The 72,089-nt window shown below is 34.9% G+C and overlaps 3 protein-coding genes and 2 long non-coding RNA genes across 5 annotated transcripts; 1 reads left to right on the forward strand and 4 right to left on the reverse strand.

The window, feature by feature from the left end:
• Nucleotides 1-15,863: 15,863 nt before the first annotated feature.
• On the forward strand, nucleotides 15,864-16,592 carry LOC139861536 (uncharacterized). Its single transcript, XR_011763797.1, has 3 exons — nucleotides 15,864-16,114; nucleotides 16,334-16,418; nucleotides 16,519-16,592. It is a non-coding gene; the product is annotated as an uncharacterized lncRNA (long non-coding RNA).
• Nucleotides 16,593-19,124: 2,532 nt separating this feature from the next.
• LOC139862572 (miraculin-like) lies at nucleotides 19,125-20,203 on the reverse strand (the record flags this gene model as incomplete). The annotated part of the gene is made up of 1 exon (XM_071851189.1): nucleotides 19,125-20,203. A coding segment is annotated over one exon (591 nt), but the record flags the coding sequence as incomplete, so codon positions are not given.
• Nucleotides 20,204-20,876: 673 nt separating this feature from the next.
• LOC139864982 (uncharacterized) lies at nucleotides 20,877-22,021 on the reverse strand. Its single transcript, XR_011764568.1, has 3 exons — nucleotides 21,936-22,021; nucleotides 21,336-21,517; nucleotides 20,877-21,166 (listed from the first exon to the last, which is right to left on the reverse strand). It is a non-coding gene; the product is annotated as an uncharacterized lncRNA (long non-coding RNA).
• A 10,061-nt stretch (nucleotides 22,022-32,082) lies between these two features.
• LOC139863355 (miraculin-like) lies at nucleotides 32,083-32,676 on the reverse strand. The gene has a single exon (XM_071851993.1). It carries the CDS (start codon nucleotides 32,674-32,676, stop codon nucleotides 32,083-32,085), a length of 594 nt encoding a protein of 197 aa, XP_071708094.1.
• Nucleotides 32,677-33,345: 669 nt separating this feature from the next.
• On the reverse strand, nucleotides 33,346-33,936 carry LOC139862067 (kunitz trypsin inhibitor 5-like). The gene has a single exon (XM_071850618.1). The coding sequence runs from the start codon at nucleotides 33,934-33,936 to the stop codon at nucleotides 33,346-33,348; it is 591 nt and encodes a 196-aa protein (XP_071706719.1).
• Nucleotides 33,937-72,089: the final 38,153 nt, after the last annotated feature.

Below are 72,089 nucleotides of genomic sequence, written 5' to 3' on the forward strand. Positions count from 1 at the left end.
CGCAGATTCTAATCGTTAAAATACAAATGAGGTTTAAGTTGAAATCAAGTGGCAAACTTGAAGAGATGTTTAGTTTCATATGTTATAATCAATATTTTAATTCATTTTAATTGTCCAATATCATTAGTCCACAGTTCGTAGTCCACAATTAATAGTACAACAATTCATATATAGTTTAATATATAATATTCGAATTAATTAATACGTGTCGTGACCCATTATATACATGTCTCAGACTCGATCACAACTCAAAGTATATATATTGTTGTAGAATCAACCTCAACCCTGTATAGCTAACTCAAGCATTACTGCATATAGAGTGTCTATGGTTATTCCAAATAATATATATAGATGCATCGATATGATATGTCAAAACCTTGTATACGTGTCTCGATATTTAAAATGCGTAAATAACAGTATTTAAATGACGAGAAATAAAGTGCGTAAAATAAATAACAGAAATTAAATGACGATAAATAAAATTGCGAGAATTAAAATTGCGATAATTAAATTGCGATAAATAAATTGTAATAAGGAATTAACAGTTGGCTAGGAACAGTTAGCTAGGATTTTGTTAGCGTGGATTCTTAACAAAATTTTTCATAGTTAATTTGTTTGTTTCTAACAAATTTTATTTTGGTCAAATGTTTTCTTCATTATGCCACTTGTTGGATTCTGATAGGTCAAAATCCGAATGTGAAATTGAATGAAAATGGTTATTCTGCGGTGAACGGATTCGTATATCTATGGATGTAAGTAGAATAGTAAATGATTGTTGATTCAGATTCGAAGAATGTACAGTGTAACTTATTAATGTGAAATTTAAATATTCCTCAGGTATTACTTACCCGTTAAAATATTTTCACCATTAACAGTTTGTACAAAAGAATTTTTAATTGCAATCTTTATAAAAATATACTTTCATAGATATATTTTTTTCAGATGTAATATAGATTTAATGAGTTAATATGATATTAATCTCATTTGATTTACCGTTAGAACAAGAATATATAATCTCTAAAACATTAGAGATTACATAATCGCCATGTCGAACGAAGATAAATGATGTAGAACGATACGTAGAACGATGATTATACTCGAGGTACAGAATGAGATGTTGAGGCGTGGATTGTTGATGATACTGGTGCTGTTTATTGATGGTACTGTTGGTGCTGATGATGTTGCTGAAGCTGGTAAATTTTGCACCATATTCTCCAAATTGATTATTCGAGCGCGAAGTTCGTTGACTTCTTATATTATTCCGAGATGATTGTCGGTCAGAACGAGCGAATGAATAAGGTCTAGAATTTGAGATAATATATAGTCATGATGAGATACCCTGAAATGAGAGAGAAAATAGTATTACAAACAGGTTCGCCCTTAAGTGATCCAGGTTCTTCGCCAAGAGGGGAATGTGGTGGATGGAAGGGATCGCCTTCTTCTTGTCTCCAATGATTTAATAGACTACGAACCCATCAGATGAATTGGGGATGGATGATTGGTTGCTCCATTCCGGTCACACTGCTTTCGGAGCTCGAGTGAAAATCCATACCGGAATCCGAGGGACTTGAACTAGTGACGAGTTCCATTTCGTACAATTGAATAAAAAAAATTTTGATATGAAATGATTTCCGGCTATCGGATGGTATTCTAATTACATAGAATATATATATATATATATATATATATATATATATATATATATATATATATATATATATATATATATATATATATATATATATATATATATAGAACAAAGGATTTTGTAGATTACGGAGGGATTTACAGAATATGTCAGGCAAAGTTTTACAGTAACAGATACGCTAAGATATAAATTAAAAGATACGCTAAGATATGAATTTTGTCTATACACTATTCATGCAATCAATGCAGTAAGATGTGTCTAGACTAAGAGTGATAAGCAAGTGATTTCCTAAGAATGATAAGTAGGTAATTTTCGACACAAAATGATAAGCAAAACTCTTGACATGCAGATACGGTCGAAGTCCAGACTCACTAATGCATCTTAACAACTATCAGTTAGGCACACTAATGCAAGACCTGGTTCGCTAAGACCACCGCTCTGATACCAACTTTCACGACCCGTCCTAATCCATCTGGACGAATACATTACATTTGATTTCATCGCGAGGTATTTGACCTCTATATGATACATTTTATAAATACTGCATTCGTTTTTAAAAGACAAACTTTCATTACATCGAAAGTTAACAGGTATGCATACCATTTCATAAAATATCAAACTATCAATGACTGAATAATATTCTTGATGAACTCAACGACTCGAATGCAACGTATTTTGAAATATGTCATGAATGACTCCAAGTAATATCTCTAAAATGAGCAAATACACAGCGGAAGATTTCTTTCATACCTGAGAATAAACATGCTTTCAAGTGTCAACCAAAAGGTTGGTGAGTTCATTAGTTTATCGTAAACAATCATTTTCAATATTATAATAGACCACAAGATTTCCTTTATTCAATAATCATACACTCGCAAGTGTTTAAAAATCATTCATATAGATTGAACACCTGGTAACCGACGTTAACATAATGCATATAGAATATCCCCAAAACAGAAATCCATCTGTATTAATAACTCGAAGTACTAAAGCATACCATTAATAACTCGAGTTCGATAGATGAAATTGGAAGTTGAAACTTTCCAGAAAGTTTAAATGGAAGATTTAAAACAGAATTGCATTAAAGGATTTTGAAATCAAACTCAAATTCGATGTTTTGAATAATTTATGAAGTACAGAGCAACTGATCTGGGTCATCGGTTATCAAACCGAGGTAGTTTCAGGAGAATTTTGTTTTTTAGAATTATTAATCGTTGATGGTAATATTGTGGAATATAAAAGGTTCCCCAGTAACAATAAAGAGTACGCATATATATCGCGGTTATAATAAAGTTGTTTCGGATGAAAAGTCGGAGTTGACTTGCTGGAGCTGTGGCAAAATTAGCTACTTTGGAAAGGGATTGCAAAACGATCTTCGGTAATAAAAATGTCAAAGGAACTAGAACAGATACGTGTCAAACGTTACTCAGTTTCCGAGGGTTTTTCAGGTGCATAACTATATGCATCAATCTTTTCTTCCGTAGATGAAGTGCGGTTGGTTTATCCTCTCGATTGAGGTGTTTTTAAGAATCATGATAGATTTGAACGCTGATTGTAATCGTCGAGATACAATGAGGTTTAAGATGAAATCAAGTGGCAATCTTGAAGAAATGTTTAGTTTCATATGTTATAATCAATATTTTAATTCATTTTAATTGTCCAATGTCATTAGTCCACAGTCGATAGTCCACAGTAACAGTCCAATAATTCATATATAGTTTAATATATAATATATGAATTAATTAATACGTGTCGTGACCCGTATACGTCTCAGACTCGATCACAACTCAAACTATATATATTATTGTAGAATCAACCTCAACCCTGTATAGAGAACTCGATCATTACTGCATATAGAGTGTCTATAGTGATTCCAAATAATATATATAGATGCGTCGATATGATATGTCAAAACATTGTATACGTGTCCCGATATTTAAAGTGCGTAAAATAATTACAGAAATTAAATGACGATAAATAAAAGTGCGATAATTAAATTGCGATAAATAAACTGCGATAAATAAAATGTAATCAGTTAGCTAGGAACAGTTAGCTGGAACAGTTAGCGTGGATTCTTAACAAAAATTTTCATAGTTAATTTGTTTGTTTCTAACAGATTTTATTTTGTCATATGTTTTCTTCATATGCCACTTGTTGGATTCTGAGAAGTCAAAATCCAGATATGAAATTGAATGAAAATGGTTATTCTGCGGTGAATGGATACGTATATCGGTGGTTGTAAGTAGGATAGTAAATGACTGCTGAATCAGCTTCGACGAATGTACAATGTAACTTATTAAGATGAAATCTAATTATTCCTCGGGTATTACCTACATGTTAAAAAAAAAATTTCACCATTAATATTTTGTACAAAAGAACTTTTAATTACAATCTTTATGAAAACACATATACATATATATTTTCTTCAGATGAAATCATGAATTTAATGAGTTAATATGATATTAATCTCATTTGCTTTTCGGTTTGAGCTAGAATAAGAAATCTCTAAAACTTTTTGAAACCACATATTCTTCGCAGAATATCAATGAAGTTATGGATCAATACTTCATCGTTCATTATTGTTGGTACTCCTTGGTATCCATGGTGCGTATGATGTTGATGTTTGTGGGACAGATTATGATGTCGAGACGTGTGATGCGGATGTTGTTTGTTAGTGGTGATGATGGTATTGTTGATGTTATTGATGGTGGTGCTGATTATGCTGCTGGTGCTGCTGCTGGTGTTTGCAACCTTCGCACCATGTTCTCCAAAGTCGTCACGCGAGCACGAAGTTTGTTAACTTCTGCTAGTACACCGGGATGATTGGCGGTTAGAGCGAGTGAATGAACAAGATTTGTAATATGGGATAGTATATAATCGTGACGAGATACTCTAGAAATGAGAGAGAAAATGGTGTTTCGAATAGGTTCGCCGGTAAGTGCTTCAGGTTCATCGCCAAGAGGGCAATTTGGTGGATGGAATGGATCACCTTCTTCTTGTCTCCAGTGATTTAGTATATTACGAACCCATCCCCAATTCATCCAGAATAGATGATGGGAAATTGGTTTATCCATTCCGGTGACGCTGCTTTCGGAGCCCGAATGGAAATCCATATCGGCATAACTGTCGGAATCTGAAGAATTCGAACTAGATGCGGAATCCATCTTGTATAATGGGGAAAATGAATTTTTGGTATGGAATAGATTATAGGAGTTAGATTACTCTTCAATACATAATTTACATATGTATATATAATACCAAAATCCCGTAAATTACGGAGAATCTTTGAAAAGGTATCAGTCAAAGTTCGCAATAACAGATATGCTAAGATAAGAATTCGCCTATACACTATCAATGCAGTAAATGCAGTAAAACGTGTCTAGACTTATGAATGACAAGCAGGTAATTTCCTAAGGATGATAAGCAGATGATTTCCGACTAGAAATGATAAGCAAAACTTTTGACATGTAGACATGGTCGAAGTCCAGACTCATTAATGCATCCTAACAGCTACTAGTTAGACACACTAATGCAAGACCTGTTCACTACGACCACCGCTCTGATACCAACTGAAAGGACCCGTCCTAATCCACCTGGACGAAGTCATCAACATTTGGTCCCATTGCGATGATCGGCTCCAAGTAATGTCCTTATATTGAGCAAATGCACAGCGGAAGACTTAATTCGTACCTGAGAATAAACATGCTTTAAAGTGTCAACCAAAAGGTTGGTGAGTTCATAGGTTTATCATAACAATCATTTCAATATGTTAATAGACCACAAGATTTCATAATCATAAACATAATACACTTGCAAGTGTATGTAAAGCATTCTAAGTGGTTGAGCACTTGGTAACCATACTTAACATTTAATCAACGTCGCATATTCCCTTTATTATGAAATCTCACTACACCGTACCAAGTGTAGTCACCAAAACGAAGTACTGTGCAACCGTTGAATACTGGTCGTCCAGTCCGGTTCGGGTTGTCAGGCCCGATAGATCTATCAACAGGATTCGCGTTTACAATACCTATGTAAATAGTAGTTACCAAGCTACAGGGAAATATACCAGTGGTACAACTCAACGTAGAATATATTTTTAAGTACTTGTGTCTATTTTGTAAACATTTATAAAAGCAGCGCATGTATTCTCAGCCCAAAAATATATATTGCAAAAGCAATTAAAAAGGGAGCAAATGAAACTCACTTTTGCCTTGAAGGTATTTAATTCAACTTGGTCTCCGATAGATATCACGAACCTAACCATATATATAATATATCAACATATTTTCTTTTTAAGTAATCGTTACATATATATATATATACTTTTAATACTTTTAATATTTTCTTAGTCCGTAGTTAGCAGTCCGATGTTAGTGGTCCACAATTAGTTGCTTAAATAAAATAAATAAAGACCCCATCGTATTCGTATTGATCAGAATTAATCTCGACCCATGGTAACATGTTGTCAAATGACGTATTGCGTACATAAAGTACCGTGTTGTCAAATGACGTGTTGCGTACAATCATGAGGTCTTATGATTAATCTTCTCATGTTGTTTACGGGTGGTCCTGAAATATATAAAATCAAATCATAAGTAATTATATATAAAATATCATATTAATTAGAAAAGATATGATTAATTTACTTTTTCTCCAAATATTTTCGTAGCTAAACTAGCTTCGGATACCCAATCTTGTTTTAGTCGTAGTTTCTTCATTACAACTCCGTTTTTGTTGGTTCAACTTGCCACTTCCTTGGATCGAGTTAAATTTTAAGAATATGAACTGAAAATACCTTAGTTTGTATTCGAAATCATAGGTTATAGGTCAAACTTTGGTGAAACTTATGAAAGTGATCATTTTCCATCATAAAAATAACATTTAATGATCATTTTTCTAAAAATAGTTACACTTTGAGTTAAACCATGAAATTTTTATGTGTTAACATATTCATAAGAAATATCATTTTTCCAGAACATGAACTTCCAATTCAAAGTTCAAGATGGTTTTTAATTATCCAACCCAAAACAGCCCCCGGTTGCACTCCGACGACGTAGATTCAGTTTTTAAGATGTTCTTTGTAAAACCAAGTTATATCTTCTTAGGTTAGCATATCATTATGATATATTACAGGTCTTGAAGTATTTTAAAAGTTAAGTTAGAAGGATCTATTTAGTTTGCGAACAAGTTTGAAATCATTCAAACTATGTTCTTGTTGTTAAAATTTTATACCACAAAATAAGATAGCTATATGAATATGAATTGAATAAGATTATGAACAAGGTTACTACCTCAAGTTACTTGGACAAAGTTACTGCAAAAGATAAGAAATAATCTTGGAATCAAAGAGTGGTGGAGTTAGATCAAAAGGTTGGAAGTAAACTTCTTCAAATGGGTGGTTATTTTGATATGTTCTTGAAAGAGTTTTCTTATGGTGTTTAAGGCTTGTAATTGAAGCTAAATGATGGGGAAAATGCTTGGAGATAATAAAGTATGAAGTTAGGAGTATTTTGAGAGAGAAATGAGGGTGTAGGTATGAGAAAATGGAGTGAAGAAATGGTGTTCATTTATAAAAACGTTTTTAGTTTATAAAGAAAGAAAAGGATTCCTAATTTTGTTTTCTTACTAATAATTCATACTACTTGACAAATCCTAGTTACCTCATATCTAGGGCAGTAATAATATTGATTAGGATGTTGATTTGATGTGTATATACCAATAGTAAATACGTATAGAAGCTGGGTATGATACGGGTACATATACCCTAGATATACGTATAGAAATCTTGAGGAAACGGAACGAGAATTCAAATATAGCTATCTTTTGTGAATATACTTATATTGTTTTATGTATTTAAGTCCTTAAAAAGTGATTAAATATATTATATATACGATACATGTATAAGCATTATAGATTATAAGTATATATATCAAAGAATGTTACGTATAGTTATCGTTTTAAAACTTAAGTTAGTAGTTTCAAAATATACTTATAACTCATTGTCATTAGTACACAATGAGATGTTAAACCATCCTTAGATCATGTTAAATATATATAAATACATATATATACACAAACGTATAATTATCGTATGTTATATAGTTCGTGATATCATCGGTCATATTGGACGGTCAAACGTTGTGTAAAACTCTTTTCAAAAACACAAGTCTCAACAATTTGGATTGCTTATCATGTTGGTATGGTTTAATTTATGTAAATATTAATCTCATAAGTATAATTTGGTCGGAAAATTCCGGGTCATTACAGTACCTACCCGTTAAAGAAATTTCGTCCCCGAAATTTGATAGAGGTTGTTATGGATAACAATAAGAAGGTTTTCATGACAAATATAAGGTGATAATGGAGTTTTATCATCATTGAGTAATGTAGATAAAACGATTCGATTATGCAAAGAATATAAATGAGACTATCGTAAAAGAGTGAGATGAGTAAAATATATTCGTCTTAACCGATGACGTAGTTATGATTGATTTTTGGGATTTAAGGGATTTAAAGAGAATCTTACGTAATAAGATTTGGTTCTTTGGTGATTAAGGAAATCAGGATCTTCTTTGATTATATGCAATAATCTGTTTCGATTGCTCTGTCGGATATTTCACTATAAATTCACCCCTTTGTTTCCTTATTTTCCACGACTCACACCTTCTATTCTTACTCCCTTGATTCTTACTTTAAAGCATTCATCAATATGCTCCATCCAGTCCTGATTCTTGGTATACTCCTAACTTTTATATCTGTCATTCTTCTTTTTCATCTACCACCAGAAGAATCTATTTACTTCTACTATACTCTTGTGTTTATAGTGTTTCTAATTCTCCCGTGTCTCTATATTGCTATCTGCATCGATATACACGGTTTGTAATTTCGGGGTTATAATCGGAGTTTATATTCTTCATTATTTTTCGGAGCTTCATGCTTTCGTTTTCTCTTCCCGACTTCGAGTCAAGCGAGTAATGGTCCGGAATTCGTAGATATGAAATTCAGAATGAACATAGCTAATGCTCTAAGAAGAAAATGGTAATAGAACGATTTTGATTTGTTAAATTACCAGAATACCCTGGAGAAGACCGAGTCATCCAGAAAAATATTCTCTTGATATGTTTAGAGATTAGATAGAATGTAAAAGTCGTGTAAATGGCACATGATGACGGTACTGTGAATCATCATGCTTCATTAGAAACTCAGCATGACTTACTGTAATATAATGACGTTGATCAAGTGTCATTATATTATACTAATCCATGCTTCAGTTCCCAACACTACTTCAAAACATTCATATTTTAAACTCGAAGGTTTCAGAATTTAGAAACTAACACAGTTTCTTTTATGTTGCAGATATTACGGAGAGATAAATGATCTCAGATAAGAATAGTTGTGAAAATATAGCCAGAAATATGGAGAATATTTATAATAGAACATACGAGAATATCTTAGAATTTCTAATATCAATGGATGATGAAGAAGATTTGTCTGTGAAGGTTTAGAATGAGAAATAAGATGTTTGCTAACGATTTCAGCAGGCACAGAATCATTTAGATTCTTTGAAGGCAAACTTATTCTTTGTGATTTGTCCACGGCTTTCTTCATAGTTTCGCATAATCCGCTTTTCGGTACTAAATTTTCTATCGAGCGTTCCTAACACTCCTTTCTTTATCATCAAACTTTTGACCATTAAGATCATCTACAACATGCTGCTTCATCAGCATTTTCAAAGTTAACTGATATGGGTCACCGGTTATCAAACCGAGGTAGTTTCAGGAGAATTGTGTTTTTTAGAATGATTAATCGCTGATGGTAATATTGTGGAATATAAAAGGTTCCCCAGTAACAATAAAGATTACGCATATATATCGCGGTTATAATAAAGTTATTTCGGATGAAAAGTTGGAGTTGACTTGCTGGAGCTGTGACAAAATTAGCTACTTTGGAAAGGGATTGCAAAACGATCTTCGGTAATAAAAATGTCAAAGGAACTAGAACAGATACGTGTCAAACGTTTACTCAGTTTCCGAGGGTTTTTCAGGTGCATAACTATATGCATCAATCTTTTCTTCCGTAGATGAAGTGCGGTTGGTTTATCCTCTCGATTGAGGTGTTTTTAAGAATCATGATAGATTTGAACGCTGATTGTAATCGTCGAGATACAATGAGGTTTAAGATGAAATCAAGTGGCAATCTTGAAGAAATGTTTAGTTTCATATGTTATAATCAATATTTTAATTCATTTTAATTGTCCAATGTCATTAGTCCACAGTCGATAGTCCACAGTAACAGTCCAATAATTCATATATAGTTTAATATATAATATACGAATTAATTAATACGTGTCGTGACCCGTATACGTCTCAGACTCGATCACAACTCAAACTATATATATTATTGTAGAATCAACCTCAACCCTGTATAGAGAACTCGATCATTACTGCATATAGAGTGTCTATAGTGATTCAAATAATATATATAGATGCGTCGATATGATATGTCAAAACATTGTATACGTGTCCCGATATTTAAAGTGCGTAAAATAATTACAGAAATTAAATGACAATAAATAAAAGTGCGATAATTAAATTGCGATAAATAAACTGCGATAAATAAAATGTAATCAGTTAGCTAGGAACAGTTAGCTGGAACAGTTAGCGTGGATTCTTAACAAAAATTTTCATAGTTAATTTGTTTGTTTCTAACAGATTTTATTTTGTCATATGTTTTCTTCATATGCCACTTGTTGGATTCTGGGAAGTCAAAATTCAGATATGAAATTGAATGAAAATGGTTATTCTGCGGTGAACGGATACGTATATCGGTGGTTGTAAGTAGGATAGTAAATGACTGTTGAATCAGCTTCGACGAATGTACAATGTAACTTATTAAGATGAAATCTAATTATTCCTCGGGTATTACCTACCCGTTAAAAAAAAAAATTTCACCATTAATATTTTGTACAAAAGAACTTTTAATTACAATCTTTATGAAAACACATATACATATATATTTTCTTCAGATGAAATCATGAATTTAATGAGTTAATATGATATTAATCTCATTTGCTTTTCGGTTTGAGCTAGAATAAGAAATCTCTAAAACTTTTTGAAACCACATATTCTTCGCAGAATATCAATGAAGTTATGGATCAATACTTCATCGTTCATTATTGTTGGTACTCCTTGGTATCCATGGTGCGTATGATGTTGATGTTTGTGGGACAGATTATGATGTCGAGACGTGTGATGCGGATGTTGTTTGTTAGTGGTGATGATGGTATTGTTGATGTTATTGATGGTGGTGCTGATTATGCTGCTGGTGCTGCTGCTGGTGTTTGCAACCTTCGCACCATGTTCTCCAAAGCCGTCACGCGAGCACGAAGTTCGTTAACTTCTGCTAGTACACCGGGATGATTGGCGGTTAGAGTGAGCGAATGAACAAGATTTGTAATATGGGATAGTATATAATCGTGACGAGATACTCTAGAAATGAGAGAGAAAATGGTGTTTCGAATAGGTTCGCCGGTAAGTGCTTCAGGTTCATCGCCAAGAGGGCAATTTGGTGGATGGAATGGATCACCTTCTTCTTGTCTCCAGTGATTTAGTATATTACGAACCCATCCCCAATTCATCCAGAATAGATGATGGGAAATTGGTTGATCCATTCCGGTGACGCTGCTTTCGGAGCCCGAATGGAAATCCATATCGGCATAACTGTCGGAATCTGAAGAATTCGAACTAGATGCGGAATCCATCTTGTATAATGGGGAAAATGAATTTTTGGTATGGAATAGATTATAGGAGTTAGATTACTCTTCAATACATAATTTACATATGTATATATAATACCAAAATCCCGTAAATTACGGAGAATCTTTGAAAAGGTATCAGTCAAAGTTCGCAATAACAGATATGCTAAGATAAGAATTCGTCTATACACTATCAATGCAGTAAATGCAGTAAAACGTGTCTAGACTTATGAATGATAAGCAGGTAATTTCCTAAGGATGATAAGCAGATGATTTCCGACTAGAAATGATAAGCAAAACTTTTGACATGTAGACATGGTCGAAGTCCAGACTCATTAATGCATCCTAACAACTACTAGTTAGACACACTAATGCAAGACCTGGTTCACTACGACCACCGCTCTGATACCAACTGAAAGGACCCGTCCTAATCCACCTGGACGAAGTCATCAACATTTGGTCCCATTGCGATGATCGGCTCCAAGTAATGTCCTTATATTTAGCAAATGCACAGCGGAAGACTTAATTCGTACCTAAGAATAAACATGCTTTAAAGTGTCAACCAAAAGGTTGGTGAGTTCATAGGTTTATCATAACAATCATTTCAATATGTTAATAGACCACAAGATTTCATAATCATAAACATAATACACTTGCAAGTGTATGTAAAGCATTCTAAATGGTTGAGCACTTGGTAACCATACTTAACATTTAATCAACGTCGCATATTCCCTTTATTATGAAATCTCACTACACCGTACCAAGTGTAGTCACCAAAACGAAGTACTGTGCAACCGTTGAATACTGGTCGTCCAGTCCGGTTGGGGTTGTCAGGCCCGATAGATCTATCAACAGGATTCGCGTTTACAATACCTATGTAAATAGTAGTTACCAAGCTACAGGGAAATATGCCAGTGGTACAACTCAACGTAGAATATATTTTTAAGTACTTGTGTCTATTTTGTAAACATTTATAAAAGCAGCGCATGTATTCTCAGCCCAAAAATATATATTGCAAAAGCAATTAAAAAGGGAGCAAATGAAACTCACTTTTGCCTTGAAGGTATTTAATTCGACTTGGTCTCCGATATATATCACAAACCTAACCATATATATAATATATCAACATATTTTCTTTTTAAGTAATCGTTACATATATATATACTTTTAATATTTTCTTAGTCCGTAGTTAGCAGTCCGATGTTAGTGGTCCACAATTAGTTGCTTAAATAAAATAAATAAAGACCCCATCGTATTCGTATTGATCAGAATTAATCTCGACCCATGGTACCATGTTGTCAAATGACGTGTTGCGTACATAAAGTACCGTGTTGTCAAATGACGTGTTGCGTACAATCATGAGGTCTTATGATTAATCTTCTCGTGTTGTTTACGGGTGGTCCTGAAATATATAAAATCAAATCATAAGTAATTATATATAAAATATTATATTAATTAGAAAAGATATGATTAATTTACTTTTTCTCCAAATATTTTCGTAGCTAAACTAGCTTCGGATACCCAATCTTGTTTTAGTCGTAGTTTCTTCATTACAACTCCGTTTTTGTTGGTGCAACTTGCCACTTCCTTGGATCGAGTCAAATTTTAAGAATATGAACTGAAAATACCTTAGTTTGTATTCGAAATCATAGGTTATAGGTTAAACTTTGGTGAAACTTAGGAAAGTGATCATTTTCCATCATAAAAACAACATTTAATGATCATTTTTCTAAAAATACTTACACTTTGAGTTAAACCATGAAATTTTTATGTGTTAACATATTCATAAGAAATATCATTTTTCCAGAACATGAACTTTCAATTCAAAGTTCAAGATGGTTTTTAATTATCTAACCCAAAACAGCCCCCGGTTGCACTCCGACGACGTAGATTCAGTTTTTAAGATGTTCTTTGTAAAACCAAGTTATATCTTGTTAGGTTAGCATATCATTATGATATATTACAGGTCTTGAAGTGTTTTAAAAGTCAAGTTAGAAGGATCTATTTAGTTTGCGAACAAGTTTGAAATCATTCAAACTATGTTCTTGTTGTTAAAATTTTATACCACAAAATAAGATAGCAATATGAATATGAATTGAATAAGATTATGAACAAGGTTACTACCTCAAGTTACTTGGACAAAGTTACTGCAAAAGATAAGAAATAATCTTGGAATCAAAGAGTGGTGGAGTTAGATCAAAAGGTTGGAAGTAAACTTCTTCAAATGGGTGGTTATTTTGATATATTCTTGAAAGAGTTTTCTTATGGTGTTTAAGGCTTGTAATTGAAGCTAAATGATGGGGAAAATGCTTGGAGATAATAAAGTATGAAGTTAGGAGTATTTTGAGAGAGAAATGAGGGTGTAGGTATGAGAAAATGGAGTGAAGAAATGGTGTTCATTTATAAAAACGTTTTTAGTTTATAAAGAAAGAAAAGGATTCCTAATTTTGTTTTCTTACTAATAATTCATACTACTTGACAAATCCTAGTTACCTCATATCTAGGGCAGTAATAATGTTGATTAGGATGTTGATTTGATGTGTATATACTAATAGTAAATACGTATAGAAGCTGGGTATGATACGGGTACATATACCCTAGATATACGTATAGAAATCTTGAGGAAACGGAACGAGAATTCAAATATAGCTATCTTTTGTGAATAAACTTATATTGTTTTATGTATTTAAGTCCTTAAAAAGTGATTAAATACATTATATATACGATACATGTATAAGCATTATAGATTATAAGTATATATATCAAAGAATGTTACGTATAGTTATCGTTTTGAAAACTTAAGTTAGTAGTTTCAAAATATACTTATAACTCATTGTCATTAGTACACAATGAGATGTTAAACCATCCTTAGATCATGTTAAATATATATAAATACATATATATACACAAACGTATAATTATCGTATGTTATATAGTTCGTGATATCATCGGCCATATTGGACGGTCAAACGTTGTGTAAAACTCTTTTCAAAAACACAAGTCTCAACAATTTGGATTGCTTATCATGTTGGTATGGTTTAATTTATATAAATATTAATCTCATAAGTATAATTTGGTCAGAAAATTCCGGGTCATTACATCTAACAAATGTCAAGTCTTATCATCATATAAAATGTGGTGAAATAAATCGTTTACAAACTATATCTATCCTAGCAACGATCAAGATAAGGCCTAAAAGAAATCTTCAAGTAACATTAGTCTAGCTCTTTAAAAAAAATGTATCCCAACAAACATTTTAATTGTTGTAATTTGGATCATACATAGTAACCTGTCGAAAACATTTGCCAATCTGCACTAAAATATTTACCAATCTGTTATACGTACAGTTTAGTAGTTTACAAATTAAACTCCACCACAATGTTGCTTGAACTCTATCTATTCATTCATAAGAATTGTGTTTTACACTTTAAACTCACCTACATTTAGACCATTTTGCATTATAAGTTGATAGATATGCAAATGGGTACTGCTCTTGCACCCAAACCTTTTTTTTGTGTGTGACAAAAATAACGTTAACTTTAATTTACCAAGAAACCTTCATCAATATGAAACCATCCATCAAGAAAAAATTACAAGGCATAAACCGACGGGCCACAACTCCTAAAAACAAGAGTAAAAACTAGGAACAAACAACGTTCAAAACCTAATACTAAACCATAACAAAGAACTAACAACCACATCAAATGAAACAAAATAAACCAAAGTCGCATGAAAAAAAATAAAAAAACAAAAGTAAGAAAGCAAACACATAAGAAATAAAACACGATCAAAACACCAACTGATTTTTTTTTCTTACACTGATCAAAGTATAACCTCTTACAATGATTCACCAAATAGTTTATTTCTGACTCGAACCCGCAAGGTTGCGGGTATTAAACTAGTTTAAAATTGATATTCAAGTCAACACAATTTGTTGGTGGCAAATCAAAACCGTCTGCTGATAAGAGAGAACAGAATTTTTAACACAACCCAATCATGCATCTTAAAATATATTTCCATAACTGATGTATTTATTATCTTAATTTTTGTTTTACTACCCGCAATAAAGAATCCTCCGTCGTTATTAATCTCTGCATTTTCAATATTTCAATCTATCTCTAAACATGCATGCTCTTAAGTGTCGATCTCGATATCCACTACATATAAATGGGAGGTTCATGTAGGAAAATATGTGTTAGTGGGTTAAGAATCAGCAACCGAATTGATACTAGAATCGTGTAAACACTTTCGTAATAGTGTATTTCGACCCACTTGGTCACGGGTTACACGAGATCACTATTAGGATAAGAATAGTATGAACAATCTTTCTTGACCAAAAGAATATTTGTTCCTTGCAATTCTAGATTGTAAAATCTAAAAGTTGAATGTTGAAAGTGTCCTTAGAATAATCAAATTATGTACCAAAATCTCTAACCCTTCATATAGAAATAAGAGAAAGTGCAGAAGATAATTTGTCATGGTATTTACTGCTTTACTTATTTACAAGTGTATATATTTTTATCAATTATGTGTATATTGTTCTTTTAGTATGCTTAAGATAGGATACAGATTAAATCCGTTCAGTCTCTTTTTATGCTATATACATTTGTAGATGCTGTGGACACAAAATCAGTTGAATTTGTTTCATTGGAGGTTGAAGTCCTTGGTGAAATTGAGTTTATAGACTTGCTGACAAGGCTGCAGTGCAGGTAATTTAGGCAATAAAGCTTTCCGTATCTTTGGCAAGTAATTTGGTTGAAGTTCCTCTTTTCATACTTACATTTGTAGTCAGTGTCTAAAATGATGTTATGGTCTTTTGTTTACTATGAAACATTATTACTTTCTTGTGTAGATTGTGGTATTTTAAACACTTCACTTTAGCATGATTTTAGGATATCTTCATACCGTGACTATTTTGAGATTTGTAGGGGATGATGTTTGATATCGAGAAGGGATCAACACTATCTATTGATCTTGAAAAATCGAATTCAAGGTCTCAACGCTCAAGATCAGGTATATTGTCACTTATGTTCTCTCCTTTAATGTCAAAGGCATATACAATCTACTTTTTGAAGAACATTTATATTTAGACATGGTTAGCTGCACAAACTAGATGGTGAAAGAAACGAATCTAATAAAAGGGCAAAAGGTTGTCCTGCATTTTCAAGTGGCATTCCTGATCATGGTGAGATACTACTATTACTTGCTCACAAACATGTGATTTAATCACAAAGCATGTGTATATGTTGGCTTTCTGATATATGTGAGGGACAAAACAGAGTTAGTGAGAGTCAAAAACTTTATTATGTAAGCTCACATTGCACATCTTATGCACACTTGGGCACCAGCAGGTGTCGATAGCAAACACATTTCTGGATTTAGTAATAATATTTACAGCATCTATCGTTATCTACCTTAACAAATTTCATCTCCACATGACTTCATAACTTTGAGGTTTTAAAAGAGGTTTTCTAAAACTCTAACTTTGAATATGTAATTACTTGATTGTTTGTCTGTAAAAGGTTAAAGGACTGGATAACCAAATGTTTCATCTTGTAAAACTATCACCTCTTATAATATGATACATTTGTCTATTTACCTATTTACCTTTTTCTGTCATGGAAGCTTTGAGGTAATCCAAGTCAGTTGGGTTTAGGTTGACTTGAAACACTCATTGTTTCCTTGGTTAGTTGGTTTCTATTATTTTTAGTTATTAGATATCTTGGTTCAACATCGTAATATGATATAAAATGTGCAAACAGTTAAGATCTCTTTTACATGCTTCTACCATTTAAAATTGATCTAGAAATAGGTGAAAATCAATCCATTCGATAATCGGTCAAGTATGAATGAAATTCCTAATCACGTGGCCTGCCCATATTGCCACCTCTATTTTTAACACATTTGTGATTTTCTTTTTATAATGTAATTCCCCGTAGTGGTTTTATTTGCAGTGCAAGCTGGACATTTAATAGGCCTGAATGATCCTTGGTGTTGGCAATTGTTGCAGCTAAACGCCCTCTTCTTAATGATGAATTTGATGACACCAATGTCTGAACAACCTCGTCTAGATGAATTTGATGACAAAAGTGCCAATCGAGCTTCTTATTGTCGCGCTGGTGACTATGATATCCAAAGTTAAGTTCATACCATTTGTTCTGGCATGTAAACGTTTATAATATAATTTTGAATCTACAATGATATTATCATTGCTTTAAACGTTTAACTTTTCAAACACATGATATGGTACCGCATAATGTTAAAATTGTAATTAAAGTATGTGTGTACTCCTTTGCACAATTTTCAAAAGATTTGTGTGTTGTGTTAAGTTTCAGGTGATTTGATCTAACAAATGCCAAGTCTTATCATCATATAAAATGTGGTGAAATAAATCGTTTACAAACTATATCTATCCTAGCAACGATCAAGATAAGGCCTGAAAGAAATCCTCAAGTAACATTAGTCTAGCTCTTTAAAAAAAAAAGTGTATCCCAACAAACATTTTAATTGTTGTAATTTGGATCATACATAGTAACCTGTCGAAAACATTTGCCAATCTGTACGAAAATATTTACCAATCTGTTATACGTACAGTTTAGTAGTTTACAAATTAAACTCCACCACAATGTTGCTTGAACTCTATCTATTCATTCATAAGAATTGTGTTTTACACTTTAAACTCACCTACATTTAGACCCTTTTGCATTATAAGTTGATAGATAATGCAAATGGGTACTGCTCTTGCACCCAAACCTTTTTTTTTTTTTTTTGTGACAAAAATAACGTTTACTTTAATTTACCAAGAAACCTTCATCAATATGAAACCATCCATCAAGAAAAAATTACAAGGCATAAACCGACGGGCCACAACTCCTAAAAACAAGAGCAAAAACTAGGAACAAACAACGTTCAAAACCTAATACTAAACCATAACAAAGAACTAACAACCACATCAAATGAAACAAAATAAACCAAAGTCGCATGAAAAAAATAAAAAAACAAAAGTAAGAAAGCAAACACATAAGAAATAAAACACGATCAAAACACCAACTGATTTTTTTTTTCTTACACTGATCAAAGTATAACCTCTTACAATGATTCACCAAATAGTTTATTTCTAACTCGAACCCGCAAGGTTGCGGGTATTAAACTAGTTTAAAATTGATATTCAAGTCAACACAATTTGTTGGTGGCAAATCAAAACCGTTTGCTGATAAGAGAGAACAGAGTTTTTAACACAACCCAATCATGCATCTTAAAATATATTTCCATAACTGATGTATTTATTATCTTAATTTTTGTTTTACTACCCGCAATAAAGAATCCTCCGTCGTTATTAATCTCTGCATTTTCAATATTTCAATCTATCTCTAAACATGCATGCTCTTAAGTATCGATCTCGATATCCACTACATATAAATGGGAGGTTCATGTAGGAAAATATGTGTTAGTGGGTTAAGAATCAGCAACCGGATTGATACTAGAATCGTGTAAACACTTTCGTAATAGTGTATTTCGACCCACTTGGTCACGGGTTACACGAGATCACTATTAGGATAAGACTAGTATGAATAATCTTTCTTGACCAAAAGAATATTTGTTCCTTGCAATTGTAGATTGTAAAATCTAAAAGTTGAATGTTGAAAGTGTCCTTAGAATAATCAAATTCTATACCAAAATCTCTAACCCTTCATATAGAAATAACTTCATATATTTATAATGGATCAAAAAGTGCAATAAAATGTTACAATCTTTTATAATGGTCATAATTAAATGACACGACACTTGGTAATTAACACCTTTAAAATAGTGTTAAAATAGGCTCAATATCGCTTGGGTTTAGTCAAAAACTCGGAGAGAACATTTTAAAAATAGTCAATGGTTGAAATATTCTCGTATAATAATATTAGTCAAAACTCAAACCACCTGTTTTTCAGCAAAAACCAACGGCCATGTATATGCCACCTTGCCGTATGATCTTGCGATTAATTTTTCTAGTGACATTTGAACAGATTGATCACCTATTTTTTCAAAGTTCAATTATATATAAACATCCCATTTATTATTACTACGTAATTATTAAACACTGATTGAGATGTATAATCATTTAGATTAGATCTGACTTAAACTACTCAACCATATCAACATTACGATTTAGGACCTCAATAATCCATTATTATTACACTTACTGTTACAGCACACGTTCTTTACGCCTTTATGAACTTGACCTTAAGAGGATCATTACTCAAAAGCAGACTTCTACGTCCATTTTTCGCAATAGTAGACCCAACATTTCCACAAGCTGGTCTACAAGTACTACAAACTCCGGGACAAAACACAATCTTATAACCATCCTCAAACTTCTCGAACCTAAACCAGTTACTTAAAGTCCCCGAACCCGGGTTCCCTACGGTCCCACGGCTCGTCACAACCCTTTGCCCGTTCACATTCTCAATTCGCCAAACTGCAGGGAGCCCACATGTCGTTCCATCAGTAAACTTAATGTTAAGATCTTTGGTTTCGCGAATAACGCCAGCTCTGTTGGGAACGGCTAGAAGGAAATTTAACCGATCCCCGTTAAGTTGTTCGTTGTTTTCTTGAGCCACATCAAGTGGGCATGTTTGGTTTGAGGTTGTGGGAGATAGTTTTACGCCACCGCCTCTGCCACTCACGGCTGGCACGATGTAGTAGCTTTGGCCCGTTACTAGGGGCATCTGGTCCGTGTCGAGGACCGGGGATTGGCTCGAGGAGTATGAGAAGATGGAGATGAGGATGAAGATGAGAAATGATAACTTCATTTTTTTGGATATTGGTTGTTGTTGGATGATAATAATATTGATAGTAGTATGTACGTAATTTATATATAGTTGTATGGCATGGAAATTGAATCATGGATGATGTAGTGTTTATGGTGCGGTTGAAATTGTTGAATTTTTCTTTGCCGAAAAGATAATATTTCATGACTTTATATCCTCATTTTTATTTCTTTTCTACTGTAATAATCAATCAAAATACATTAAAATTAAAATAAGTAATTATAATCTGATTGATTAGTCAACTACAATGGCTGGTCATCGATCACTAGATGTTGGTTTGACCAAATAACATCATGATGATACAAGTGGGGGTCCTTATCACTTTTATTTTCACTTTGCTTCATTTTTTTAACACGGAGAAAACTCAAATCGCAACTCTAACATTAACGTCGAAGGTTGAGATCGAAAACCCGATTTATTGATTCAATTTTTTCAATTTTAAATTATTTCGATAACCGATTTCAAATTCGAGATCAAAATCGATTTGAAAATCGGATTTGATTTTGATTCGATTTTAGTTATCAAAGCGAATCATAAAAATCTATTTTAAATTTGACTTTTGATTTAAAACTAGCAAGAATCTGACCGCGCGTTGCGGCGGTAGAGATTTGTAATTTTTGAGGTTGATCAATGTAAGATATGTTGACAGTTACATATAATATGTACATATTATATAGTAGTAGTAGAGATGTTTGAACCATTGATCCCAACGGATTACTACCAAAGAAAGGTAATATACAACTCCTTATCTTGGGCAATATCATTCACTAAAAGTTAACCTATGCGAACCTAAAATTATGGAATGAGATTTAGGTCAGGCATCACACAAAAAGCGAAACGAAACTCTTAATTAAAATAGAAGGATGTCTCACCTCACCTCAACACAACGATAAATTTTGCTACAATTCTTTTCAGAAATACATAGCTAGAATTGTAACCAAATTGCTGCATCATGATGGATCAAGGATAATGAGTCAGCATTAAAGAACATAAAACCTATAGATGATTATCACATGTCTTCTGATATTAACGATTAGAATTCAAAACTTAATCCTCACGTGAAGAAGAATCAAACCATACAAAAAAATTATGAACAAAGAGTTATTATACTTACAATGATGCCAAACTTCAGCAGCATAATCATTCGCATTTTTTATTGCACCAGCTGCCTTATTTCTCCATCTTTCGAGCACAACTTTCACTGGCTTGATCGTTTGTAACAGTACATCATCATATCAACATAATGTAACACTCAAATTCACTATCAACTCATAAACCCTAGTCTTCACCCTAACACTTAATGACCAAAAACAACAAAAAGAACTAAACAAATTACCCACCACAGCATACATATAATTGTTCAATAAACACAACGTTACAACAAATCAGAAATTACAAAAACTAAATCATGTTCAACACTATCACTCAATCGTCAAAAAATACAACCCAAAACATGAACTTACTGATAACAAAATGCAGGGAACAGAAGCGCATGTAATGTTAAATTTAACTCATGAACATGCCAAAAAATGTGTCAACAGTATAAAAAATGTACTATCTTCATTCATATTTACAATTCTTGCCAAATGCGTAAAATTGAACATGGCGTAATTTTCTAATTTCAAGTTATCATAATTCTAAACAATTATTAGGAATTTCTAATTTCAAGTTATCATAATTCTAAACAATTATTATTAAGAATTTATTAACAAACCTTATTAGTCTTTTCATCAAGGTATGGCAATTCAAGTTCAGGAGCAGTAGCAGGGTAACTAATTGGTGTAAAACCTCAAGTAACCAACATGAACAATCAAAAAATAGATTAATAATGCTAAAACTGCAAAGCTTCAAATGACGATAACGAACAACGTTAACATACAGTTACCCAAAGATCAACTACATCAATCAAAAACTAAAATGAAATAACGGATACACCAAAAATCGCAAAACAAAACCATAAAAAATTGAAAAAGTAAGTATAGTTTAATGCAAATTCAACCAAAAAAATTAAATAATCAAACATGAAATCGAGAATAATTTTATCTACTAATTGTAAGCATATGACAAGTTAGAGAAGGAATACCATAAAGTTATGGCGAATTTTCCACTTGTATCGCCTCAAACCCTAATGTTTTCCCCAAAGCTTGAATCGAATTTACAAAATAGAGATGAAAGAGTATTCCTTCATCACGATTAACTGATGAACTCAAACCCTAATATTTGCCCCAAATCTTCACGATTAACATATGAAAAGGGTGGAAAGCGTTCGAAAAATATCAAGTCTTCGATTGTGTTTTTAAGTATATGTCAGAGATCAACCGGTTTTTTGTTTGAGAGTTGGCTGGGGTTGGTTTGTACAGATTCGATTGTGTTTTTAAGTATATGTCAGAGATCAACCGGTTTTTTGTTTGAGAGTTGGCTGGGGTTGGTTTGTGTTGGAAATTTAGTGTAATTTTGGGTTTTAATCTACACTTGTAAATGGGTTTAGAGGTACGGAGAGTACACCCATTTAGTGATAGATTATCCGGACCCAAAAGTGGTTTTCCATTATTTACTATCATGACTTGGTCTACCTGAAATTTGACTAAGTGTTTTCAGTACTAAGTTTTCTTAGTAAGCTGAAATTTGGCTAAGTGTTTTGTGCTGGTTGTTCTGCATTGCTGGTCCTTGTGCTGGTTGTTCTGCATTGCTGGTCCTTGTGCTGGTTGTTCTGCGCAGCTGGTCCCTGTGCTGGTTGTTCTGCGCAGCTGGTCCCTGTGCTGGTTGTTCTGCGCAGCTGGTCCCTGTGCTGGTTGTTCTGCGCAGCTGGTCCTGTTTGCTGGTTACTCTGCGCTGCTGGTCCTGTATGCTGATTTTTGCGCTGCTGGTCCTGTATGCTGATTTTTGCGCTGATGGTCCTGTTTGCTGATTTTTGCGCTGCTGGTCCTTTTGCAGTGCTGGTTCTTAAGAGACAGCAGTAAGAAAACACTTAACACAATTTTGAGTGATTACGGAATAATTATTCTTGCACTCACTTTTACTTTAGTGGTTGAAGGAATAATACTTGTTTATTATAAAGTGATCACTCATGTTTTGATAGTTGTAAAATATAATATTTATTTATTGTAAAAGTAACAACTTTTACTTTAATGATGGGAGTGATAATATTTGTTTATAGAAATATTCTTCCTGTAACCACTTTTGAATATTATAGAAGATACTTTTATTAATCAATCGGCCAATTGATTTTAATAAAAGACTCTTTCATGATTAAGGGTGTATATAAATATATTAACCAATATGCATGAGATAGAAAGAAGTTACGAATACCAAAATATTCTTCTGCAAAAGGATTCTTGTTTCTGCCAAAACAAGAATTTAATCTCTGTCTTATCCCAAAGTGATATTCGTGTAACCCAGGCTATAAGGTTCGAATAATTACTTTCGGAAAGTGATACCACGATTCAGTGATTTATCCGGCTATCGATTATTTTACCCTACACGAAAGAATTTAATAAAACCTCCTACAATCGAAAGTAATTATTCGTTATAATCGATGGCGGCTACGATGAAACACATGACGGCGAATTTCTCCAAACTTGATAAGTTTGAGGGAATTGATTTTAGGAGATGGCAAAAGAAGATGGACTTCTTTCTGAGCAGCATGAGTGTGGTGTACGTACTCAGCACACCAATTCCTGAAGATCATGGTGATGATGCCACTATTGAACAAATTCGGAAAAGGTGCAAGTGGGAGAACGATGACTACATCGCTAGAGGTTTAATCCTCAATGGTATGGCTGATTCCCTTTTTGATATTTACCTAAATATTGAATCTTCTAAAGAACTATGGGACTGTTTAGAAACCAAGTATATGTCTGAGGATGCTTATAGTAAAAAGTTCCTTGTGAGTAATTTTAATAATTACAAGATGGTCGATTCTAGACCGGTCTTGGAACAATACAATGAGCTCATTCGTATACTTGGTCAATTCACACAACATAAGATGAACATGGATGAGTCTATTCAAGTCTCAAGCATAATTGATAAACTACCTCCATCTTGGAAAGAATTTAAACATTCTTTGAAACATAAGAAGGAGGAGTTAACTCTTGTTGAGTTGGGTAGTCATCTGCGTATTGAGGAATCCCTCAGGTTGCAGGATAATGACAAGCCAAAGAGCAACGAAGTTGCTGGTACGTCTGTTGTCAATATGGTGGAACATAAAAAGTTCACTAGTAATAATGACAAAAAGGGCAAACGTAAACATCAAGGTTATAACAAGGCTAATCCGAACAAGAAGTCTAAATTGACTTGTTGGAAGTGTGGTAAAACTGGACACATGAAAAAGGATTGCAAGGTTATTTTTAGTAATAATAATGCCAAAGGATCTAGCACAAGCGGTTCGGGAAATAGTTTAAACAACCACAACTCGAAAGGTCAGAATATATTTAATAATTCAAATGAGAATTATTATGTTTCATATATATCTAAGGCTTATTTTGTGCAGGATGATGATTTCGCGTGGTGGGTTGACTCGGGAGCCACCACCCATGTATGCAAGGATAGATTTTGGTTCAAGACTTACGAGTCCGTGACTGATAGATCAATTCTTCATATGGGCAATGAGTCAACAGCCTCTGTTCATGGACGTGGAAGTGTGGATTTGTGTTTTAGTTCTGGAAAAACTATTTGTTTGTTTGATGTTTTGCATGTACCACAAATAAGGAAAAATTTGGTTTCCAGTAGTGTGTTAAATTGTTGTGGTTATAAACAAGTGATTGAATCTGATAAGTTTGTTTTGTCAAAACATGGTATGTTTGTTGGTTTTGGTTATTTATGCAATAGAATGTTTAGACTTAACATTAATCACTTGAATGTTAATTTTGCTTTTATATCTACTTCTAGCATAAATAATTCTACACTTTGGCATGCTAGACTAGGACATGTACACTTTAAAAGAATGCAAGATATGTCTAAAGATGGATTAATACCGGCCTTTGACATGAACAATGAAAAGTGTAAAACGTGTATGTTAACAAAGATCACTAAGAAACCATTTCAAAATGTACATCGTGATACTGAAATTTTGGAATTAATACATAGTGATTTATGTGATTTGCATGCTACTCCTACTTTAGGGAACAAGAAATATTTTGTGACTTTTATTGATGATGCTTCTAGATTTTGCTATGTTTATTTGTTACATACTAAGGATGAAGCATTAGATAAATTTAAAATATTTAAAACTGAAGTAGAATTACAACAAAAGGCTTTGATTAAAAGACTTAGAACAGATAGGGGAGGTGAATACATTGACCAATCGTATTTCCAATCCGTTGGTATTATCCATGAGACCACAGCTCCATATACTCCACAACAAAATGGTATATCTGAAAGGAAGAATAGGGTCCTTAAGGAAATGGTTAATTCCATGTTATCCTATTCGGGTTTAAGTGAAGGATTTTGGGGGGAAGCTATGTTAACAGCTTGTTATTTGCTTAATAGAGTTCCTAACAAAAGAAACAAGATTACACCTTATGAACTTTGGAATAAAAGGAAACCTAACTTGAATTATCTCCGGGTATGGGGTTGTAGGGCGGTTGTAAGACTACCTGATTCCAAGAAGAAAAGTTTAGGTGAAAGAGGTATAGATTGCATATTTGTTGGATATGTTGAACATTCCAAGGCATATAGGTTCTATGTAATAGAGCCTAATGAGTTTGTCTCAATCAATTCTGTGATTGATTCAAGGGATGCAATCTTTGATGAAAATCGATTTTCATCTATACCTAGACCAAAGGATATGATTCCAAGTAACAATGGAATCAATAAGGATTGTAATGATGAAGTCTCTGAAAAGGCTGTTGATCAGTCACTTGAGCTTCGGAAAAGCAAAAGAAAAAGGAAACCTAAATCATTTGGACCAGATTTTCAACTATACTTAGTTGAAGGTTCTAGGGATGATGTTTCTACCCAATATTCGTATTGTTTCAATGTTGATGATGATCCTAAAACATATGATGAAGCAATGAGGTCTCAGGATGTTGCATTCTGGAAAGAGGCAATTAATGATGAGATAGATTCTATCATGGGCAATAACACTTGGGTGTTAGCTGATCTACCTCCTGGTTGCAAACCTTTGGGTTGCAAATGGATTTTCAAAAAGAAGATGAAGGTGGATGGAACTATTGAAAAGTTCAAGGCAAGGTTAGTCATTCAAGGCTTTAGACAAAAGTCTGGAATTGACTATTTTGATACTTATGCTCCCGTGGCACGTATCACTACCATTAGACTGCTGATTGCTTTGGCTACGATTCACAATCTAGTTATTCACCAGATGGATGTGAAGACAGCATTCTTGAATGGTGAATTGGATGAGGAGGTTTATATGAACCAACCTCAGGGCTTTGTCATGCCAGGAAATGAAGGCAAGGTGTGCAAACTTGTGAAATCCTTATATGGTTTGAAACAAGCACCCAAGCAATGGCATCAAAAGTTTGATGAAGTGATTTTATCTAGTGGTTTTAAATTAAACCAAGCAGATAAATGTGTATATAGTAAATTTGATGATTATGGTAAAGGAGTTATAATTTGTCTATATGTTGATGACATGTTAATCTTTGGGACTGACCAAAGTCAGGTTGATTTAACAAAAGAATTTTTGTCATCAAAATTCTCCATGAAAGATATGGGGGAGGCTGACGTTATCCTTGGCATTAGGATCAAACGTGAAAGCAAAGGAATTTCGATTTGTCAATCTCATTATATTGAGAAGGTGTTGAAAAAGTTTAATTGCTTTGAATGTAATCCTGTGAGTACCCCTGTTGATCCAAGTGAGAAGCTTATGCCTAATCAAGGTGAAGCTGTATCACAACTTGAGTATTCTCAGGTGATTGGCTGTTTGATGTACGCCATGACTTGTACAAGGCCGGATATTGCTTTTGCTGTGGGAAAACTGAGTAGATATACTAGTAATCCTAGTACTCATCACTGGCAAGCAATTAGGCGGGTACTGAAGTACTTGAAGAAAACTATGGACTATAGTTTATCTTATAATGGGTTTCCTTCGGTAATAGAAGGATATTCTGATGCGAGTTGGATAACCAATATTGAAGATCATTCTTCAACGAGTGGTTGGGTGTTCTTGCTTGGGGGAGGTGCTATTTCATGGGCTTCTAAGAAGCAGACATGTATTACCAACTCAACGATGAAATCTGAGTTTGTTGCTTTAGCTGCTGCTGGTAAAGAAGCAGAATGGATTAGAAACTTGATCCATGAGATACCATTATGGCCTAAACCTATAGCACCCATGTCTATCCATTGTGATAGTGCTGCGACATTGGCAAAGGCTTATAGCCAGATGTACAATGGAAAGTCTAGACACTTAGGTGTCAGACATAGCATGATTCGTGAACTCATCATGAATGGGGTGATTTCTATAGTGTTCGTGAGGTCACAACAGAATTTAGCTGATCACTTGACGAAGGGATTGGCAAGAGACTTGGTGAACAAGTCTGCTGTGGGGATGGGTTTAAAGTCCACATAAATTTCTAATTATAAGATACCCAATTCCCTTCTGATGAAAATTAGAAGTTGAATTCAATGTGGAAGACTTATACTTAGAAATTTGGAGTACAAAATTTTGTATCATCCCAAGGTAAGGTATGTACTCGGACCTGTTGAATGTGAGGATGAAGTTTAGCTTCTTAATGGTTTATTTGAAAAAGTGCAATAGCAGGTGCATGACTGAAATGAACTACCTATGTGAATGTGAAGTTTTGCCGCTTCAACAAAGCTTAGACTTTTGCTTTAGATACATTCATGAATGGATATGGACACATGGCTTGTAAAGTGTCAGGATAGCTTTAGAGTATTTGAAAACTTATGTGTATGTTATTTTCAGTTATTCAAATGGGTTGAAGGGTTCAATTCTTAGAACACCCCGATTCTCGAATATTTGGAATGTGTAATGTACTAAGGTGAAAATTCAATCTTCAAGATATTTTCATTTATGCATGAGTTTTGTTTTAATTTGTTTAATTCTCATGAAACGAATTGCACTAAATTGGGGAGGATTGTTGGAAATTTAGTGTAATTTTGGGTTTTAATCTACACTTGTAAATGGGTTTGGAGGTACGGAGTGTACACCCATTTAGTGATAGATTACCCGGACCCAAAAGTGGTTTTCCATTATTTACTATCATGACTTGGTCTACCTGAAATTTGACTAAGTGTTTTCAGTACTAAGTTTTCTTAGTAAGCTGAAATTTGATTAAGTGTTTTGTGCTGGTTGTTCTGCATTGCTGGTCCTTGTGCTGGTTGTTCTGCATTGCTGGTCCTTGTGCTGGTTGTTCTGCGCAGCTGGTCCCTGTGCTGGTTGTTCTGCGCAGCTGGTCCCTGTGCTGGTTGTTCTGCGCAGCTGGTCCCTGTGCTGGTTGTTCTGCGCAGCTGGTCCTGTTTGCTGGTTACTCTGCGCTGCTGGTCCTGTATGCTGATTTTTGCGCTGCTGGTCCTGTATGCTGATTTTTGCGCTGATGGTCCTGTTTGCTGATTTTTGCGCTGCTGGTCCTTTTGCAGTGCTGGTTCTTAAGAGACAGCAGTAAGAAAACACTTAACACAATTTTGAGTGATTACGGAAGAATTATTCTTGCACTCACTTTTACTTTAGTGGTTGAAGGAATAATACTTGTTTATTATAAAGTGATCACTCATGTTTTGATAGTTGTAAAATATAATATTTATTTATTGTAAAAGTAACAACTTTTACTTTAATGATGGGAGTGATAATATTTGTTTATAGAAATATTCTTCCTGTAACCACTTTTGAATATTATAGAAGATACTTTTATTAATCAATCGGCCAATTGATTTTAATAAAAGACTCTTTCATGATTAAGGGTGTATATAAATATATTAACCAATATGCATGAGATAGAAAGAAGTTACGAATACCAAAATATTCTTCTGCAAAAGGATTCTTGTTTCTGCCAAAACAAGAATTTAATCTCTGTCTTATCCCAAAGTGATATTCGTGTAACCCAGGCTATAAGGGTCGAATAATTACTTTCGGAAAGTGATACCACGATTCAGTGATTTATCCGGCTATCGATTATTTTACCCTACACGAAAGAATTTAATAAAACCTCCAACAGTTTGTACAGGGAAGAGATGGTGGGTGGTGGATGTTGATTTTGGAGAATGTTTGGGAAATAGGTCGCAAAGAAATGAGGGGGTGAAGGGATGATGTGTTTTTTATATTTTGAGGGCAAGATGCCGTTTTGGAGGATTTTATGAAGGGAACGACCAGAAATCTGTTGGGTGTTAGTATGTATAAGGTAATAATTTGAGTTGTATGTAGTCCTGAATTTAAAATCTTTTTTAAATTCATTTTTCAGTTTAGCTAAACACAAAAAGTAAATTGAAAATCGATTTCAGATTTTAAAATCGAATTGAAACAATACGAAAGGATATTATAATTATAATTATACATATATTCATTTTCATGAAATTGGCACGGTTTATTTTATCTAAAATCATAATTAAGTCCAAATTGAAGGGTAGTTTCAAAACTTACACTTAAATTGATTTTCGCTTTTTTAAGTAGCTAAATACAAATGGAATGTAACAATATCCCAATATGGAATCCCTCCTCCGTGGTTTGCTGTTGGGTTGATGACCAGCAGTAGCGGATCTAGGTTTTGTAGTTACTGGTGTCACTAGTTAAAAGTTCAAAAAAAGTTATGATAGTGGTTTCACACACAAAAAATTACGCTATTCAGTGGTATTATTAGTTAAAAATCTCGAAATTTTTCCAGTACATCGCATTTTCCAGTGGTAGTCCGTGCTACCACCGGATCTAAGATGGATCCGCCCTTGGTGACCAACAGGTCCCAAGTTTGAAACCAGGATGAAGAATTATTTTTTCTGGACTATAGCAATTGAGCCTAGCTTAGCGGCCTAACCCAGTTACTTATTTCATTCAATTTAATCTTCATCTTTCTCACCCAGAAGTAAAAATCTTGAAAATAATAAAACCAAAAACAAAATCAAATAACCAATACCAAATTTAAGGTCAATACAAAAAACAAAATTAAATGTGCAGGTGCAGGTGCTGTTTTGGAATTTATCTCGTGTTTTTTTTTATATTCACGTGTGATGCGTAAGCCTTGAACTAAATTCCATAAAACCCTGTAATGAAAACGTTGTACTATAATTTGTAAACCGAGTATGATTTGTAAATATACTTTGATCGACTATAGAATATATATTATTCAAATCAATCTTGTTTCTGTTTTATGTGAGTACGAAAGGAACCACACAAAAGCTTTGATTTTTTTACGGAAAAAAAAAAACCACAAGCTTATTTTGCAAAGGAAAACGGCTCGGTCCGGGTGGGTTTCAGGATCGAGTTCAAGTGCAACTTCATATTTTTCAAGAGCACCCACAAAGTCCCCTAGATCGAAACCTCTTGTTCCCTGATTATTTTAGCTAATGAGCTCTCTTTTAACAAAATTTGTTTTTCATGAGCTCTCTTTAACAAAATGATTGTGTCTATATATCAATACTTCCACCATTTTAGACCAGTGACAAATAAATTTGATGTGCGGAGGAGTTGTTTTGGAATATGAATTTGATTGTGGAAGCGTTGTTCAAATAAAAAATCAACACTTGCCTAACATGTGATTTGACTTAACGGACATTTTAACGCTCGTTAGCTTCAAGGATTGAACCCACAAAACAAGAAAAACACAAGGACTGTTCATGTAACCTTTTTAATTCAAGAAATGATACATAATTTTTTTAATCGTTTTAACAAATAACCGGCCACATTTTATTTATATTTAAAATATATGTTTAAAATTTATGAGTTATAGTGATATGTTTTTAAATATATATAATCTACATTAGAATAAAATTGAATGTATATAAATTAGAGAAAAAATTTCACGGCTCCCGTAAGTTGAAATAAGATTATATTTATTTTTCACCTAATAATTTGTTTCAGTACATCTTTTGATAGACAAATAGAAACAGAGTAAAATTTGGAAAAAATAAATAACCCTAACCATGGACACCCAAACTTACCATCTATCCAAAATTAAGGTTTCATTGAAATTCCCAATTTATTTTTCTGTTTGGGTTTAGATATTTATCTTACCGTTTAGGGGTACAAACCCTAATCTTTTAGTTGGTGTATTAATTCGCTGCATGTTCTGGAAACAAAATTTGTGAAGTCATTATGTGAAATTCTTTGTAAGATATCTCTAAACTCATTTATCTTTGTAATGATTGTCTCTAGTTTTAGGAGTTCTCTTTTATTGTTTATATGTTTATATGTATGTAAGAATTATGATCTCTGATATGTGTTATATTGTTTATATATATATATGTATATATGTATGTATGAATTATGATCTTTGATATGTGAGTTTATCTGAAATTCTCGGTAATCTGCTTTCTTTGTTGAGTATTTTCAGGAAATGACTATTATTTGAAGAAGTAATATGGCTAAGTTGTCAAATAAAAGGATCTAGTTCACAATCATTTTATAAAATATCTTGTTCTATAAAATGTTACAGAATTTCGAACTTTGAACAGAACATTGAATCACTTATTCACTATTTTACCTGCAGAACTTTGAATATTTTAACTGCAGAACTTTGAATAGAATTTCGAAGTATCTAGTTCACAATCATTTTCAATTCAAAAGACAAAAGTCAACATTAGATGTACGTTTGACTTTGACCAACTCTCCTTCATAGCTTTCATTGTCGATCTTGATCGATCAGTTTATTACATATATTTTACATGACCCGCAACTACATCAAAGATAGAACAACTTTAATTTCATATCATACCATGATCATAAAAGTGATTGATTATGTTTTCTTGAACTTGACCTTAAAAGGGATATTGTTTAAAACCAAACTTCTACGTCCTCTGTCATTAGTTATCGCAGAACCAATATCCGCACACTTTGGCTTACAACTCTTGCACACAGAAGGGCAGTACACAAGCTTATAATGATCTTCAAACTTCTGTATTTTGAACCAATTGCTTATCGTTTCTCGACCTGGATTTCCTAAAACCCCCTGATTGTACACCATCGGTGTCACGAAATTATCAACAACAACCTTCCAAACACTCCCTGGAGCACACGAGTGAGGGTCCTCGAACTTAATGTTAAGATCAGTTGATTCGTAAATGATTCCATCTTTGTTAGGATTAGCCGGTACAAAACTTAAGGGTTTCCCATCCAATTCATCACTAACTTCTTGAGCCACTTCAGATGGGCACCAGAACCCACCTCCACGAGCAGTGATCAGGCCACCGCCTGCACCACGTTTGGCGGGCACGATATAGTATTTGGTGCCAGATCGTAGGACGTTTCCGTTGGTGTCTCGGACAGGAATGGAAACTTGACCTGAGGAAAGTGTGGATAAGACTATGAGAATGAGGAATGATATTTTCATGTTTGGATTTTAGTAGTAGTAGTGTTTGATAGTGATGATATGCATTGGCAACTTAATTTATAGCATTATTTGTGGAGTTCGTACACATCATGTAAGAAGCCAAAACCAGTACATATACATATCAAAGTGACATGCAAGCAAATGCTATAAGTAGCATGGTTTGTTATAGAAGGATAAATATAACCTCAAGAGGTAGCGTAGTGGTTGGAGGTTTAGAATTTTTCGGTGGACTTAAGTTCAATTCTGGATGTAGCTTTGGGCATTGGGTTAACGGATAAGGTTTTCTTGTTCAGTCTACGCACGGTCAAGGAGAGTATTTTTCTCAGATGTACACGACCTATCCAGGTTCTCTGTGACCATTTCTGACCTTTTTCTCTGGTCACCCCAATATATACTGTCACTGATGTTTGAACCTAATGCTTATCACGACCCTAACTACTAGCCCGTACCTTTCCGGGGAAAAAAGGATAAAGATGGTTTCAGGATATAATTAAATAATGTCTATATTGTTAGATTTGTATTCTAGGTGGAGTGTGATGATAATCTCGGACTAATTATCTGAATGATGTTTGAACATAAAACACTTTCATGCATTAACACGTGTTTTTATTATCGGCTTATAATTGCATCACAAGTACATCAAAGTGTTCATCAAGGGCAAAAAAGTTATTATGCCTTCTTGAACATGACCTTAAGAGGCTTATTATTTAAAACCAAACTCCTACGTCCTTTTTCACCAATTGAAGAACCAACAGCTGCACAATCAGGCTTACAAGTGTGACAAACTGATGGACAGTACACCAACTTATAATGATCCTCAAATTTGTCTATCTTAAACCAATTACTTATCGTGTCCTTTCCCGGCCTTCCTAAAATCCCCTGGCTCGTTAATGTTCGTTTCCCATTAGAAAACTCTGCCCTCCAAACCGTGTTTGGAGCACACGTTGATGCATCCGAGAACTTAATATTAAGATCAACAGTTTCGCGAATAATGCCATCTTTGTTAGCAGATGCAAAATTAACGGGGAGACCGTTACTGCCTTCACTAACTTCTTGCACCACTTCAAGTGGACATGTTTGGCCGTTTCCTCTGGCTAAAGTTAGGCCACCACCCTCGCCATGTGCAACGGGCAAGACATAGTAGTTTGTGCCTGATCGGAGGATGTTTCGATCAGTGTCGAGGACTGGGGATCGCCGGAATTGGCATGAGGAAAGTGTAAGTATTGATAAGAGAACAAATGTGAAGAAAAAGCTTTTCATTTTATGATTGTGGTTATAGTTTGTTTAATTAGGTAGTCACGTATTTATAGTAATGGAGATGCAAATATGCCAAAAGTATTGTGTCAATGTTTAGATGGCAACAAAAGCCAATGCTAAGTGAGGCAATTGTTTGTTATAATGTTTGTTATAAATGGATAATATTTTGTGGGACCTGCTTAAAAGTACGTTTAGCCTTGAAACAATTAGGGGAAGGATTTCAATTCTCAAGATTTGATTTCAAATCTCATGGGATTTGAAATCTCACAGGGATTTGAAATTATGGGATTTGAAATCATATCTTCTGTTGGGTTCGAGGTTTTCAAATTTCAGAATTTGTAATGCGAATCCGAAACGGGAACGCGATCGCAAAACGCAAACCCAAAATCGAAACGTGAATCCAAAACGGGAATCGAAATGCGAATCAGAAATCAAAATGCTAACCCGAAATGGAACATGAAACGCGAACCCGAAACGCGAACCCGTAACACGAACCCGAAACGCGAACCTGAAACGCGAACCCAAAATGCGAACCCGAAACTCGAACTCGAAACGCGAACTCAATCGCGTATCCGAAACGTGAACCCGGAACTCGAACCCGAAACGCGAACCCGAAATGGAACCCGAAAGGCGAACCCGTAATGGGAACCCGAAAAGCAAACCTGAAACGCGAATCCGAAACGCGATCCCGAAACGCGATCCCGAAACGCGAACCCGAATCGCGAACCCGAATCGCGAACCCGAAACGTGAACGCGAAACGTAAATCGTATACGTAAAATCTTAGAACATAGGATTTCAAATCCCTCACATATACAAAGGATTTTCAAATCCTTCATCTATGGGATTTCATGGGATTTGAAATGCAAATTTCTCGAACCAAATCCCCCAACCAAACATGGGATTTAATGGGATTTGAAATGCAAAACGCTCCTAATCCCACGAAATCTCACGAACCAAACGCCCCCTAAAGAGTTCTGCCATACAAGTCTTGTTAATAAATTTTTATCTATAAAAACTCCAGGGATGATTGATTGTCATGAGCTCACGTGTAGAACACGTGCATCATCCAAATAAAGAGCCACGTAGAAGTCATGTGCCTCCAGTGACGGAACTTAAAACTTTTTCTTAGGAGGGCGAAAAATAATATGAATACCGGTTCTTACATAAATCAAATCTAACTGAAAGACGTTTTCATAAAACAAGTATTATATATGAAGCATCTTAATCTCAAGAAACTTAAGCTAGACAAATAATATGAATTTTGATGGTGAATATTGTGTGCAATAATGTGTATATGTACAGACATAGAAAATCAAATGCATATGATTTTATCTTCTTTCTTTTCATAATCTATCATTGACAATATGAACATATAAGCAAAAAGTAACAAAATTATATGGTTGTAATTTTTGTTAGGAGGGCCACCAATATATAAATTAATTTTTTAGTCTCAAATACTACATCAATTTAACTACTAAATCCAATAATTCGAAGGGCCATGGCCCTCCTTTGCCTTTGAATAGTTCTGCCATATTGTGTACCTCTTCATCAAAGAGTTGTAACAGATTCTGTTACAACCAACTTTCCCTCCAAACGCTGTTGATGCAATTTTTGGGCTATAAATGTAGCTGGTAGTTGTAATATACAATTTAAGCTGTCATTAATTTGTGTGAAACAATTTTCTTTCTAACTCTAAATGTAACGTCGATTTTATCCGTTATTCGTGCAAAATACAAATATAACATTGATATCTATAGATCAAAGGACTAATATGATTTTTCAATAACCGTCTATTTACTTTAATGATATAGCGTGAGTTGTGTACTTTTGATGAGTAGAGGTTTTAAATTTATTATGTAACGAAACATATTTTTTTTTTTTTTTATATTATGTAATGTAACATATGAGGTACATGTTTTAACGGCAATTTATTGGGTTTATATTTACATTTACATTATTCATTATATTATATTATACTATATACTAATTAGTGTAAATGGATACCAATCATATCTCGCAAACTCGCCAAAAACCACTGTTACACTGTAGCAATCACTGTAGCAATGTTACTGTAACATTTATTTATTTTTTTTATTTTTTATTTTTTGGAACCACCTAATTTGTAACTGCTTTGTTTTTAATAATAACAATATGAAATTTTTATAATAAAATCCTTAAATTAGTTGTAACCACATAATTATACTAATTGGATAGTAATATTTTTTAAATTGACTGATACTATCTTGATGAAAAAAGAACAGAATAAGTTGTGCCCAGTTAAAAATAAAATAAAAATATAAACTAATACATAGTTGGAGTTTTAGACAAAAAAAAAAAAAAAAGATAAGGGTGGCGGTGTCGAAAGAGTGCGACGATTCAGATTTGTAAGGTGGCTGGCGATTTGCTGGAGGTAAGCGGCGGTTGGGTATGCAATTTAAAATAATGGTAAAAAAATTATGCAAATTCGATTGCACTACATATTTCATAGTCATTTTTCGAAATGGCATTGTAATTATATGAAATCGTAAACAAAAAATTTTTTGCACACCACCGCGAAGCGTGGTCCACTTTACTAGTTATCTCTATATACTATTAGAAAAAGTTGACTACTCCCTCTTGAGTTACCGTTTCCTTTGAAATGAGTTGTCTTTTTTCAACACTTTCCAAGAGTCTTTTGGTCATTTTTTCTCGCTCCAGCCTTATACTTATAGTTTTTGGGGTTTTTTACCCCTTAATTTCTTTTTCATTTTTCTGATTGGAACAACTGAGAAGCTGATTGGAACAATTGAGAAGTAGGAAGACTTTATTGGCGAAAATTTTCATCCCTCTCGCCTGACAACTCACCATCCCCATTTGATTGTTTCATCGAACGATGATTTTTCGACGATTGATTTCTACTTGCGGTCATGGGGTTAGGTATGGTTTTATGATGGTCATATATGGTAACATTTCAGATGGTTAATCATCGATGGTTGTTATACTTGATTTTGGCAGATAAGATTGTCGTTGGGTTGTTGGGCTTGATTTTGGCAGTCGGGATGGTTGCCAACGTTGGTTTTTGGGGCCCGGATGGTTGTTGTCGTCGGTTTATGCTGCTAGTTTTTTACTAACGTTTCTTTTGTATAAGTGGTAGTAGTGATGTTTTTGGTGCTCTGGATAGTACAATTATTTTTTGCTTTCTATTGATATATGTGGTTTGTTTGATTGATATTACAATTACAATCTGTAAGTGGTAATATAATTATGGTTTGTTTGATTACAACAACAACAACAACAACAACAACAACAACACCCAATCCCATTAGAGTGGGGTATGGGGGATGTGAGATGTAGACAATCCTTCCTCTATCCTAGAATAAAGAGAAATCATTTCTCCACCCCGAGTTAAACACTCACAAGAGCGGAGAAAGTCCTCCCTCTCACTATTCGACGGGTAAAGAGATTGCTTTCAAGGGGATCTCCGGCCATAAAGAATGAAAAAAAAAATAAAAAAAAATAAATAGAAAAATATATAAAAAAAATAGTAATAATAAATAAGAAAATAAAAAAAATAAAATAAACGGAGACGCCATGAAAATGGTAGAATCAAATTTTCATAGATTTTACATCTTGCCTGGAGTTCAATTTAGGCTCTAAGCGGCAGTCAAGTCGCCAATAAATCGACGCTTGCTAAGCCTCGCTTAACAGAACCGTGTATATGTGTGTATATATATATATAAATAATAATAATACTCATAGTACACAAAAAAAAGTATGTATATATATATATATATATATATATATATATATATATATATATATATATATATATATATATATATATATATATATATATATATGAGAACATACCTTAGGCTGCTGAGCAGGGCTCCAGACAAATCGAGAAAAGCTACACTAAAAATAAAACATAAAACATACATATCTACAGACATAAACCAACATACATACACCCAAACATACATACATACATACATACATACATACATACATACATGCCCCCATACATACGTACATTCAAACATCCGTATCTAAACAATACATAAAACAAACACACATGAAACATACAAGCGTACATATAAACCTACCCACAAAGACAGAAACATACAAACACACTAACAAACCTACATCCATAAACATACAAACATAGAAACAAACATAAGCATACTTACATACGCATACATACAAAAACATACAAACATCCATAAACATGCACAAAGCAACCATATATGCACACATATAAAATATATACCCAAAAAGCAACCGTACCTAAACATGCACACAACCATACCCTAAACCCTAAACATGCGTCCAAACATGCACGAAACTCCGTACAAACACAAACATACCACCACACACATTCAAACCCAAAACCAAGCCGGGGTCCTGGTTAAATGCAAAGCACGGAATACCCGATACATGAAGATAAATATGTACACAAACAATCATACAAAGATCACTACAAAGGAAGACACAAACACACAAGGGATACACTCTTGTATTCCTCGAGAAAGCTCATCAAGGATCAAAGCGAAAAGAAAAGGGCTAAGGGCCGATCCCTGATGCAGACCTACTTCTATTGGGAAAACTTCGGTAGTTCCCACCGGCGTTCGAACGCAAGACTTCGCCCCTTCGTACATATCCCTAATAGCCCGAATATATCTACTCGGGATACTTCTACCTCTAAGGGTCTTCCAAATCAAATTTCATGGGACGCAATCGTAGACCTTTTCCAAGTCTAAGAATACCATCTCGAGATTCTTTTGCTTTTCTCTATACTTCTGTATATGGTTTGTTTGATTGATATTAACAATTGGTTGCTCTTTGTTTACTAATTTGTCACTTTTTTATTCTATTGTAGAAACATCAACTTGCATGAATGTTAACCATGTGTTACAGTTGTCAATTCGTATAGGGAATGATTGCAGTTTCCCATTTTTGGTGAAGCCAAGTTCATGGCATGTGTAGTTTTTTCAGCCTCTTCTTATTGTTTAAGTTAATTACTAGCTTTGGTACTTATATAATTATTTAGATATGTTCAGTTTATATACGATTAAGGATAGTAGTTTTTTGAAAGACGTTTAATTATATATAATTTTCTTGTGCAATACCAAGCGAGAACGCTAAATAGGTGATGCACTGTTCACATGTTTGTATTCACTGCCATGCACTTATGATATGGCGACCAGTTGAGGTCGTAATTCCCGGAAACATTTAAACAACTATGTATCCAAACCATGAATGTTGTAGCATCTTTTGTATCTAAATAACAACACTATGATCGGTGTCGAACGGTCAAAAATAGCCTAATTACTCTACTTTAGATAGGGTAAGCAGGATTCGTTCCACGAGAAGTTATGGTTAACTAGTAAGCAATTTCAAGGTTGTTTTGGTTGTTTAACTAAAAGCTACTAAGATGTATCAACTAATATTAAAACTTAAAACTTAAACTAAAGTGCAATTGAGAGTGTTGAGATGTAAACAATGAGAGTAAAGCCTTTATCCTTTCACAATCCCAATCTAACATGTATTCATTCAAACAAGTGTTATGTTTACCAAATGTTGATCAAATCTCATAGACAAGACTTTTTAAATTCGTTACTTCTATTATCTTGGGATTAAACTATGTAACCTAGACACTGTGTCTTTATCCCTAATCTAATTAACACTAAGTTGGATCAAGAACACACTGTTAAATCACAATAATTTAACTTGCAATAACAAAACATAGAACTTGCATTAATCAACAATTGATTTGGTTCACAATATCATAATCCATAAGTATTAAAACATCACAAACCACATAATCTTGAATGAAATCATTCATATTTTAATTGTTCATGGAAAGAATAAAGTTAAGAAGACTAGCCAAGCATGTTGGTGATGATGATCATGGAGATTCTTGAAGATTGCATGATGAACAACACTTTAATCCTAGCTTGAATCCTTGAGCAATGATGATTTTGGAGTGTTTTAATATATTTGGGAGTGATCTCTGCTGCAAAAACTGATGGAAAAAGTGTTCCTTTCGTAACCCTAATGGTCTCCTTATATAGGGGTTGGATAACTTGGTCCCAAAGCTAAAATTCGTATTTCCCGGCACCAGCTTTTTTGTGTTGGCGTATTTTACGCCAGTGTTGTTTCAGCTTGGGCGTATTTTTACGCTAGAAAGTGGGTTTTGCTCTGGCCAGACCTGAGATGTGGCGTATTTTACGCCCCAACTGGCGTATTTTACGCCAGTGTTAATTCCTGGGTGATTTTTCGATATCTTCAAATCCGCCTTTAACCGCTATTTTCTACCACGTTTCACACCAATATCTTTTCTTGCCTGTAAAACACAAAACCATATCAAAGTATCTCCTTTTTCACTCACACATGATTAATTTCACGTAGTTAAGCACAAACGATCGTGTCAAATAGGGACCGATCAAACCCCCCACACTTAACTTTTGCTTGTCCTCAAGCAAATCTATTTTTAATTGTAGGACAACAACACCTAGGTGGTATTAATTCAAATAACTTTTCGTAAAACAATGTTAACTATTAATTGAGATGTAAAGGCAATACGGGTCAATCACTCAAAACCTCAAACAATTTTTTATCCTCTAATGTGTCAATCATAAACTTTTCCTCACAGAATATTTCCTTAGTTCAACAATTCCAACACTAGTCATAACATCATAAACCTCAATCATTTCCCCAAATCATCAAATGAATCAACACTTAGAACTAAGTGAACAAATATCCTTCACAACTTCTCATGATCCACTCTTAATCTTTTAACAACAATATAAATGTATCTAGGTAGCATGTAAAAAAAACACAAAATGGGTTAAATTACATTCGGAGTGATTTCATTGTGTTAGTCATGACTAAAAAAAATGGGTGTAAAGCGGTTACGAATGTTGAACCAATCAAACTTTATAAGGTTTAGAAATTTTAACGTGACCCTCATTCGTACAAAGATAAATTAATTTAAATCGGAATGTCAACTATATCTAGAATTGTGCATATGTTTGTGTTTTTGTCCTCCTTAACTCTTCAACTAGCCAAACTCATGCCCTTGTCTACACTAGTACTAAGTGCATAGCTTCTAAGTCCCGACACCAATGAACCCCCTAAGTCTAATTGGGAATACCCCATACCACAAGCTCGATGAAGTGGATTTTGGTTAGGTTGCCCATTTGTATGAGGCATCACATGAAGGTGTAGGTACTTTTGTGAAGTTATAAGGAGTCTTACAATTCTGCCTTGACATTTCAATGAGAACGAATTTTATGTCTCAGTGGTCCATGCTTTATAAGGCACTCGTTTCACAATTTTTGGCATACTCTTCTTCTACTCTCTCTGTTTTTTTTTTCTATGCCTCAGTGGTCCATGCTCTTAAGGGCAATCGTTTCACAATTTTTTGCATATAATTTTTAAATTCGTCTCTTTCACTTCCTTCTCTTTTTTCCATGATAGCACATCGCATTTAACACATTAAGGACATTTGGGATGTAACGGTGAATGTGTGGTGATGGTGACAATGATATATAGATATATGTATGTAATGTAGATAATGGGTGTTGGGTGTGGTGAATATCATTGTCATAGCTTGTGATATAAAGTACTCCCTTTCGACCTTTGCCTAGGGAAGAGTAAACTCTACAAGTGTTGCATTGGTGACTATCATCATTATTAGCTAGGGTGGATATGCATTAGTAAGTTGCCTACCATGTCTATGCTATTAAGTTGCCTACCATATCTATGCTATTAAAATGACATGTATTGTCGCTTAGTAGGACTATGTTTGTAATGCAACATGACATCTTAACGTAAGGTTGTGATAATTTTGGCATGGCAACGTACGAGTTGTTGCTATGTAACACCCCGTTTTTCAGTTACACGTTATTTTGGACGTCATTCGAATTACGAGGCGTGTAAGCGTATATTTGGATCCCAAATAAATTTTGAGTTGATGTTCCAAAACCTTATCATTGGATAGTAAATCTCATTACGTTTTCAACGATATTTGATTCATCGAAAACAGAGTTACGGTTTGAAAGTTACGACCAAAACAAGATTCAGTTTTAGTCTCAGTTGTTTTGGATGCCGTCTGGCCATTTTGGACACCGTCCAAATGGCCTGACGGGCCAGCTGTGATATTTTAATGTTTTTAAAGGGTATATTTTGGGGTGTTTTGGTCTTTTCACTTTGGGGTCGGTTTGGGATCATCAAAACTGATCCAAGGCTCTTTCAAGACTCATTTTTCACCCACACAAACACTCCCATCTTATTTAGAGAGAGAGAGAGAGGGTGAGTTTTAGAGAGAGAAAGCTTCGATTGGAGAAGAAGAAGCTTGAATCGGGTGAAGGTTCGAGTGTTAAAGTTGTTCCTTAAGTTCTTAGCTACGTTTTGGTAGTGGTGGTAAGTTCTAACTCCGATTTTATTTACTTTGATTTTGATAGAAGGTTAGGGTTTGAGCTAGTGATGGGTTATAAACCCCATTTCTCATGAAATTAGAGGTTTTGTTGTATGTATTGTGTATGTAAACCCGATTATTGTGAGTTTAGGGTTTAATGATGAAATTGACTAGATTTGTCATGGGTTTGGGTGTTAACCACTAGGTTGTAAGTGTGTTGGTGATTTAGATGTTCATAAGAACATGGTAGATGTCAAAATGGGTTGACTTTGATTGGGTCAAAATTGATGATGACACTAACTTGGATTAAATGGGTGTTAAACGCTTTTGTTAAGTGTTAAATTATGTTTTTGGATGTAATTACTCGCGAGAAGTAATTTTGAGTTAAAATGATATTTTAACATAAGTCGAACTTGGTCAACGCAAAATGGGTAAATATTACACGTGTTGGGGTTTTTGGGTGTAAGTGGCGTTTAAAATAATTACTACCTAAGTAGTAATTTAGTGCTTAGACCTTGGTTGGTCTAATTGGTGTCGTGTATAAATTGGGTTAGTTTGTACTCATTGAAATGGGTCGGAATTACCACCCGTAGTGGTAATTGGTGAAGTCCACTTTAGGTGTCTAAATGGGCGGATTGTGGAGGTAGGTATAAAGCCTTGGTTAAGGGTGTTGGCGTCGAATTCTCTTGTAGAGAATGTATGTTGATTATGTGTATACCTATATGCGTATTATAGGTAAAGGTTTGCTCGGTGGCGTTTGGAGGCGATTTACATACGTGACTTGTGCGGGCTTTCCAAGGTGAGTGGAATAATTATGCATGTATGTATATAGTGTATTTATTTGTGTGCTATGGTACGAACCATGGAGCCGGTAGTGCCATAGTATGTGCGAGTGTGCTATGATGTGAACCACGGAGCCGGTAGCATCATGATACGTGTGTTGTAGTGTAAACCACGGAGCCGGTAGCACTATAGCACGAGTCATTAAAGTGTGAACCACGGAGCCGGTGGCACTATAAAAGAGTATGACTCGAGTTGTGATGTGAACCACGGAGCCGGTAGCATCAAAGTGTGAACCATGGAGCCGGTAGCACTATAAAATGAGGTGTGAACCACGGAGCCGGTAGCACCGAAGTGTGAACCACGGAGCAGGTAGCACTATAAAAGGGTATGACTCAAATGCGTAGTGACGTGAACCACGGAGCCGGTAGCGTCATAGCATTGCGTATGGTGTGAACCACGGAGCCGGTAGCACCATGACGCGTTTATGGTTAACCATATAGTTTGTGTATGTAGTGTTGTGTAGCATATTATATTTTGGAGTATATGCTATTGTTTATGCTAGTTGCGGTAATGGAGGTTATTAGCTTTATACTTGGAGTTCGTATGCTAATATTATATTGCTAGCATGTTTGCGGTATGTGAGTAGGTGGTTGCAAGTAGGTATATTATATATGCATGTGTATACTTATTGCACTCACTAAGCCTAGGCTTACCCCTCTCGTTGCTAGTTGTTAGACTAGACGTGCAGGAGCGCTTGGGCTAGAAGGGGTAGCTTTTGGATAATTGGACGTGGATGGGGGATTTGGTAATCCCCGGGATTATGCTCATGGTATCGGGTTGGGTTGTAGAGTCCTAATCCGTCAATACATATATAAATGGGTCGAAATGGTCACCTTGTCGTAGTTTGGGTCGATGTGAGCCCGGTGTTGTAAAACTTGATTTTATTGTGGAAATCTATTTATTATAATTATACTAATGTGTTGTGAAAACCGTTTCGTTTAAAAGTGTCGGGAAGCGGGTTTTCCGCCCGCGTGAATTTGAAAAACCGAGCAGAAACTTTTAGTTCATTTGGACGCCGTCCAGATCTTCACTGCTGAACGCCGTCCAAATAACTGGACGCCGTCCAGATTGTCTGTTAAAAAAAATTTAAGTCATGTTTTTGGTAAAACGAGGTTGGGTCGTTATAAGTGGTATCAGAGCATAGTCTAAGGGAATTAGGTGACCTTGGAATAGGTCCCTAGTCTTAGACTTAATGGCGGTTATGCATTATATGCGGGACTTGTAGGAATATGGGTCAGAGTGAGATTTGAAAGTGCCTAATATAAGTAGGTGAACCTGGACATGGTTAGTGATAGCCACCTAGGTTGTAGGTTGACTTGTTGTTGCGGTGTACTTGTGTACATTTATTATTATATTGTGTATAGGTGTATATATACAGGTATCTATTTCGTGCGGTGTCCTAAGGATGAATCTATTGGAGAGATTCGAATGTTTGACGGTTTTGAGTGATCAAGTTCACGGTAAGGACTTTGGTCATTCGGGTACTAGGAGTTATCGTGTGTTCTCTTGTGTGAATGTTGCGTCAGCCTGGGTAAAGTACTTTGCGTGACCATGTGAAAATGGTAAGGTACGCATTTGTAATAGTGACCGATCACCATTATTACGAAAGTGTATTTTGACATCAAGCATGACATGACGAGTACCGAACGGAGGAAACGTGGCATGGTTGGGGTAGATTCGGGATAAATAAGGAATCTTTTATTGATTCCTAGGATATAGTTGTCTCGGGTGATGTGCTTGCAGTCACATCGGGTCCATTGCGAGTCGGGAAGTGCTACGGTGGATTCGGTTAGTTAAGATGAGTGGGTGGAACTCACGAGTTCGGCGCATACTTAGTCACCCTAAGTAGTGGGTGCATTATTGAGATTATCATTCGTTGTGGTTACTCATCGTAACTAGGATGACCGATTAGTGTATGTGTGTGCGACGAGGACTTGAATCCCGTAATGGGACGTAGCAACTCTAGTGATTTTAGAATTGGGTTACACTCTGTAGAGTGTGTGGTTAGAGGATCGTGTGAGGATTCTAGTTGTGAGTCGCCTTGGAATTGGCGAACCGAGGAGTTGATAATGCTAAAAACGAACATATATTTCATAGCATTATTCCTCAAGAAAGACAAGCTTTTAGTTGCAATTGTTCTATTGTAAAGGAATATTCGTTTAAATAATAAAAGGTGAAGACAAAAGACAGATTCGACGAATTGAAGACGCAAACGACCAAAAAGCTCAAAAGTACAAAAGACAATCAAAGAGGTTCCAATTATTGATAAGAAACGTCTCGAAATTACAAGAGTACAAGATCCAAAACGCAAAGTACAAAATATAAAATTGTACGCAAGGACGTTCGAAAATCCGGAACTGGGACCAGAGTCAACTCTCAACGCTCGACGCAACGGACTAAAAATTACAAGTTAACTATGTATATAAATATAATATAATATATAATTAATTATATTAATTATATATATATTATATTTATAAAATAAATCGTCGGCAAGAAAGACTCCAAATTGGATGAGCTGTATTTACAAACTCCGCGACTCGCGGAGTTTGAAGGCAAAAAGGGCCGCGAGTCGCGGAGTATCCCTGAACTCAATTCCCTATAAAGCCAACCGAATTCTGATCATTTTTCATGATAACATATATCCATCTCTCTATCTATATCGTATATATTTATATTTATATTTTAATTTTAATTTTAATTTTAATCCTAATAATAAGGGTATGTTAGCGAATGTTGTAAGGGTGTAAGTCGAAATTCTGTCCGTGTAACGCTACGCTATTTTTAATCATTGTAAGTTATGTTCAACCTTTTTAATTTAATGTCTCGTAGCTAAGTTATTATTATGCTTATTTAATCCGAAGTAATCATGATGTTGGGCTAATTACTAAAATTGGGTAATTGGGCTTTGTACCATAATTGGGGTTTGGACAAAAGAACGACACTTGTGGAAATTATACTATGGGCTATTAATGGGATTTATATTTGTTTAACTAAATGATAGTCTGTTAATGTTAATATAAATATTTACAATTGGGCGTCCCTATAAATTACCATATACACTCGATCGGACACGATGGGCGGGGTATTTATATGTACGAATAATCGTTCATTTTACCGGACACGGGAATGGATTAATAGCCACTAGAATAATTAAAACAGGGGTGAAATTATGTACAAGGACACTTGGTATAATTGATAACAAAATATTAAAACCTTGGGTTACACTCAGTCGACATCCTGGTGTAATTATTAAACAAAGTATTAAAATCTTGTTACAGTTTAAGTCCCCAATTAGTTGGAATATTTAACTTCGGGTATAAGAATAATTTGACGAGGACACTCGCACTTTATATTTATGACTGATGAACTGTTATGGACAAAAACCAGACGGACATATTAAATAATCCAGGACAAAGGACAATTAACCCATGGGCATAAAACTAAAAATCAACACGTCAAACATCATGGTTACGGAAGTTTAAATAAGCATAATTCTTTTATTTCATATTTAATTTCCTTTATTTTATATTTAATTGCACTTCTAATTATCGTATTTTTATTGTTATTGTATTTAATTGCATTTTTAATTATCGTACTTTTTAATTATCGCAAGTTTATTTTATCGCATTTTTATTATTCGCAATTTCATTATCGTTATTTACTTTACGCTTTAATTTAAGTCTTGTATTTATTTTTAATATTTTACATTTGGTTTTAACTGCGACTAAAGTTTTAAAATCGACAAACCGGTCATTAAACGGTAAAAACCCCCCTTTATAATAATAATATTACTTTTATATATATTTGTATTTTTATAAAAGTAAACTAATATAGCGTTAAGCTTTGTTTAAATATTTTCCCTGTGGAACGAACCGGACTTACTAAAAACTACACTACTGTACGATTAGGTACACTGCCTATAAGTGTTGTAGCAAGGTTTAAGTATATCCATTCTCTAAATAAATAAATATCTTGTGTAAAATTGTATCGTATTTAATAGTATTTTCTTGTAAAATTTAATAGTATTTTATATACACCTCGCGAAACATCAAGTTATTTTTGGCGCCGCTGCCGGGGACAATCTAGCTTAAAAGCCGGAAGCAACGCTAATATTTAAAAAAAAACGTCAAGTTTTAAACTGTTCCAGAGTTGAATTTTGGAACCCCGCGACTCGCGGGGTTTGATGCTTTGAATACCGCAACTCGCGGAGACACTCTGACACGCGACAGAAACCCTAATCTGTAATTAATTACGGAGTAATTATTAATTATTATTATTATTAACCCTAATTTATTATTATTATTATAATTAATTTTATTTTTAGTTTTACTTTTTATTTAATTTATATTTTAGTTAAATTAGTTTAATTAAATTGTAAAATTAATAGTTTTAATAAATAAATAATATAAAAATAATATTTTTATAAAAATTGTACTTTTTACAACTTTTTATATATTTTTATATTTTGTCCCTTTTTAATCGTTTTAACGTAATATTTGTATTTTTAGCTCATATTTAGTTTTAAACTTAGTTTTAGCCATAGTTATTTTTACTTCTAGATTTTTAGGCTTTGCCAAAGAATTCCTTAAGTGCTTTTTCTTTAGACTAAGATTTAGGTACTTTAGAATTTTGCGACGCCTTTTTAAGTTTTAGTTTCTTTTTAAGTTATTTCCATTTGGGATTTAGTTTTTCCTGTAAGCTTTAATATTTTTAGACACCTTTTACCTATGTATCAATTATCATTCCAATTAGTAATCTCAATTTGCGATTATAATTTTAAGTTAGTTGTAGTAATAAGGTTAGGTTAGTCAAGTGTTATAAGTTTCTTTTATTTTTCCGTCACCTTTTATTTTTCAACCATTTTTCTTTTTCGACCTTTTTCGACGAGCTCTTTTTCTTTCTTATTTCTCGCTATTCTAGTTTTAGGACATAGATTTTTATTCTACTTCTTATCTAATTTTCTTAAAATTACGAAAATTTATTTTAAGTGGTTAAATTAATAGACATCAAAATTTTCTGGTTCGTAGTAATAGTTGGATTTGTACGTGGACCGGGTTATTGGAGCCAAACAGTCCTCAATTATATTGAGACCAAACGAATCCTGCCCCTCTGCTGCATCTTTTGGCTATTCAAAACGTGGGCAAAATCAGAAAAGTCTATTGATTGGATAACTTATTATAATTTTTCTTTCCTTTTAAAAACTAATAGGATATTCAGTGAATGCACCGAGCAAGACGTTCACCACCTTTTGTACGTTCACCACCTATAACTAGATCAAGACAATTAGCAAATATTACTGCCGTTGATTTTTCTTTAGAATCGTCATCCAGTCAACCAAGTACTCCAGTTCAAATTTCCGATAATCCATTTTTTGAACCCGGCCTCACAATTAAGAATCCGGAGAATATTCAGGAACGATTCGTAGATCCTGAACCACTAAATTTTCCTCCAGAACCACCAATCATTCAAACAGAGATTGTTGAGGAATGAACCATTAAATCAGAATCCTCTAGTGATTCCGATTCAACAAATTCAATTATGGAGAATCTGGAACCTTTAAGTATGGAAGACCGAATGAGAGCTAAACGCACTGGCCAAGGTCACGCAATTACTCATCCAGACATTAATGCGCCAGATTATGAAATCAAAGGATAAATTCTACACATGGTGACTAATCAATGCCAATTTAGTGGTGCGCCGAAGGAAGATCCAAATGAACATTTACGTACCTTTAATAGGATCTGCACACTATTTAAAATCCGAGAAGTAGAGGATGAACAGATATATCTCATGTTATTTCCCTGGACTTTAAAGGGAGAATCCAAAGATTGGTTGGAATCGTTACCTGAAGGGGCGATTGATACATGGGATGTTTTAGTTGAAAAATTTCTTAAACAATTCTTTCCGGCATCTAAAGCCGTAAGACTTCAAGCAGAAATTGTTACGTTTACACAGAAGCCAAATGAAACTCTATATGAGGTGTGGACAAGATTTGGAAAGTTGTTAAGAGGATGTCCGCAACATGGTTTAGACACCTGTCAAATAGTACAAATATTCTACCAAGGATGCGACATCACTACAAGGAAAGACATAGATATAGCAGCTGGTGGTTCTATTATGAAGAAAACCGAAACTGATGCTTACAAAATTATTGATAACACTGCTTCCCACTCACATGAGTGGCACCAAGAAAAAGATATCGTTAGATCATCTAAAGCAGCTAGAGCCGATTCTAGCCATGACTTAGATTCCATTTCCGCAAAGATAGATGCTGTGGAGAGACGAATGGAAAAGATGACTAAAGATATTCACTCAATACGAATTAGTTGTGAGCAGTGTGGAGGACCACATTTGACAAAAGATTGTCTCAGTATTGAATTAACAATGGAACAAAGAGAGAATATTTCATACATAAACCAAAGGCCTGGAAATAATTATCAGAATAATTATCAACCGCCAAGACCGATTTACAATCAAAACCAGAACTATAACCGAAATATTCCATACAACAACCAACAAGGTCCTAGCAATCAACAAGTATCCAATAATACTTACAACCAGCAAAGACCTAATTTTCAAAACAAACCATCACGACAAACCGATGATAAAAAGCCGAATTTAGAAGATATGATGACGAAGCTAGTTGAAACTCAAACACAATTTTTCACATCTCAGAAACAAACCAATGAACAAAATGCTCAAGCATTTAGAAATCAACAAGCTTCTATTCAAAATCTGGAACAAGAAGTAAGTAACCTAGCAAGGTTAATAGGTGAAAGAAAACCGGGAAGTTTACCTAGTGATACAAATGCTAACCCCCGGAATGAAACAGCTAAAGCCATTACCACAAGAAGTGGTACAACACTTAAACCACCTGAAATACCTGTAACTTCTGATGAAGCTATTCCTACTCCACAAGAACCCCAATCTAATCAAGATAAGGAAAAAGAACCGGTAGTTGAAAAGGTTAATGAAGATAACACAGTTAAGGCTAAACCTTATGTTAAACCATACCAACCACCACTTCCTTACCCGAGTAAAATGAAGAAAGAGAAACTTGAAGCCGAGCAATCCAAATTATTGGATATGTTTAAACAGATAAATGTAAATCTTCCTTTCATCGATGTGATTTCAGGAATGCCTAGATATGCTAAATTCTTGAAAGATCTAATCTCAAATAGAAAGAAAATGGAAGAACTCTCAGCTGTTACTATGAATGCTAATTGTTCAGCAGTGCTGTTGAATAAGATACCAGAAAAATTATCTGATCCAGGAAGTTTCACAATTCCATGTTTTCTGGGTAGTCTTAGTTCAATAGAAGCATTAGCAGATTTAGGTGCTAGTATAAATTTAATGCCGTATTCACTATACGCTAAACTAGACCTTGGAGAATTGAAACCAACCAGAATAAGCATACAACTAGCCGATAGATCAATAAAATATCCTAGAGGGATAATGGAGAACATGCTAGTTAAAGTTGGTACTTTAGTATTTCCAGTAGATTTTGTTGTTTTGGACATGGAAGAAGATTCTCAAGTTCCTCTCATATTAGGAAGACCATTCTTAAACACGGCTAAAGCAATGATAGACGTGTTCGGTAAGAAATTGACCCTAAGTATAGAGGATGAGAGTGTTACCTTTTCAGTTGATAGAGCAATGCAACAACCACAATCTACAGATGATACATGTTATTATATTCAAACTATAGATGCACACGCAGAATTATTAGAAGAATTTCCATAATTACAAGGAACAGGAGAATGTTCTTTAGGAGAAAGTAATGAACCAATTGATGAAGCTAAAATGTTAGCTACACTTATAGCTAATGGATATGAACCAACAACAGAAGAAATTCAAATGCTAAAAGAAGAAGACAGATATCGATACAAATCATCGATAGAAGAACCACCGAAATTAGAGTTAAAGCTACTTCCAAACCATTTAGAATACGCTTATTTACATGGTGAATCTGAATTACCTGTAATAATATCGTCTTCTCTTACTGAAAATGAGAAATCACAACTCATTTCTGTGTTGAAAGCTCATAAACCAGCCATTGCATGGAAGATTCATGATATTAAAGGAATAAGTCCTTCGTATTGCACACATAAAATCCTTATGGAAGAAGGTCATAAAACGTATGTGCAACGCCAACGAAGACTAAATCCTAATATGCAAGATGTAGTTAAGAAAGAGATTATTAAACTGCTAGATGCAGGACTAATTTATCCAATTTCTGATAGTCCATGGGTAAGCCCAGTTCAATGCGTACCTAAGAAGGGTGGCATGACTGTCATTACAAATGAGAAAAATGAGCTTATTCCTACTAGGACTGTAACAGGATGGCGTGTGTGTATTGATTATAGAAAATTAAATGACGCCACCAGAAAATATCACTTTCCCTTACCTTTCATTGATCAAATGTTGGAAAGATTAGCCGGAAATAGTTACTATTGTTTTCTAGATGGATTTTTCGGATATTTTCAAATTCCAATAGCACCCGAGGACCAAGTGAAAACCACATTCACGTGCCCTTATGGTACTTTTGCTTACAAACGCATGCCATTTGGACTTTGCAACGCCCCTGCAACCTTTCAAAGGTGTATGATGGCGATTTTTCATGACATGATAGAAGAATGCATGAAAGTTTTCATGGATGACTTTTCAGTCTTCGGTGATACATTTGAAACATGTCTAGTTAATCTGGAACGAATGCTTATTAGATGCGAACAATCAAATCTAGTACTTAATTGGGAGAAATGCCATTTCATGGTTAAAGAAGGCATCGTTCTTGGACATAAAATTTCAAAAGAAGGAATTGAAGTGGATAGAGCTAAAGTAGATGTAATTGCTAAACTTCCACATCCCACCAATGTTAGAGGAGTTAGGAGTTTTCTAGGGCATGCCGGTTTTTACCGACGTTTCATAAAAGATTTTTCTAAAATTGCCACTCCTATGAATAAACTCCTAGAAAAAGATGCTCCATTCATCTTTTCAGATGAGTGTATCAAATCTTTTAATATTCTTAAAGAGAAACTCACTAATGCACCGATCATGATAACACCAAATTGGAATCTACCATTTGAACTAATGTGCGATGCAAGTGATTTTGCAATGGGAGCCGTTTTAGGACAAAGGATTAAAAAACGATTTCAACCTATATATTATGCTAGTAAGACGTTACAAGGAGCACAAACGAACTATACAACTACTGAAAAAGAACTCCTTGCTATTGTCTTTGCTTTTGACAAATTTCGTTCATATCTCGTTCTAGCAAAAACGGTGGTCTATACCGACCATTCTGCTCTTAGATACCTATTTTCAAAACAAGATGTTAAACCAAGATTAATCTGTTGGATCTTACTCTTACAAGAGTTTGATATTGAAATCCGAGATAAAAGAGGAGCAGAAAATCTCGCCGCTGATCATCTTTCTCGTCTTGAAAATCCTGAGTTAGAAGTTCTAAATGAATCGGCCATACAAGACAACTTTCCTGATGAATATCTATTGAAGATAGATTATAAAGAAATTCCATGGTTTGCAGACTATGCAAACTATTTAGTATGTGGATTCCTTGAAAAAGGATTATCGTACCAAAGACGAAAGAAATTCTTCAGTGATATAAAACACTATTTTTGGGAAGATCCACATCTGTTTAAAAGTTGTCCCAATGGAATAATACGCCGATGTGTATTTGGAGATGAAGCTAGTAAAATATTAAACCATTGTCACACAGGACCAACAGGAGGGCATTATGGGCCTCAACTAACAGCAAGAAAAGTTTATGATACTGGATTCTATTGGCCTACAATTTACAAAGACGCACACCTTCTTTGCAAATCCTGTGATGCTTGTCAAAGGGCCGAAAAAATAAGTCAACGTGATGAAATGCCACAAAATGTCATCCAAGTATGTGAAGTATTTGACATTTGGGGTATTGACTTTATGGGTCCATTTCCAAAATCTCATAATAATCTATATATACTCGTAGCCATTGATTATGTATCTAAATGGGCGGAAGCACAAGCTCTCCCAACTAACGATGCACGAGTTGTAGTCAACTTTTTAAAACGTCTTTTTGTAAGGTTTGGAACACCGAAAGCTTTAATAAGTGATCGGGGTACTCATTTTTGTAATAATCAACTTGAGAAAGTTCTTAAAAGATATGGAGTAACTCATAAAATCTCCACCGCATATCATCCACAAACAAGTGGACAAGTTGAAAATACCAACCGAGCTTTAAAACGTATTCTAGAGAAAACAGTAGGATCAAATCCGAAGGAATGGTCCATTAAATTGGAGGATGCACTCTGGGCTTTTAGAACAGCCTACAAAACTCCAATTGGAACCACACATTTTATACTTATTTATGGAAAAGCATGTCATCTTCCAGTAGAAATTGAACACAAAGTATTTTGGGCTTTGAAGACATGTAATCTTGATTTACATGAAGCCGGACGTCTACGATTAAGTCAACTAAACGAATTAGAAGAATTAAGACATGAAGCATACGAAAATTCGTTAATCTATAAAGAAAGAACGAAGAAATGGCATGATAAAAGAATCAGAAGTTCAAAAGAATTTAAAGAAGGAGACAGAGTTCTTCTTTTCAATTCACGATTCAAGCTATTTCCTGGAAAATTGAAATCAAGATGGTCTGGACCATTCATAGTCAAAAGAGTTTTTCCATACGGAACGATAGAATTAATAAATTCAAATGGGATTGAATTTAAAGTTAATGGTCACAGAGTTAAACATTACATACATGGTCCGATGGAAGTCGACAACGAAGTTAATCACAATTTCGACACCACAGCTAACTAAATGTGGGGAGAATCAAGGGGTTTATGTATTTCTGTTAGAGTTAGATTGTCTGTTTTCGTGTAGTTCTCGAAAATGGAACCCGAATGGTCTTTCCCTAGCAGACCCTAAAGAACTAGTCTTCTCCCCCCATTCTGAATTTTTATTTTTTTAGGAAATGAAGACTGCCTGTGAACTAAACCATGGTCTAATGCTACACGCTTTGATCACTAAACGTAATAATGACACACTACCGAGTGAAATAGTATCAGTAATCAGAGAAAGATTTGACGGAGTTAGAAAAGAATCCAGATGCGAAGATAATAATTACAATTTGGTAAAGGAAAATCAAAATCCGCAGCAAAAAGAAGAGCATGACACCTAGAAAGATGTCACAAATGCGGAAAATGGTCACATGGAGGTAAATGTTCAAATAATCAAACCTATTCAAATACCGAATTTGTTACTTTATGCAGAGATGGACCGTTCATATGTTTAGAAGGAAAGACACTGAATGCTCGAGGTTACGCCTATGTAGCCATGGAAAACCAATTAAATCGACTATCTTATGAATGGGATAGATCATATAACTAAGAAATCTATTTCACAGGTATGTTTGTACAGTTTTTATTTTTTTATTTTTAAACCTTTTGATAATAAACGCTAATTTGTTCGCTATAAAGTATTAAATTGGTATTGAATAAAATTAGGTTTGGCGACCGAAATTATTGATATCATTCAAAAATTTATTACATCACTGCGAAATTTAACGTTTATTCTTAAGGTATAAATATCTTTAATCAATCAACCCAAAATATTTCAAAAATTCGTCATGAGTTAAATTAGGTCTTGGAACCAAAATTACTTTACCGAAAAGAGGGGCGCATATTTTTGATAATATTTGATTGATTAAAGTGGGATAAAAAGCCAAAAAGATTTTTAATTTTATTTTTACCATGTTTTTAAAATTAATATTTAAATCTAAAATTAATATTGTAAACTTTGTAAAAACAATATATTTAAAATTGTAAATATTTGAAAAATTAATATAAGTTTGGTGTGAATTTATAATATGAATTTTTTAAATTAAGTTTGGTGTGAATTTTTAATTTTTAAAATATGAATTTTAATTTTATGCATTTTAAATTGTAAGTTTAGTGTGAATTTTTAATATTAATTTTGAATTTTATATTTAAATTGTGTGAATTAAAAAACAAAAATTTACTTTATCTCATTAAGTTAAAAATATGATTTTTAAAATTCATCGTAAGTTGAAGACTAGGTCTTTAAACTGAAATTGCTTTACCCGAGGGAGGGACGAGAACTTTTATTATCATTATTTTTAATCTTATTGAATTAAAGTATACCAAAAACATTAAAAAACCCAAAAATCTTAGCTTTTAAAACAATCGCTACAAAAAAGACAAATTTTAAAATTTTGTCGAAAGACGGACTAGGACATCGATCCGAAACGACCTCGTCCTAAATAGTAAGGGAAACAAAATTTTAAAATTAATTACTTAATTGTTTTAATTAGTATAAGATATAAATAAATAAAAAAATAAAAAAATAATAACAAACTCCGTGACTCGCGGAGTTTGAAGGGTAATTCACCGCGACTCGCGGAGGTTACGAATTACAGAAAAAAATAAAAGGAGCTGGAACAGCTCAGTTGCACACCACACACGAAAAATACTGCGAAAAACTGCCGAAAAAACCCGCAAAAACACCCCCAAAATCACAATTTTTAACCGTTAATCATCAAATCTTTTACTAAAATCATGTTGAGAAGGATGCTATCAAGGAATTACTCAAGAAAAACGGTAAATTTCTACACCTAAACACCATTTAATCCGAAAATTAGTGTTCTTGAGCAATTTTTTCCCCAATTTGATTTTGATGCTTTTTAGTGTAATTATGCTTAAATTATTTATGTATTATGCTTGTATAACCTAGATTGATGCTATTTAACATGATTAGAAGTCTTAAACTTCAAATTTTGAGTAATCTAGGGTTTGTGTTCTTGAGCAAATTTGGGGCTTTTTGATATAAACAGGTTATGGCCGATTTTTGTCATGAATTGTTGCTAAATTAAGTAGTGTAACATGTTTAGGTAGTTAAATGATCCAAACTTTGAGCCTAAACATGATTTTGAGAATTAAAGTGGACTTTTTCAAGTCTAAAAATTCATGAACTTGATTTTTGAGAGATAATGCCATTTGAAACTTGTTTAATTGCTAGTAATGATTATTTTGACATGTTATTTGAGTTGAATGCTTATGAACTTGGCGAACATTTTCGTATATGCTTATTTGAAAAAGTGTAGATTTGATAAAAATGTGAAAATGAGCTTAAGTTTGATATAAATTGATCATGTCATTGTAATTATTTTGATTGATGATTTTGCTGACACTAATGCATATTTGGATGCACAAAAATTGTGTTTGATGTATTTTGCAGACTGAAAGGGGTGAATCTTCATCCCAAGCTCGCAATGCTCCTGCTGAGAATGTGGAACAACAGGAGGTGGATAACTACTACAAGCAAGATATACCTCATCCAGTCATGACATTTTCTGATATGCACTTGGAAGATTTGCACCCGAACCTGAGATTTGACAGACTTTGGATAGATTATCTAAAATACCAAAGGGGTTTGCATACTCTTCATTCTAAAGTTGTTGAGGTACCTAGGGTCATAGAATGGGGACCCTTAGAAGCTGTAGAATTGGCCGGGCCAATTAGGGAATTACTTGTACAGAGGTATGGTAATTCTACTTTTAATGACTGGGTACGTTTATTCACCATGCGTAGACCTGTATATAAAGTATGGTGTGAAGAATTGTTGTATAGTATAGAATTAAATGATCGGGTAGCTAGTTTAACCGATCGATCTTTTATTAGATTTTTGTTAGGAGGTTCGATGCGCCACATGTCTTTACTAGACATGGCTCAGGCTTTACGTATATATACGCCTGAGGAGTTAGCATCTGCCGATTGTAGAGGGTTGATACTAAATGGTAGAAAGATAGATGAAAATTTTGATACATAAGGTGTATGGAGTCAAATGACAAGCCATCACCGATTCAAAGAGGGAAATTACTCTTATTTGGATATAGATAGAGCTGAATTAAGAGTAATTCATAGGTTTTTAGCTAATTCGATTACACAAAGAGGTTAGAACAAGGAAAAGGTAAATGAACAGGATTTGTTTTACCATATGTGTATTCGAGACCCAAAAAGCGCTGTAAGTATACCTTATTGTGTGGGTTATTATTTATCAGCTATGGTTAGGGGGATGAGACCGCATAGCATAATAGGAGGTGGTATTTTTATTACTTTGATTGCTGAATATCTCGGTGTGGATATAAGTCGGGGGGGATTATTAGTAGAAGAACCAGAACCCCGCGATACAATAGGTTTAAATGTATACCATGGTGCGAAAGTTTTGAAGAGGCGAAATAACGCCGCAGTACAATACCATGGTAGACATCCACAGGTTGAGAGAAACCAACAGCAAGGTAATGTAGGAGGGGGAAATGAAATGCAAGAAATGCAAAGGTTTATAGCTTCACAGGAGTACGAAAATGCTAGACAGAGAGCATTTGAAGATTGGCAAGTTCATCAAAACCAAATCATAGCTCATTGCCAACATATAGGTAGAAACTATATTCCTACACCAAAACCCATATTCCCTCCCTGGTCTATAAAGATGCAACCACCGTATCCTACGTATAACCCTGCCGAAGCATTCTATAGCACCTATGGTTATGCTTGGAACCCCTATTGGTATCAGTATCATCCCTAGTCTACTTAGTTTTATTTATTTTGTAATTTGTAATGTTGATACGTTTAATACTTATGTTAATATTGTAATAGTTTTTATAATTTTCTAACTTTTATTCTTAGATTTTAATAATTTTTGAATGTGGGGTAAAATACCAAACTTCAAAAATATGTATATATGTTTGCAGTTTATCTTATGTACACAATAGGGTAAAACAACGCATTTTCAAAGACTGGCATTAAGTTCAGCAAAAGCAACTAATTTTGACGACAAGATGCAAAATATATGTGAAATAACAACAAGACGGAATGAACAAATGATGTGCACCATTTATCATTCAGCAAACAAACGCCAATATATTTGGAAACTTTGGTAAAAATTTAATCATTTTCACACAAATCACCCTCAATAATTTAAATTGTTACTGATTTCTTGCAAATGAGGGCATTGCAAGATCTTAAGTGTGGGAAGGGGTTAAATTCTTTCGGATTTTAAAATTTTTATCTTAAACACTGGGTTATCATTAAAAATACTAGTAAAGCAGTAGTTGTATTAGAATCTAGTGCTCTCTGATAATAAAGAACAGCCCTAGTCTTATATACTGACTACCCAATTCTAGTAAACTTTTTCAAAATTTTCAATTAAATGAACTCAAAATCATGTTTATACATATTTATGAACGATAAAACTAGGTTTTAACACCGAAATTATTGTAACCTCGGAAAGAACATAAATTGAGAAACAAACCAAAATGTTAAAATTCATTTAAAATGGAATAGAGGACAATAAAAAGGAAAATAAAAGCCAAGTGTGGGAAAATTCTCCAAGTTATTCAAAACATATATCACATATTTTTGTACAAATAACTGAAAATACTTTTGCTTTGGACTAAACTAAAAAGTTTTACCCGATTTACTGTAAGAAAGATGGATCTACACGATGAATCAATTCCATCATTAAAAGGAAGTAAAGTCTTCCGAAAAAGAAACGCGCTTCTTGATTTAGGTCATGAAGTTGTTGTCCAGACCAGCTGTAGGTTGACTAAATATCTAGAAAAGTCATCTCTAAAATCAGCAGGAAATCCACGGACCTCAGCATCAAACAGGGTCGCCATGTGGTCAAGATTTATCTAACCATGAGAAGGATTTATCTCGCACAATGGGGGGGCACCGTGCAAATTAGCTTGATAAGACTAATGAATCAGACCCCCAGAAAGGATAATCTCCTTTTAAAGATTAAAAATCAGCTTTTAAGACTGATATTACTCAATCCTTGAGATTGACTTTAGAGATTGAGAATTACAAACTCATGGAATTCGATGATATCTAAACTCGAGCTTGAACGAGAAAATATTTTGATCAAATTAAAACCGATTTGTTTTCTGAAAACCCTATTTTCAATGCGTTCATTACCATTGAACGTAAAATCCTAGGAATTCACCTGAAATTCATTAGGTCACCTGAACTAAATCGGGTGTCAACCGTAAGAACGGTGGTTGCATAGTGGTCAAAGACAGGACCTTGTGCCAGACCGAAAAATCATAAGGGTGAGCTTTACTATTGCTCCTACTAAGGATAGTAATTGCGTCCGACACGTTATAGACCATAATTAAAAGCATGTCAGGGGACATTGCCTTAACAGTTGTTTGTTCAACGCTTTCCTTTACAACCGGACGGTAGTTTACCAAAAGGTAATATACGGGACAAGCAAACTGGAAGTGTTGCTTTCCTAATACAAGGTTAGCAAGTGGGTGACACAAAACCATAAGTTTTGAGCTAAAATTTTCAAATCTGAAACCCACCAAACCCACAAAAATATTTTGCAAACACCGGTAAAGGGTTATTCCGGAAAACTTATCTAGGGTAAAAACTAGATTTAATTTTCAAAAGATCAAATGTTTTCATAAAGATCCAATTTCCTTAATGGATCTAAATTTTTATAGTCATGTGGGACTGTAAACCATATCGTTACTACCATTGTTTATACCGCCGTATAGAAATCACTGATGTACAAAGTGTGAAGAATAAAGAAGTGATTCTAGTATTTCAAGACGATATTGCTTGAGGACAAGCAACGCTCAAGTGTGGGAATATTTGATAATGCTAAAAACGAACATATATTTCATAGCATTATTCCTCAAGAAAGACAAGCTTTTAGTTGCAATTGTTCTATTTTAAAGGAATATTCGTTTAAATAATAAAAGGTGAAGACAAAAGACAGATTCGACGAATTGAAGACGCAAACGACCAAAAAGCTCAAAAGTACAAAAGACAATCAAAGAGGTTCCAATTATTGATAAGAAACGTCTCGAAATTACAAGAGTACAAGATTCAAAACGCAAAGTACAAAATATAAAATTGTACGCAAGGACGTTCGAAAATCCGGAATCGGGACCAGAGTCAACTCTCAACGCTCGACGCAACGGACTAAAAATTACAAGTTAACTATGTATATAAATATAATATAATATATAATTAATTATATTAATTATATATATATTATATTTATAAAATAAATCGTCGGCAAGAAAGACTCCAAATTGGATGAGCTGTATTTACAAACTCCGCGACTCGCGGAGTTTGAAGGCAAAAGGGGTCGCGAGTCGCGGAGTATCCCTGAACTCAATTCCCTATAAAGCCAACCGAATTCTGATCATTTTTCATGATAACATATATCCATCTCTCTATCTATATCGTATATATTTATATTTATATTTTAATTTTAATTTTAATTTTAATTTTAATCCTAATAATAAGGGTATGTTAGCGAATGTTGTAAGGGTGTAAGTCGAAATTCTGTCCGTGTAACGCTACGCTATTTTTAATCATTGTAAGTTATGTTCAACCTTTTTAATTTAATGTCTCGTAGCTAAGTTATTATTATGCTTATTTAATCCGAAGTAATCATGATGTTGGGCTAATTACTAAAATTGGGTAATTGGGCTTTGTACCATAATTGGGGTTTGGACAAAAGAACGACACTTGTGGAAATTATACTATGGGCTATTAATGGGCTTTATATTTGTTTAACTAAATGATAGTTTGTTAATGTTAATATAAAGATTTACAATTGGGCGTCCCTATAAATTACCATATACACTCGATCGGACACGATGGGCGGGGTATTTATATGTACGAATAATCGTTCATTTTACCGGACACGGGAATGGATTAATAGCCACTAGAATAATTAAAACAGGGGTGAAATTATGTACAAGGACACTTGGTATAATTGATAACAAAATATTAAAACCTTGGGTTACACTCAGTCGACATCCTGGTGTAATTATTAAACAAAGTATTAAAATCTTGTTACAGTTTAAGTCCCTAATTAGTTAGAATATTTAACTTCGGGTATAAGGATAATTTGACGAGGACACTCGCACTTTATATTTATGACTGATGGACTGTTATGGACAAAAACCAGACGGATATATTAAATAATCCAGGATAAAGGACAATTAACCCATGGGCATAAAACTAAAAATCAACACGTCAAACATCATGGTTACGGAAGTTTAAATAAGCATAATTCTTTTATTTCATATTTAATTTCCTTTATTTTATATTTAATTGCACTTCTAATTATCGCATTTTTATTGTTATTGTATTTAATTGCATTTTTAATTATCGTACTTTTTAATTATCGCAAGTTTATTTTATCGCATTTTTATTATTCGCAATTTCATTATCGTTATTTACTTTACGCTTTAATTTAAGTCTTGTATTTATTTTTAATATTTTACATTTGGTTTTAACTGCGACTAAAGTTTTAAAATCGACAAACCGGTCATTAAACGGTAAAAACCCCCTTTATAATAATAATATTACTTATATATATATTTGTATTTTTATAAAAGTAACTAATATAGCGTTAAGCTTTGTTTAAAGATTTTCCCTGTGGAACGAACCGGACTTACTAAAAACTACACTACTGTACGATTAGGTACACTGCCTATAAGTGTTGTAGCAAGGTTTAAGTATATCCATTCTCTAAATAAATAAATATCTTGTGTAAAATTGTATCGTATTTAATAGTATTTTCTTGTAAAATTTAATAGTATTTTATATACACCTCGCGAAACTTCAGGAGTCTTTGGGTCATTAAACTCATGGGAGTGGGACTCGTATGACAATGATTGCGTTAGTGTGTTATGGATTATAGGGTAACATTCCTAACGGAATATCCCTTGTTATAGTGGTGGTGTCTATATTTGGAAGGGTGTAAGACTTGGTGTACCAAGCACCTCTTAGCGTTAGACGGAAGGTTTCGTTAGGCTATATCGTTTGGCCTTGTGGAAGTTGCGGGTAGTGTGTGATCTGTAGAAACTTTCGATAAGACAATAAACCGTAAGGTTTTTCGATTAAGTATGACTTTGGGTCATTATTGGGGAGAGATGGGCAATGTCGGGTGTATGGAACTCAAAGATCGAGTTCTAAATCTCGATACGTTGAGGTGGGAGTTTGCATGACACGACGTCAGGTGCCTTCTTATACCTGCTAGTGTAATGTTCAACTCCGGTGATGGTGTGATCATTTTGTGCTTAGGGTTCCCGTGAGATACCCTTGGAAGCATCGAATGTTATAATAATGATCGACGTATGATAGTAATTTGACGGTTGCAAAAGTTGAAGTTTAAGAGCATTGCGGTAAATACTTCCTATGAAGTGACGGGTGAGCGAAGCTTGTTGCTCTTAAGTGATAGACGGGTAAAGATGACCGATGAGTCAATGATGGACTTAATGGTCGGTTAGGCCGAAGGTTATGATGAAGTGATGATATTGCGATCGATACAGTTATTGTGTCGGGTTGGTCACTCTTCTCCATGAGAGTGAGCAATTGTAGATAAAGGTTCATTGCGGGGAAGGTCAGGTGATCTCAACTGAGATGCACGACCGATTAAGCGGAGTGGTGTATGCCTAGGTTTAGAGGCGTACATAGGATTTTGGTGGTGTTCGCTTTGCGAACAATGAAGGGCTATTAGTTGTTAATTGTGGTATGAAGGTGCGATGTATTCGCGTGTACGACATCTCTAGTGATTGTGTATGATGGCTCTGAGAGCCTAAGGTGAATTTAAGATGATTTGGTGTGTATGACCAATGATGAGGATGATCATGTGTGTCGTGGAATGACAATTCCGCAGGATGATATCATCTTGGCGGTGAGAATGAGGAGCTGAATCCTAAGTGGGGGAATTTTTACTGCTGTTTGAGGAAGCTCAGGTGGTGTTAGACCAAGTGAGGTGTAAGACTTCTTAGGTAAGGTGGTCGTATAGTACCAAGGTGCGTTATGAGACCAAGTGCGAAGTTGGAGATCACGGAGGTGAGAGAATGAAGTTGTTGTTGCAGGTGCTCTCATAATGTAAAATCTTGGTTGCAATGAAACTCAGATAATATTATTGAATGGATACAAGTTCGATATTGTGGTGGATACTATATTTTCCCTGTCGGGAAATGTGATCGTGAAAATTGTCAAGTGGATTATTCCACTTAACGGACGATTGTGAGGCGAGAGTGTCGGTTATGATTGTCTCGCATAGAGACACGCGAGTTTTGTTTGGCAGCGAGGGTGTGTACCATAGTGATATGACCCGTAGGTTTCATTGAAATGTCAAGGCTATCCTTAACGGACGGTCTAGGTAGGAAGGTTCACAGGGCTTGGGTGAATATTTTGTGGGTCGTGTGGCGAAATGCAGAAATTTTGTGATGATAAATCGCCGTTGAAGGGATTCTAGTATGCGAATAGTTTTATGCTAGTACTAGGAAGCCATATTGTATGAATGTGTTGTAGGGTTTAGGAGAGAAACCATGTGATGAGTGTTGATGTTTCGTCTAATTCGTGGTGTATTGTTGTTGCCCTGGATTAATCCAGTGACGGATGGTCGTGCTCAGATCGATTGATGGGGAGGTGGTGCCCCTAAAGTGATTATTTTGGGGTACCGAAATTTCTTCGTTGAAGGAATGACCGGTTGGGCAGTACGTTTATGAACCAATGGAGTACGAAGTTTTAAGTAAGCATGAATCCTTCTCGATTTGGATTAATGCAAGACATGGTTCGCGACGTGGTGAATTTTAGTAGATCGCGTTGGGTGATATAGTTATGGATGTAGCTTGTTGCGAGTTGTAGCCAAGAGAACTTGAAGGGTTATGTTGTGTATTCGTATTTCCTAAATGGGAATTCTGGACGTTGAGTGTATGAGATATCGCTTGTTGCGGTAGTGCACGCTAGTGATTATTAGCGTGTGGTGAGATCTTCGGATTTGCAGAAGATGTTATGGATGTCAGGCTTGGTTGTGTTTCATAGGATCGTGAGGCGTGACGATGATGATTGTCGGTGAACTGTTCTACTTTTAGGACGATTGTGAAATGTATGGTACGAGTTTGGATACTCGGCGTAGGAACAACGGTTACGGATGTTGTTAAATGTTGTGTTAGTGTACGAAGCGAGAATTCGGATGGGTGATTCTACATGTGTGACTCCGCGTTGGAAGTGGAAATGTCCGAGGGAGAAGTGCTTAACTTCTAGTGTTGGTGTGGATCACGAGGACGTGATCCAATTTAAGTGGGGGAGAGTTGTAACACCCCGTTTTTCAGTTACGCGTTATTTTAGACGTCATTCGAATTACGAGGCGTGTAAGCGTATATTTGGATCCCAAATAAAGTTTGAGTTGATATTCCAAAACCTTATCATTGGATAGTAAATCTCATTACTTTTCCAATGATATTTGATTCATCGAAAACGGAGTTACAGCTTGAAAGTCACGACCAAAACAAGATTCAGTTTCAGTCTCAGTTGTTTTGGACGCCGTCCGGCCATTTTGGACGCCGTCCAAATGGCCTGACGGGCCAGCTGTGATATTTTAATATTTTTAAAGGGTATATTTTGGGGTGTTTTGGTCTTTTCACTTTGGGGTCGGTTTGGGATCATCAAAACTGATCCAAGGCTCTTTCAAGCCTCATTTTTCACCCACACAAACACTCCCATCTTATTTAGAGAGAGAGGGTGAGTTTTAGAGAGAGAAAACTTCGATTGGAGAAGAAGAAGCTTGAATCGGGTGAAGGTTCGAGTGTTAAAGTTGTTCCTTGCGTTCTTAGCTACGTTTTGGTAGTGGTGGTAAGTCCTAACTCCGATTTTCTTTACTTTGATTTTGATAGAAGGTTAGGGTTTGAGCTAATGATGGGTTATAAACCCCATTTCTCATGAAATTGGAGATTTTGTTTTATGTATTGTGTATGTAAACCCGATTATTGTGAGTTTAGGGTTTAATGATGAAATTGACTAGATTTGTCCTGGGTTTGGGTGTTAACCACTAGGTTGTAAGTGTGTTGGTGATTTAGATGTTCATAAGAACATGGTAGATGTCAAAATGGGTTGACTTTGATTGGGTCAAAATTGATGATGACACTAACTTGGATTAAATGGGTGTTAAACGCTTTTGTTAAGTGTTAAATTATGTTTTTGGATGTAATTACTCGCGAGAAGTAATTTTGGGTTAAAATGATATTTTAACATAAGTCAAACGTGGTCAACGCAAAATGGGTAAATATTACACGTGTTGGGGTTTTTGGGTGTAAGTGGCATTTAAAATAATTACTACCTAAGTAGTAATTTAGTGCTTAGACCTCGGTTGGTCTAATTGGTGTCGTGTATAAATTGGGTTAGTTTGTACTCATTGAAATGGGTCGGAATTACCACCCGTAGTGGTAATTGGTGAAGTCCACTTTAGGTGTCTAAATGGGCGGATTGTGGAGGTAGGTATAAAGCCTTGGTTAAGGGTGTTGGCGTCGAATTCTCTTGTAGAGAATGTATGTTGATTATGTGTATACCTATATGCGTATTATAGGTAAAGGTTTGCTCGGTGGCGTTTGGAGGCGATTTACATACGTGACTTGTGCGGGCTTTCCAAGGTGAGTGGAATAATTATGCATGTATGTATTTAGTGTATTTATTTGTGTGCTATGGTACAAACCACGGAGCCGGTAGTGCCATAGTATGTGCGAGTGTGCTATGATGTGAACCACAGAGCCGGTAGCATCATGGTACGTGTGTTGTAGTGTGAACCACGGAGCCGGTAGCACTATATCACGAGTCGTTAAAGTGTGAACCACGGAGCCGGTAGCATCAAAGTGTGAACCATGGAGCCGGTAGCACTATAAAATGAAGTGTGAACCACGGAGCCGGTAGCACCGAAGTGTGAACCACGGAGCAGGTAGCACTATAAAAGGGTATGACTCAAATGCGTAGTGACGTGAACCACGGAGCCGGTAGCGTTATAGCATTGCGTATGGTGTGAACCACGGAGCCGGTAGCACCATGACGCATTTATGGTTAACCATATAGTTTGTGTATGTAGTGTTGTGTAGCATATTATATTTTGGAGTATATGCTATTGTTTACGTTAGTTGCGGTAATGGAGGTTATTAGCTTTATACTTGGAGTTCGTATGCTAATATTATATTGCTAGCATGTTTGCGGTGTGTGAGTAGGTGGTTGCAAGTAGGTATATTATATATGCATGTGTATACTTATTGCACTCACTAAGCCTAGGCTTACCCCTCTCGTTGCTAGTTGTTAGACTAGACGTGCAGGAGCGCTTGGGCTAGAAGGGGTAGCTTTTGGATAATTGGACGTGGATGGGGGATTTGGTAATCCCCGGGATTATGCTCATGGTATCGGGTTGGGTTGTAGAGTCCTAATCCGTCAATACATATATAAATGGGTCGAAATGATCACCTTGTCGTAGTTTGGGTCGATGTGAGCCCGGTGTTGTAAAACTTGATTTTATTGTGGAAATCTCTTGATTATAATTATACTAATGTGTTGTGAAAACCGTTTCGTTTAAAAGTGTCGGGAAGCGGGTTTTCCGCCAGCGTGAATTTGAAAAACCGAGCAGAAACTTTTACTTCATTTGGACGCCGTCCAAAGGTCTTGGACGCCGTCCTGATCTTCACTGCTGGACGCCGTCCAGATTGTCTGTTAAAAAAAAAATTTAAAAAAAATTTAAGTCATGTTTTTGGTAAAACGAGGTTGAGTCGTTACATGCTACTATGGTTCTCATAATGAATTCTTATTACTTGACCTTCACAATAGAGAAGAGTTTGATCATAACATGGCATGGCAAGACATGAATTGTAGTCATGATGATCCCTTTTCTAATGATTGGTAATGTTAATTATATAACATAAACGGGCTATGATGAACAACATGTAGGAGCTAATCCAAGCATTGATAATAAATGGATTCGTAACTTGGTGGGGCAACATAAGTTGCAGCCATGGCGACTCATTATCTGTCGCTTAAGTTATGTACATGTCTGAGCCCTAATCAGATCACAAACTTACAGTATCAATGAGTTAGATTATCTCTATATAAATAAAGAAAGTTGCCTACTCCATGTTGAGTTATTGTTGGACTGAGTTGTCTTTTTACAACATTTTTCAAGGGTATTTTATAGTTTCTAGGGTTTTTGAACCCCCCTTTAACTGTCTCATCCACCAGATTGTTTTGGTGGTGTGTATGGTTTCATTTACCAATCGGTTAGTTGCTATTTTTAATGAAAATGTGATGATAAACATGTGATAGAACTTGGCGAGACAACTTACACTTTGCAGCCATGTTGTGACGCCCCGTACTAAATCATCATGCACGGACCATCAACAACAGGATCATTACAAGGTTAAGTACTATATGCGATTTCAAAAGAGTTTGCATTCATTAATAAAAGTGACGTCATAACAACGTCAAATGTTTTACAATCCAAAAGCATGCTTCGCTAAGTAGAAGCAAATAATATAAGTGTACATGACCCCAATGGTCATTACATAACATAGTTTCAAAAGTAAATAAGTTTGAATGCAAGATAAGTAGTCATGCGATAACAACTCTAAGCAGCGGGTTCTACAGCACGACTAGTACACAGCGGAAGCAACCTCAAGCACCTGAGAAATACATGCTTAAAAATGTCAACACAAAGGTTGGTGAGCTATAGTTTAAGTATAACAGTATGTAAGGTAGGCCACGAGATTTCAGTGCTACAAAGAGCGTTTCAAAACAGTATGATAAAGTATATGTTAACCGTGGGCACTTGGTAACTAACTTAACGTTTATACCCCCTGAAAGTACACTTGGCAAGTGCGTATGTCTACGAAGTATTAAACACTCGTTAAATGCTAGCGCTACTAGCCCGAGTGGGGATGTCAAACCCTATGGATCCATATCTAAGATTCGCGTTCACGGTTCAAAAACCAATGATTAAACGTTACCGAGCTAAAGGGAATGTTTCTGCCGTTGTATAACCCACACATATATAAGTTTAAGTACTCGTGCCTAGTATGTAAAACATAAAATCCGCATGTATTCTCAGTTCCCAAAATAAGTTAAAGTAAAAAGGGAATGCTATAACTCACAATGATAATGTAGTCGTAAAGTCGGTTCGGAAAAGGTGTGCAAGTAATCGGTCCGAAGGTCCTCAACCTAAGGCAAATAGTACTAAGTCAGTAAATCGTCTTAATAGGTTTAAAAGTATGTAAATAAGGTCTTAAGGGTCATCATCATTCATCATCAAACAAAAGGCGTAAAGTAAGTTTCGTTTATGAAAGTAGTTTACAACAAAGGCTGACTTCAGTCAGTCACCACGGCCTCTACCCTTACTGAATTAAGGTGAGACCAGTGGCCATGGCTCCATCTATGAGTCTTTTAAGTGTGGTAAAATTACCAAAGCAAACTCATCTTGGTTTGACCGTTGTGACGGTCTAAGTGCGAGTAGGTCATAAATTTCTGCACAACATTAAAGGACATAGTAACGATCGGAGGGCCATAAATCCTAAACAGTAACTCGGATTAAGACGAGTCCTATATGAAAAGTTATCTACTCGAAAAGATCTATCTAAAAATCATGGTTAGAACAGCCCAGGTCTGCTGGCCTGTTACAGAAACAGCAGGTCAGTAGGTTTTGGACAGAAACAGTAAGTTTAAGTGAGTTCCGGTGGTCTTGGTGCTTGATGTTCATCATGGTTCTCATCCTTGATGCATATAGCTTCAAGTGTACAACTCATTAATGTATCTACATCATCTTAACCAAGTCTTGACCATCATAACCCTAGTGCAAGTCTAAGACATGAAGCACAACTCACTTAAGAGTTGCATGTAGTTTGATGAACCAAAGTTACATCAAAGTCTTAGGTTTGACACTTATATGAACTATAAAAGAAATATTGAACTATAAACTTGAAAGTTAACTAACTAATCAAGATCATAAGTAGTAGAACATAGTTCTTAGTTTGATCTTGAAGATCCAAGACTCAAAAGTCTAGATCCAAAGTTATATTTAAAGAAAACTTATTTGTGTGTTCTTGAACTTTCAAAGTTAACTTAATTTGTTCAAGAGATATGAGATCAAGACTAACTTGTAGTACTTGACCTTATAAACTAACTACATGAAATTAAAGTGCATAAAATGAAGAAGTAACTAAGTAAACATGTAATTTGTTCATGGTTGTTCATACTTTAAAGATTCAAACCAAAGTTTGATCTTTAGAAAGTAAACTTTAAAGTTTACTTCATGAACTTCAAGTATGTCTTTCAACCATGAACTTTATAAACTTTGAACAAGTATTAAGTGAAGATCATAAACTAGAGAGTTTATGTCTTGTATGTTCTTGAAGGTTCAAGATAAAAGAAGAATTAAAACTAGAAAGTTAGATTCTTGAAAGTTAGTAAGTAAGTAACAACAACTTGTAACAAGAATCAAACAACAAACAAAGATTGATGATGATGAATGCTTATGAAATCGGTTTTTAGCAAGGAAAAAGAGGAGAGAAAAGTTCATATTACTTACAAGTATTTGAGAGAAAAAGAGAGAAAAAGCTTGAGAGAAAAGTGTAGTAAGTTGTGTGTGTTTTTGAGAATGAGAGAGCAAGTGAACAAGTGAGTAAAAAAAAGATTTTGAATCCCTTTAGCCTAAGGGAAGGTGATGGTCAGCAGCTCCCAAGGTGGGGAAGGGAAAAGTTTAATGGTTTTTAGCATGGTAAAGCTTAAAAGAGTGGTTAATGAATGGTCATGCATGGGGATAACAAGCTAACTAGATTCTTTCAAGTATTAACTAACAAGTTCCATTCAAATTAATACTTACAAGTGTAACATGGGCTAGTTTATCCATTAACATAAGTAGGGTGGGCTTGGAAGCCCAAGTTCAAGAGTCCATAACACTAATAAAGCCCAAGTACAAATAATAACAAGTTGAGCCAATTAAAGCCCAAGTAACTAACTAATAGTCTTAGTTAATTAAAATGATTAATAAAACTTAATCATGAATGCAAATAATATCTAGAAATATTATTCGTGAAGTTTCGGGTGTCCCAAAGACGTTTCGGGCAATTAAAGTCAAGTACGTTTAGTCATGGCAACATGTAAATGTAATAACATACATTCGTTTAATCACACGTATTAATAATAATAATTATTAATAAATAAACGTTGGAAAATCTAGGGTCGTTACATTACCCACCTGTTGAAGAAAATTTCGTCCCGAAATTTAAGCTGTGGTAGATGGAGGAGTCGGGAAAAGGTGAGGATACTTCCGCATCATTTGATCCTCTCGCTCCCAAGTAAACTCAGGTCCTCGTTTGGCATTCCATCGTACTCGTACAATCGGAATCTTGTTGCGTTTCAAAGTTTTGATCTCACGATCCATAATCTCAACTGGTTCTTCCACAAAGTGGAGTTTGTCGTCAATCGTAAGTTCCTCAAGTGGTATGATAAGTTCGGGTGCGGCAAGACACTTCTTCAAGTTCGACACATGGAAGGTAGGATGAACTGAGCTCAATTGTGCTGGTAGATCCAAACGGTATGCAACGGGTCCAACACGTTCCAAGATTTCAAAAGGACCAATGTATCGTGGGTTCAACTTTCCACGTTTTCCAAAACGGATCACACCTTTCCAAGGTGCAACCTTCAACATTACACGATCACCAACGTTGAATTCAAAGTCTTTACGTTTAAGATCGGCATAACTCTTTTGGCGGTCACGAGCAGTCTTAAGTCTAGCTTGAATATGAGCAATCTTCTTCGTTGTTTCATGGACTACCTCGGGTCCGGTGATTTGTTTTTCGCCTACTTCGGCCCAACAAATAGGGGATCAGCACTTACAGCCATACAATGCTTCGAAAGGTGCAGCATTAATGCTAGAGTGATAACTGTTGTTGTACGAGAATTCGGCGAGTGGCAAATGCCTTTCCCAGGCCTTTCCGAAATCAATGACACATGCACGCAGCATGTCTTCTAAGGTCTGAATCGTTCGCTCACTTTGCCCGTCAGTCTGTGGATGATACGCAGTACTCATGTCGAGACGAGTTCCCATGGCTTCTTGCAAAGAACGCCAAAATCTAGAGGCAAAATGGGGATCACGATCGGAGATGATCGATAAAGGTACACCATGATGAGATACAACCTCCTTGATGTATAATTGAGCAAGTCTCTCCATTGTATCCGTTTCCTTCATCGCTAGAAAATGTGCAGATTTGGTGAGGCGGTCAACAATAACCCAAATAGTATCGTATCCGCCCACCGTCTTTGGCAACTTAGTAATGAAATCCATTGTTATCCTTTCCCACTTCCATTGTGGGATCTCCTGTTGCTGAAGTAACCCAGAAGGTCTCTGATGCTCGGCTTTAACCTTCGATCAAGTCAAACACTTACCAACATAAGTCGCAACGTCCTTCTTAAGATTCGGCCACCAATACTGTTCTTTAAGGTCGTGGTACATCTTGCCCGCACCGGGGTGAATCGAATATCTCGATTTGTGTGCTTCATCAAGTATCAGGTTTCGTAGATCTCCATAATAAGGTACCCAAATTCTTCCGGCATAACATCGGAGTCCAGACTCCCTAACCTCGAATCGAGAGACAAGTATGTTCAAATGTTCGTGAGATATATTCTCCTTCTTGAGAGCCTCATCTTAGGCTACTCTGATCTGGTTGTTGAGGTTCGAATGGATGGTGATGTTCAGAGCCCTAACACGAAGAGGTGCCGTCATCTCCTTCCGGCTTAGAGCGTCAGCTACAACATTGGCCTTGCCAGGGTGATAACGGAGTTCACAATCGTAGTCGTTGAGCGTCTCGATCCATCGACGCTGTCTCATATTCAGTTGCTTTTGATCGAAGATGTGCTGGAGACTCTTGTGATCGGTGAAGATAGTGCTCTTAGTTCCATACAAATAATGTCTCCACAATTTGAGCGCAAAGACAACGGCTCCAAGTTCAAGATCATGCGTAGTGTAGTTCCGCTCAAGAATCTTCAATTAGCGGGAGGCATAGGCAATAACCTT

This window comes from Rutidosis leptorrhynchoides, chromosome 8 (assembly GCF_046630445.1).
Source record: "Rutidosis leptorrhynchoides isolate AG116_Rl617_1_P2 chromosome 8, CSIRO_AGI_Rlap_v1, whole genome shotgun sequence".
NCBI classification, from domain to species: Eukaryota; Viridiplantae; Streptophyta; class Magnoliopsida; order Asterales; family Asteraceae; genus Rutidosis; species Rutidosis leptorrhynchoides.

Coding starts and splice junctions, on each gene's coding strand:
- LOC139863355 (XM_071851993.1), bottom strand. CDS start 32,676: ATGAAAATATCATTCCTCATTCTCATAGTCTTATCCACACTTTCCTCA.
- LOC139862067 (XM_071850618.1), bottom strand. CDS start 33,936: ATGAAAAGCTTTTTCTTCACATTTGTTCTCTTATCAATACTTACACTT.